The sequence below is a fragment of the Hemiscyllium ocellatum genome, chromosome 15 (assembly GCF_020745735.1).
Source record: "Hemiscyllium ocellatum isolate sHemOce1 chromosome 15, sHemOce1.pat.X.cur, whole genome shotgun sequence".
Classification (NCBI taxonomy): Eukaryota; Metazoa; Chordata; class Chondrichthyes; order Orectolobiformes; family Hemiscylliidae; genus Hemiscyllium; species Hemiscyllium ocellatum.
Genome location: NC_083415.1, coordinates 18,359,577 through 18,431,665, shown reverse-complemented (window position 1 = coordinate 18,431,665; position 72,089 = coordinate 18,359,577).

Below are 72,089 nucleotides of genomic sequence, written 5' to 3'. Positions count from 1 at the left end.
GTTGCTGAATCTTGCTCCGCAACAGATCCCTGTTCGTAACTGCCTGCTCCATATAGATTTTTGTTCTTCAACTCATCTTTGGTTTTTGGTAAATGACATGAAATTTGGGTTCTCTGGAAACATAACGTATAAAATAGCAGACAGTTTTTTTAAAATAATTTTTTTATTGAAAAGAAAGAAAGCTTTTAGTTTTTTTTACAAAATTACAAAACTTACTACAAAATAGTGCAATCTCTTTATAGTATAGTGACAGTATCAATATTAAAAAAAGCTAAATGCTAATCTACTCTGCAGACTACGAAAACACAAAATAAGATACAAACAGAAACTCGATAGACTAGCAAAAAAACCTTACAGTATAGTACATAACTAGCAACAAAAAAAGGAAAAAGTAAATGAATAAATAAATAAGCATTCAAAGTAAAATTATGCCAAGAAATAACAAAACCCGTATTTATACAGGATTCTTCCTTCCAGAAGTCCTCATAGCTAAACGAAGGCCCTAGATAGTATGGCTGATACATCTGCATCGATGTAGCTCAGGAAGGGCCACCATGTTCTATAAAACAATTCCGTTTTTTTTGGTGCACCATATTTGTAAGAAAGTGTAGTATTCCATAACTATCCTATGCCAGTTTGAAAGGACTTTTGGATACACAGCTTGCTTGTATGTTTTTCCTTACACAAAAGGTGAGGATAGAAAATAATTTCTTCCCATATCCATCTCGAGAGGGAAGATCTGAAGAGCCCGAAAGGAGAGACACCGGGTTGAACCCAATCTCCGTTCCTAAAATCTTTGCCAAGGCATTCGCTATACCGTCCCAGTATCTACCAATTGTATGACATGTCCACAAACAATGAGTGAGAGTACCAACTTCTATTTTACATTTAGGGCATATTGAAAATGCTCCTGTCTTAAACTTTGCAAGTCACTCTGGTGCTATATGGGCCCTATGAAGTATCTTCAATTGAATAGCTTGAGTCCTATTACAGCTAGAGATCTTCCTGGCATTCTCCCAGATGTCCTCCTACATCTGTAAGAGGATTTCCATCCCAAATTCTTGAGGTCAGGTTTAATATAGCTGTTCCATGTCCTCTCATACATTATTACCTAGCGAGTGATAGAGAGTACTGACTGATGGTGCGCCCATCGGCCGAAGCGCTCTCCTTTCCATATCCAATTTGTAAGGATTGGTCATCAATGTGGTGTTTTTTTCGTACGAAATCTCATATTTGAAAATATCAAAAGAGATCCTTGCTAGACAACCCGAACTTCTGATGTAACCGTTCAAAGGATATCATGACCTCCCCATCAAATAAATCTCCCAAGCAGGAACTTCCTCTGGACTCCCAAATTTTAAATCCAGCATCTGTCAGGCCTGGCTGAAATCCCAGCAGTACCACAACAGGAGTAGAGCGGGAGTTTTTTGTCAATTACCCTCACCCTGTTGTACCATCCTCCAAGCTTTGGTTGTATTTAGAACAATCGGCTTTTACAATGATCCATGATAGTTCTCGTCTTATCCATAAACAATAGATTGATGAGGGGGCATTTTGATTGGGAAGACTCAATATTTAGCCAAATTGATTGTGAATCGCTAGAGACCCAGTCAGCCACAAATTATAGTAAAAAGTGAGGTCTGCAGATGCTGGAGATCAGAGCTGAAAATGTGTTGCTGGTTAAAGCGCAGCAGGTCAGGCAGCATCCAAGGAACAGGAAATTCGACGTTTCGGGCAAAAGCCCTTCATCAGGAATGAGGAAAGTGTCCAGCAGGCTAAGATCAGTGAGAGAGAAATCCTTGTAGAGGGAGGAAGAGAGCTTCTTCAAGGAAGGCATCCTTGCAAGAGGATTCGCAGTAGGTTAAAATCTTCGAGTAAAAAGTGAGGTCTGCAGATGCTGGAGATCAGAGCTGAAAATGTGTTGCTGGTTAAAGCGCAGCAGGTCAGGCAGCATCCAAGGAACAAATGATAGCAGAGAGCTTAGTTGCCTAAAATCTGGAAAATCCAGACCTCCCCTTACTTGTGGGAGCTGTAATGTATCTAATTTAATAAGGGGTTGTCCATGACTCTAAACAAAGGAACCAAGCCAACCATAAAGCTTGCACAACGCCTGTCTTGGCAACATCAGGGTGTGTGAGGACATTCATCTTAATCAAAGCTATTCTTCCTAACCAGGATATCAGGAGATCTTCCCAATGCTGGAGGTCCTGCCTTATTTTCTCTAATAAATGAATATAAGTAGCTTTATATAGCTGACCGACTACCGAGGTAATAAAAATACCTAAATAGAGGAAACGTCTCAGTGACCACCGAAAGGGAAAGCGGGGTCCATTCGCAAAGTTAGATATGCTGGTAAGACCCCCTATCAGCATGGCCTCTGATTTTGTGAAATTAATTTTGTATCCTGAAAACATACCAAATAAATTAACCATTTGAATTAAGCAGGACACAGATGTCAATGGCTCATTTAAGAAAAGAAGGACGTCATCTGCATAAAAGGTAATTTTATGCTTGCCTGATCCTACCTTTGGGGATGTTATAGTGGGGTCAGTTCGGATGGCTTCTGCCAGCGGTTCGATCACTACTGTAAACAGTAGTGGTGAAAGAGGGCATCCTTGACAGCAACCTCTGCCAACATTAAAACTATCTGATCTTATACCATCAGTAATCATCGCTGCTTTCAGGTCATTGTATAAAACTGTGACCCATTTAGTGAAAACCTCTCCAATACAAAACCGCTTTATAATATAAAAAAGGTATGGCCATTCTATCTGATCAAGTGCTTTCTCTGCATCTAGGGAGACAATTAATCCTGGTATTGCCTTTTGCTGGCAGACTTGTACCATATTTAACACTTTTCCGATATTATTAGTAGAACTGCGGCCTTTAATAAACTCCTGATCCTCTTTTATAATAAATGGCAAAACCTTCTCCAGTCTTGATGCCAGCATTTTCAAGAGAATTTAAAAGTCCACATTTAATATGGACATCACCCTGTAAGAGGTACAATCATCTGTGGCTTTCCCTTTCTTGAGGATGAGAGAGATATTTGCTTCTGTCAGGAAGGGTGGGAGACAACCCTGACTAAATGAGTAGTTGTACATATCCATAAGTGGTCCGGCCAACTCGTCTGTAAACTCTTTGTAAAACTCAGCCTGGAATCCATCTGGCTTTGCCACTCTGGAGCTGCCTCACCACCTTCTGCACCTCCTGAATGTCAGGGGGGCATTCAAGGAGGACACCTGCTCTGAGGTTATGCCCAAAAAGTCCAGGTTCTTAAAATAGGACTCCATTCTCCTTGCTCTATCCGCACAGCCCTCCAACTGGTACAGCTCAAAATAAAAATTTCTAAAAGCTGAATTGATCTTTTTAGGGTCACAAGTCAAAATACCAGCACTATCTCTAATGGATGTAATGGATTGGGGAGCTTTCTTCTTTCTGGCAAAGTATGTTCGATACCTGCCCAGTTTATCACCATACTCAAATAATCTATGCTTCACAAATAGTATCTCCCTCTCTGCTGTTTGAGTAAAAGTAGGGGGGCATTCAAAGTAGCCCTGAGGGCTGTAATCTACTGTAATTTAATTATGGATGGCCTATCAGTGTACGATGACTCAGCTACCTTCAGGCAAGCCCAAGCACATGCTGTTGTTCTCCCTCTTGTCTTTTCCGGGTCGCAGAATATGAAATAATTAGGTTGCGCGCATATGCCTTAGCAGTCTCCCACATTACCAATGGATTACTGGCTGTACCTATATTAATGTCCCAAAAAGCCTTAAAGTCCTGCAAAAAGTATTCAATGAACTTATCATCCTTCAGTAGGAATGGGTCTATTTGCTAGTGTCGGGAGTCTATCTTATCACCACTAATCTTGACCTCTATATAGACTGGTGCGTGGTCAGATATAGCTATGTTCCCTATTTTACAGGACAGTATTGAATTCAGAAAGGCTGAGGGGACAAAAAACATATCAATTCTGGTGTGGCACTTGTGTGGGTTGGAGTAAAACGTGAAATCTCTACCCTAAGGGTGAAGACACCTCCAAAAATCTACCAGTCCCAGCTCCCTATTCAGATCAACCAGCTGCCTAGATTACGGAGATATGCCTGCACAGCTCCTAGGTATCCTGTTCACCTCGAGATGAATAATACAATTACAATCTCCCCCTACAATTATGTGACATACCCCAAGGGCCATCAGCCTGCAGAACACATCTGTTATGAATTTAAAAGGATGTGCCAGGGGGCAATATACATTCAAAATCCAGTACTCCTCTATATATATTAGAGGTTTACGTATTATAAACCATCTGGACGCGTCTTTTATCTGGCTTAACATTTGGAATGGAAGATTTTTCCCAAATGAGAATGGCCACTCCCTTGAACACCTGACCAAATCCTCCCTGCTGCAGTTTCAAGTGCTCCTTATCAGTTAGATGTGTCTCCTGTAAAAGGCTACATCAACCCTCTCTTTTTTAAGATTTGATAATATCTTTTCCCTTTTAATTGGCGAGTGGAGCCCTTTAACATTCCAGGTGCACCTTATAAACAATTGACTAGCCATGATCGCTCAAGAAAGTCTGAGACCCCCCTCAGGAAGAAGCACCCCAAACAACAGAATAAAGACCGTAAAGAATTCACGTACATTTTTAAAAAACCTTTATAAAACTACTAAAAATTACTCTCAAAAAAATAATAACATAAAATATAGCTAAGAGGGCACTTTCCACCTTGTATGTAGGGGGCACTCTTACTGTTCAGTAATCCCACCAGAACTTCCTCCAGGTGAAGCTATACCCTTGCCCCAGACATCGCAAAGTAAAATGAACAAATACCAATGTTTTATAACAAGGAAATTAAACGTGGGGATCCAACCCATCCCCTCCATATTATTACCCTAGGCATTCTTAACAAAGCAGTGTCATGAAAATATATATATATATATATATTATATAAAAATTACAATCCCAGAAAATATTCAAGGAACATTTGAAAAAATTCAAAAACACCCCCCAGCAACCAGATAAGCCAAACAAGTTATAAATAAAAGTTAATGGACGAGCCCCCAGGAAAAAAATAAGAAGATAAAGGGGGGAAGAAAGAGAAAAAAAGGGGGGAAAAGAAGAAAAATAATTATCCATATAATTCAAGTCCTTCAGTCTATTTAAGAGCATCCAAAAATTCTTTTGCTTTTTCCAGTGAACTGAAGTTATACACAGACCCTCCATGACTGAGGTGAAGCGTTGCCGGGTATCTCAAGGAGTACTGAATATTTAAATCCTTCAAATGCTTCTTTACTTTGTCAAACGCCTTCCTCTTATGTACCACGACTAGAGAGAGGTCCTGGAACAGCATTATTTTATATCTTTTATATATCATAGCTTGGGGATCCTTCACCCAACCTTTGGAGGCCTCCAGCAACCTTTGCTTGTCCCTGTAGTGCTGGAGTCGCACTAAGACTGGGCAGGGATGCTGCTGGGCCTGCCTAACCCACACCGGCCCAGCTTCGACTCCAGCTTCAACAGTTGTGGGAGCCATTGCTCCAAAAAATCCACAAGCTGGCCTTCCTCCTCCTGTTCGGGAAGGCTCAGCAACCAAATATTCTTCCAACAACCCACAGATGACTCAATAGCGGTCTCAGAGGCTGCAGCTCATTGCTCTGCCCCTCCAACACGCTGCCCGAGTTTCTCAATCTCTCAGTCATGCTTCTGCAGTATGACCGAAATCGAGTTCCACCTGGACAGGGTTTCTTCCATTGAAGCATCGATCTTCTCTTGGAGCTTGTAAACTCCTGTACTCAATACTCTGACCAATATAGGAAAGCATACCAAACTCCTTCTTCACTATCCTACCTACCTGCGACTCCACTTTCAAGGAGCTATGAACCTGCACTCCAAGGTCTCTTTGTTCAGCAACATTCCCTAGGACCTTACCATTAAGTGTATAAGTCCTGCTAAGATTTGCTTTCCCAAAATGCAGCACCTCACATTTATCTGAATTAAACTTCATCTGCCACTTCTCAGCCCATTGGACCATCTGGTCCAGAACCTGTTGTAATCTGAGGTAACCCTCTTCGCTGTCCGCTACACCTCCAATTTTGGTGTCATCTGCAAATTTATTAACTATACCTCTTATGCTTGCATCCAGATCATTTATGTAAATGACAAAAAGTAGAGGGCCCAGCATCGATCCTTGTGGCACTCCACTGGTCACAGGCCTCCAGTCTGAAAATCAACCCTCCACCACCACCTTCTGTCTTCTACCTTTGAGCCAGTTCTGTATCCAATTGGCTAGTTCTCCATGTATTCTGTGAGATCTAACCTTGCTAATCAGTCTCCCATGGGGACCCTTGTCGAATGCCTTACTGAAGTTCATATAGATCACATCTACCACTCTGTCCTCATCAATCTTCTTTGTTACTTCTTCAAAAAACTCAATCAAGTTTGTGAGACATGATTCCCCACGCACAAAGCCATGTTGACTATCCCTAATCAGTCCTTGCCTTTCCAAATACATGTACATCCTGTCCCTCAGGACTCCCTCCAACAACTTGCCCACCTCTGAGGTCAGGTTCACCGGTCTATAGTTCTCTGGCTTGTCTTTATTGCCCTTCTTAAACAGTGGCACCACATTTGCCGACCTCCAGTCTTCCGGCACCTCACCTGTGAGTATCGGTGATACAAATATCTCAGCAAGAAGTCCAGCAATCACTTCTCTAACTTCCCACAGAGTTCTCGGGTACACCTGATCAGGTCCTGGGGATTTATCCACCTTTAACCGTTTCAAGACATCCAGCACTTCCTCCTCTGTAACCTGGACATTTTGCAAGATGTCACCATCTATTTCCCTACAGTCTATGTCTTCCATATCCTTTTCCACAGTAAATAAAGATGAAAGATATTCATTTAGTATTTCCCCCATTTTCTGTGGCTCCACACAAAGACCGCCTTGCTGATCTTTGAGGGGCCCTATTCTCTCTCTAGGTATCCTTTTGTCCTTAATATACTTATAAAACCCTTTGGATTCTCCTTAATTCTATTTGCCAAAGCTATCTCATGTCCCTGTTTTGCCCACCTGATTTCCCTCTTAAGTATACCCCTACTTTCTTTATACTCTTCTAAGGATTCACTTGATCTATCCTGTCTATACCTGACATATGTTTCCTTCTTTTTCATAACCAAACCCCCAATTTCTTTAGTTATCCAGCATTCCCTATACCTACCAGCTTTCCCTTTCACCCTGGAGAACTCTCAATTAAACAGGAAGGAGAAGGAAGTGAGGAGAGATATGGTAGTGGAAAGAAAGACGTAATAATGATAAAAAACAATTTTGGTCGTGAATAGTGTTGAAAGAGGAAACAGAATGTACAACAGTCAGAATGCACTTGAAGACAAGGACTAGGATTGCAAATATGGTCTAAAGAGTAGAGTTTAAGAACATGTGTCTAAATTCACAAAGCATTTGTAATGGGAGGTCTGAATTGTCACTACAGATGGAGATAAATATGTGTAGCATTACAGAGAGACATTGAAAGTGACCAACATAGAAACCTGAATGTTGAAGACAAGAAAGAAGGAAAACATGGCAGGGTAGTTCTATTAATAAAATATAGCATTAGTTCAGTATTATCTCATTCTTGGGATGAAGGACTTATCTTCATAAAGCTTAAACAGGGCAGACCAAGTCTCTTTAGAGTTTAGAATACACCCTTATTGAAATATATAAGATCTTGAGGGGACTAGATAGTGTAGATATGCAGAGGATATTTTCTCTTGTGTGTGAAACTAAAACGAGGGACCATAGTTTAAGAATAAACAATCTTCTTCAAGACAGAAATATGGAGAAGTTTTCCTATGTCAAGTAGTGGAGGGTAGGCTTTTCAATATACGTAATGTTAAGTTAGACTTAGAGATTTGACAGAGTCAAGAATTTCAGTGGAAATGCAGCTGAGATCACAACAAAATCAATTATGACCATATTGCAGGTAAATCAGGCTTTAGAGGATAAACAGCTCCAAATCCTTTATCACAAATCAGTGAGAATTGGCAAACTGGTTGCACATTTTGGTGCCAGAGAGATGTTAGCATAGTAATGACTCACAGTTTACTTTTGAAATGTTTGAAGTATTTCTGCATCAGAATGAAATCAAGCATTGGCACTGCATCCACAATCATCCACTCCCTCCACCATTGACACTCTGAAGCAGCACCGTGTAGTATCTAAAAGATGTGCTACAGAAACTCACCAAAGATCCTCAGACAGCACCTTCAAGCCCACAACCACCTGCCGCTAGGACAAGGGCAGCAGACACATGGGAACACCACCAACTGCAAGTTCCCCTCCACCATCCTAACTTGGAAATATATTTCCATTCCCTCACTGTCACTGGATAATTCCCTGGCTTGGGAGAATCCAGAACTAGAGGGCATAGGTTTAGGGTGAGAGGGAAAAGATAGAAAAGGGACCTAACAGGCAACTTTTTTCATGCAGAGGATGGTGTGTGGATGGAATGAACTGCCAGAGGAAGTGGTGGTTGCTGGTGCAATTGCAACATTATCTGGATGGGTATCTAAATAGGAAGCATTTAGATGGACATTGGCCAAGTGCTGATAAATGGAAATAGATTATGTTAGGATATCTTGCCGGCATGGATGAGTTGGACCGAAGGGTCTGTTTCCAAGTTGCACATCTCTCATATGCTATGTCCACATGAAAGCCTGGTTGCTCATTCAATTTTTTGGCGCTCATTCAGGGTAAGTTATGTTACACTTCTAGCACATAAATAACATGGCACAACCTATACCTGACTCCAAGTACAACATTCCATGTACATGACAATGCATAGCAGGTGGGGGAGTGTGAAAGGTCTGAGAGATAATTGGAAGAGATAATAGAGTGGCTGGGGAGAAGGTAGCTAGGAATGCAATAGGTCGATGAGTGTGAGGGTGATGGTGATAGGTCAGAGTGGAGAGTGGAGTGGATAGGTGGGAAGGAAGATGGGCGGAAGAAGGAAGAAGGATTAAGAGTTCGAGAGGGAGTTGGAGGGTTGGATCTGGTGGGGGAAGGGAGATGAGGAAACTTGTGAAATTGACATTGATCCCATGTGGTTGGAGGTTCCCAAGGCAGAAGATGAGACATTCCCTCCCCAGCTGTTGGGTGGTTAGAATTTGGCAGTGGTGCATGCCCAGGAATTACATGTCCTTGGCAGATTTGAAGTGGTTGGCTACAGGTCGGTGGGGTTGTTTAGTGCGTGTCCCCCAGAGATGTTCTCTGAAATGTTCACAATTTGGCATTTTATCTCCCCAGTGTAAAGGAGATCACATCGGGAGCAACAGACATACTACTTCCATGTGTGTGGAAGTACAGGTAAATCTCTGTCGGATGTGGAAGGATCCTTTGTGTCCTTGGACAGAGGTGAGGGAGGTGGTGTTGGCGCAGGTTTTGTAATTCTTGTGGTGGCAAAGGAAGGTGCCGGCAGTTGAGGGTGGGTTGGTGGGGTGTGTGAACCTAACAAGGGAGTCACGGAGTGAATGGTGTCTGTGGAAAGCACATAGGGGTGGTGAGGGAAACATATCTCTGGTGGTTTGACTGTGGGTGGCGAAAAGGCGGAGGATGATGCGTTGTATCCGGAGGTTGGTGTAGTGAAAGGTGAGGACCCGGGTGTGGGGGAGCGGGTTTCTGTCCTTGTTGTGGTTGGAGGTGTAGGATTCAAGGCAAGGGCGGAGGTGTATGAGGAGGAGATGCACTGGAGGGCATTGCTTACCATGTGGGAGAGGAAATTGAGGACCTTGAAGAAAGAGGACACCTGTGACATTCTGGAGTGGAATTGGTCCTGCTGGTAGCAGATGCAGCTGAGGCAGAGGAATTGTGAGCAGTGGATAGCATTTTTATAGGAGGCAGGGTGGGAGGAGCTGTAGTTCAGGTAGCTGTTAAAATAGATGTCCGTGTTGAGTTGGTCACCAGGAGAGGTTGGGGAAGGGGAAGGAGGTGTCCAAGATGGTCCAAGTGAACTTGAGGTCAAGGCAGAAGGTGTTTCTGAAGTTGATGAACTATTCAACTTTCTTGTGGGAACATGAAGTGGTGCCCATACAGTCACCAACGTAACACAGGAAAGGGTGGGGAATGGTGCTGGTGTAGCTGCGGAAGATGGACTATTCCACATATCCAATGAAGAGGCAGGCATTGCTCTTCATGCAGGTGCACACAGCTACCCCTTTGATCTGAAGGAAGTGGGAGGATTCGAAGGAGAAATTGTTGAGGGTAAGAACCAGTTCAGCCAATCGAATGAGTGAATCTGTGGAAGGGTACTGGTTGGATTGGCGGGAAAGGAATAAACAGAGGGCTTGGTGGCCTTCATCATGGCGTACAGATGTGTACAGGGATTGGATGCCCATGGTGAAAATGAGGCATTGGGGTCTGGGGTAATGAAAGTCATTGAAGAGATGGTGGGCGTGGGTGTTGTCCCGAATGTATGGGGGAGTCCCTGGTCTTGGGGGTAGGACAGTGCCAAAGTATGCAGAGATAGGTTATGTGGGGCAGGAGCAGGCTGAGATGATGGGTCAATGGGGGCAGTCAGGTTTGCGAATGTTGGGTAAGAGGTAGAACCAGGTGGTGAGGGGTTACCAGACTATTGGAGGCTGTGAGTGGGAGATCCCCTGAGGTGATGAGGTTGCGGATGGTATGGGAAATGATAGTTTGGTGTTGGGAGGTGAGGTCATAGTCGAGGGGGCAATGGGAGGATGTGTTGGCACCTGGCTTCAGTGGTGTAGAGGTCAGTGCGCCAAACTACCACTTTGCCTCGCTTGTCTGCTGGTTTGATGGTGAGGTTGGAGTTGGAGTGGAGGGAGTGAGGGACTGCGCATTGTGTGGGTGAGAGGAGTGATCAGGTTGAGACAGTCAATGTCACGGCAGCAGTTGGAGATGAAAAGATTGAGACTGGGTAACAGACCATCGGATGTGGGAGAAGGGGTCCTCGAAGAGTGGATGGGAGTCCTGATGGAAAAAGTAAGCACAGAGGTGGAAGTGGTAGAAGAAAGATTCAACTGTGATATGTGTTGAACTGGTTGATCTGGGAGAAAAGTGGGATGAAGGTGAGGCCTTTACTGAAGACTGATCGTTCATCTTCAGTGAGGGGGAGGTCTGGGGTGATGATTGGAGGGCTGGAGGTGGGGGTGGGAGCAGAGACCGTACCTACTGTAGGTGTAGTGATGGTACTGTGGATGATGCCCAACATGGGAGTTGGGGGTCAGGGGGTGGGGGGTGTGTGGGCGGGAGATGCGAAAGCAGTGCACTCGGTGGCAGAAGTACTGTTCTGTGTGACATTCACAATGTCTTCAGCAGTAGTTGTGTGTGCATTGGCAGTGTTCCGGTGAGTGTTGTCGGTGGGGGCGGAAGTGGTTGAGGTGGCGGCAACTACGGGGGCAGAAGTGATGTGCCGGGTAGTATTTTAGATTAGACTTACAGTGTGGAAACAGGCCCTTCGGCCCAACAAGTCCACACCGACCCGCCGAAGCGAAACCCACCCATACCCCTACATTTACCCCTTACCTAACACTACAGGCAATTTAGCATGGCCAATTCACCTGTCCCGCACATCTTTGGACTGTGGGAGGAAACCGGAGCACCCGGAGGAAACCCACGCAGACACGGGGAGAACGTGCAAACTCCACACAGTCAGTCGCCTGAGTCGGGAACTGAACCCGGGTCTCAGGCGCTGTGAGGCAGCAGTGCTAACCACTGTGCCACCGTGCCGCCCACGTCTTCCGTCTTGGGACCTTCCAACCATATGGGATCAATGCCGATTCCACCAGTTTCCTCATCTCCCCTCCCCCTTATCCCAGATCCAACCCTCCAACTCAGCAGTGCCCTCGTGACCTGTCCTACCTGTCCATCTTCCTTTCCATCTATCCGCTCCACCCTCCACTCTGACTATCACTATCACCCACCCTCAACGAACTATAGCAGTCCCAGCTACCTTCCCCCCAGCCCCATGCCCCTTCCTTTTATATCTCAGCCCCCTTGGCCACCCCACCCCCCAACACACCTGATGAAGAGCTTATGCTTGAAATATTGACTCTCCTGTTCCTCGGATGCTGCCTAATCAGCTGTGCTTTTCCAGCACCAAACCTTTTGATTTTTCACGATGTCACCATCTATTTCCCCACATTCTGTATCTTCCACGTCCTTAACCACAGTATGCACTGGTGCAAAATACTCGTTTAGTATCGGCCCCATCTCCTGCAGCTCCATACATAGGTTGCCTTGCTGATCTTTGAGGGGTTCTATTCTCTTCCTAGTTACCCTTTTGTCCTTAATGTATTTATAAAATCCCTTTGGATTCTCCTTAACCCTATTTGCCAAAGCTGTCTCATGTCCCCTTTTTGCCCTCCTGATTTCCCTTTTAAGTATAATCCTACTGCCTTTATACTCTTCTAAGGATTCACTTGATCTCTGCTGCCTATACCTGGCATATGCTTCCTTCTTTTTCTGAACCAAAACTTCAATTTCTTTAGTCATCCAGCATTCCCTATACCTACCAGCCTTTCCTTTCACCCTAACGGGGATATACCGTCTCTGAGCTCTCATTATCTCATTTCTGAAAGCTTCCCATTTTCTGCAGTCAATTTTCTGCTGACTGTTGGAGGTCTGTAATACAATCTCAATAAGGTGATCATCCCTTCCTTATTTCTCAGTTCGACCCAAATAATGTCCCTGGATGTATTCCCGGGAATACTGTCCCTTAATACAGTAGTATTGGCATCCCTTTTCAAAAATGCCACCCCCCTCCCCCCCTCCTATGTTGCCCCTCCTTCTATCCTTCCTAAAACATTTGTATCCTGGAACATTAAGCTGCCAGTCCTGTTCATCCCTGAGCCACATTCCTGTAATTGCTATGACATCCCAGTCCCATGTTCTTAACTATGCCCTGAGTTCATCTGCCTTCCCTGTTAGGCCTCTTGCATTGAAATAAATACAGTTAATTTACCAGTCCTACCTTGTTTTCTACTTTGTCCCTGCCTGCCCTGACTGTTTGACTTGCTCCCTTTTCCAACTGTACCAGTCTCAGATTGATCTCTTTCCTCACTATCTCCCCGGGTCCCATCCCCTCACCTTACTAGTTTAAATCCTCTGAGCAACTCTAACAAATCTCCCTGCCAGTATATTAGTCCCTTTCCAATTCAGGTGCAATCCATCCTTCTTGTACAGGTCACTTCTACCCCAGAAGAGATTCCAATGACGCAGAAATGTCCGCCTTTCTCCCCTGCACCAGCTCCTCGACCACGCATTCATCTGCTCTATTCTCCTATTCCTATCCTCACTAGGTCATAGCACCGTATTGCAATAGTGATGAAATTTTTGCTCCAACAATCTTTGGCACAATATTCTAATAAAAATTAGAATTTATTTTGTTAAGCAAGTGAATATAGGTTAAAAGCAGATGTATGGAATTAGGCCACAGATCAGACACGATTCACTTAAATGGTGCAACAGGCTTGAAGAGAATAATGGCTTACTCCTGTTCCTCTGAGTATCAAGAGACCTTCCTCAAAGTTTTGTATGAATCCAAATTCTTTCGGACCAAATGAGAATTGTTGTTTAATGAAGGAAGTGAATGTAGTTAGAGGTTTTCAACAGTTTTTCCTTCAATTCAATTCACCAAATCCAGGTGAACAGTCTTACTATAGGTTCTAGCTGCAATTCTCTTTTTGTATAATCTTTGTTCTAGTTGTCACACCTTATTGAATAGCCCTGCCATTCCTAGGGACATCTCAAAAGTTAAAGATGTTGTCAAAGTGCACAGGATTTCCGAATTTACTAGCTTGTTTAGATCTAGGTTGACAGAAAGCATGGAATAAGTTTCTGCACTGAACAAAAAAGTACTATTTACTACAAATGAATAAACTCCATCTATTGGTAAACAATGGTAACTGTTGGCATATGAGAAGATAAGACCTAGAAACAGGAATGGGTAATTCAACCCCTCAAGCATGCTCCACAATTTGATATAATTTTGGCTGATCTCATCTCAGCCTCAGTCCCACTTACCTGGCCAGCCTCCACTACCCTTCAACCTGTTATTAATTAATCTAATATAACTTTAACCTGTCTTCAAACATTCCCTCTACACAAAGAGATTGACAAATACTAAACAATGTTGGTGTTATATGTAGAGGCAAAATCTGGTAAGGCAGATAAATGGTCCCTGTCTACAGGCTTCACTGTGATGAATCCTTTAGCTTGTGAGGTCCTGCTGATTTCATTGCTCTCTTGGTACTTTTCAATTTCTTCCAAGAAGCACAGAGCAACAGCTTCACAACAGATAAAGCTTTTTAACTGATTCATTAAAAGCAACGGGTTACAGCAATTGGTGAGGGAAAATAAATTCGCCTTCTTCAGGCTTCATTAGTTTTTAATGAACTGAGAGCGAGAGAGAAACCACCTCCCCTTCTAAAACTTTTGGCTTTGTTCACACCCACAAGCTGTTCAGCTACCTGGGAACCAATCACATTGTTGTTGACAGGCAGAAGGCCTTTGTCATCGATAATTGGTCAACACTGCAGACGAATCAGCTACTTGTGCGCCAAATCTCCCTTCATATGACTTCAGGCCATTTGCAATAATCTTCCTCCAATGCTTCAATAAGCAGCATTGTAAATAGCACTTACAATGAGTGTCAGTAAATTGCTTTTTTTTAAGAAGAACAGTAATCACTCTTCCACAATCTGTGGTTTTAGAACAGTTCTTTTTCCCATTTTGGTCCACCTTTAAAAATACAGAGAAATAAAATGATCCTGCCTTAAATAGGTTTACATCAGTTTCCTGTACTTCTTTTCCACTACATTAATGCTTGTATCCATACTGCTTCCTGATGTCTCCTTGATTACAGGAATTCTGTTTCTTTTGGCTGCAACTTCTACAGTAATTGAAAAGATAAACAGAAATAGCTGGAAAAACCCAGCAGGCCTGGCAAGTACCTGTGGAGAAAAAGCAGAGCTAACACTTCAGGTCCAGTCATCCTTCTTCAGAACTGATTTTAGGAAAAGATAAGTATATCTGCTGAAGATGGTCTGAGTTAAAGGTAAGGAGAAAACTATAGGGGGAGATAGAGCCCAGAGAGAGAAAAAGACAGTCATAGTCCTAAGTTTATCTGTCACACCCTATCTCAATGAATTTAAGACACGACGTGGCACTGAACTCTTCTTCTGTTGCCACCGCCTCTACGTCCATTTCTTTGGACAGGAGTCCTCTTCCCATCCATAGATGCTTTCACCCAGCTCCAATATTCTCCCTCCACCTGGGCCCTTTCTCTGGACTTCTGCCTATACTTAACTGGTTCATCAAGAACTGTCAACATGATATTGGTCACCTTAATTTCTCATCCCCTTTCACCCAGTCAAACCTATTTCCCTCTGAACTGACAATACTCTGTGCTCTCAGATGCAAACCTGACTTTGTTGTAAAGGCTGCCAACAAGGGTGGTGCAGTTGTTGTCTGGCGGACTGACCTCTATGTGGCAGAGGCTTTTGCAACTCCAGTTCTTGGACACCTCTTCCTATCTCCCTCACACCATGACCCCACCAAGGAATACTAGCCAACTGCATCCACAATAGTCGCTAATCTTATTTCATATGGTGATCTCTCCCCTAGTTGCCTCTTATGTCATAGTCCCCCACAGCTCACTACTACATCTTTTGCAAAATCCATTAACAGGACTGCCCAGCCAGACTAATTGTTTCTGTCTGCTCCAACTGTGGATCTGAGCAGTATGGGCTGTGGTGAGATGAATGGTAAAATCAGGTGAAATGTTCAAACAGCCCCATCTCAATGTTGACATTATGTCACAACATCTTATATTATTTTCTTACAGTTCTAGCAAGAGAGTGGTGAGTTCCCTGGTGATGCAGCACTGCCTATTATACACCAATCGCCTGGGTTGCAATCGTATCAAACTCACCACACAAACTAGCCATCAGGAAAATCCAGCATGGAAACTAGGAAACCTGGTAGATTGAACCTGTCTCTAAAATAACTCCTTGTTGGACACCCTTCACTAATATCTCAGGGATGCTCCATGGGCATTGCCACATGCATCCCACATCAGTGGACATTAGTACCCAACAAATGCCAGTCTGTATGAATCCTGATGGTGCATGTCTGATCCACGTACAGGATGCTTCTGGACTTCAATGATGCATCTCAGGCTGAACCATCATTGTAATGCTGCAGCAAAGACTCTGTGCATTCAGGGAGACACACACAGGTCATGGACTAGACCAAGTTACTAGATCAATGTCAATTTCACCAGTTTCCTCATTTCCCCTCCCCCCCACCTTACCCCAGATCCAACCTTCCAACTCAGCACCACCATCATGACCTGTCCTACCTGTCTCTTTTCCTTCCCACCTATCTGTTCCACCCTCCTCTCCGACCTATCACCATTACCCCCACCTTCATCTACCTATCACACTCTCAGCTTCCGTCCCCCAGCCCCAAACCCCTCCCATTTATCTCTCTACCACCTTGATTCACAAGCTTCATTCCTGATGAAGGGCTTTTGCCCAAAACGTCGACTCTCCTGCTCCTTGGATGCTGCCAGACCTGCTGTGTTTTTCCAGTTCCATAGTCTAGACTCTGATCTCCAGAATCTGCAGTCCTCATTTTCTCCAAGTTACATCTCCAATCAATTCTAGGAACACCAGTGAATAATGAGTTGTTCCAGGAATAGCACTTGTTAAAATGGGGCAGGAATCAGATATGATATTTATTGAAAGGGCTGAAACACCGATGAACATGGCAAGTTTGGTAAGATGCAGTGAAAAAAACAAGCTCACAGTGAGAATCAATGCACACCTAACCAAAAATCTGTAAGATTCAGTGTCTGGATTAAAACCTAGCCTAATGGTGTCCATGAAACTATTGTTGATGGGCGTAAACGTACATCTGTTTAACCGATGCCCATTAGGGAAAGAAATATGTCATCCTTGCCTGGTTAACATATGACTAAAGACTCACAATAAACAGTTGACTCTTAACTGCCCTCTGGGTAATTAGGGATGTGCAGTAAATTTTGACCTCTCCAGCGATAGTCATTGCATTAATGAATGAAAATAATCACCAATCCTGCAGTTGCAGTTCTTTGACATCATTGCCACAGATGCTTTCATCAAAGAACAAGAACAAAAAAAAGTGTTTGAAACATTTTAAATTAATTCAGATCTTGGGATCATGATTTGCTCACTGCCCCACTGCAATAATTGTTCACCCCACTCCCAACAGCATACTGCCTCCCTCCCATTCACCATCATAGTCTCTCACTATTTACTATCTCTACGAGAGAGGCAGTGAGTGGGAGAGAGTCAATGAGAGTTCCGCAGCTGGGTGGACAAGGCGTCAAGCGGAGATTAGGGGGAGGGGAGGGGTGGTGGTTGGCGGCTGTGGGAATGCAATACCAGCAGGTAAGCAAGGTGCTGAGTGAAGTAGCAAGAAGTGAGCAGGGCTGTGCAGGAAAGTGGGCCATCAAGTGAAGGGCAGTTGGGAAAGTGGGGCCCCAACAGAGATGTGAGTGAGGATAGTGAAGATTCCTCGACCATCAGTGGCACCACATATGCTTGTATGGCTGGAGTCAGCACTACCTCTGATTCCAGGCGTACGTCACTGAGCTCAGGGGAGCCAATCTCCTCTTCCACTGCCATGACAGGAGATGTACCAATTGTTGATTTACCAGCAGGATCCAGTCCCAGAGCAAACTGAATAATGCAAATATTACTGCTTTTTTTATTGTGGTAACCTCTGCTTTTGAGAGATCCAGTCAAAATTATTATCACTTTCCCAAATACTTCCATTTGATCCATGAGTACAGTCGTGTCATAGAGTCATAGAGTCAGAGAGATGTACAGCATGGAAACAGACCCTTCTATTCAGCCCGTCCATGCCAACCAGATATCCTAACCAAATCCAGTCCCATTTGCCAGCAATTGGCCTATATCCCTCTGAACCTTTCCTATTCATATACTTGTCCGGCTGCCTTTTAAATGCTGTAATTGTACCAGCCTCCATGACTTCCTCTGGCAGGTAATTCCATACACACCCCACCCTCTACATGACAAAGCTGACCTTTAGGTCCCTATTATATCTTTCCCCTCTCTGAAAAGGTTCAGAAAAGATTTACAAGGATGTTGCCAGGGTTAGAGGATTTGAGCTATAGGGAGAGGCTGAACAGGCTGGGGCTGTTTTCCATAAGACAGAGGAGTGGAAGTAAGGCCATTCAGCCCATCGAGTCCACTCCACCATTCAATCATGGCTGATGGGCATTTCAACTCCACTTACCCGCATTCTCCCCGTAGCCCTTAATTCCTTGTTACATCAAGAATTTATCAATCTCTGCCTTGAAGACATTTAGCGTCCTGGCCTCCACTGCACTCTGCGGCAATGAATTCCACAGGCCCACCACTCTCTAGCTGAAGCAATGTCTCTGCATTTCCGTTCTGAATTTACCCCATCTAATTCTAAGGCTGTGTCCATGGGTCCTAGTCTCCTCGCCTAATTTCCTAGCGTCCACCCTTTCCAAGCCATGTATTATGTTGTAAGTTTCTATTAGATCTCCCCTTAATCTTCTAAACTCCAATGAATACAATCCCAGGATCCTCAGTCGTTCCTCGTGTGTTAGACCTACCATTCCAGGGATCATCCGTGTGAATCTCTGCTGGACACGCTCCAGTGCCAGTATGTCCTTCCTGAGGTGTGGGGACCAAAACTGGACACAGTACTCTAAATGGGGCCTAACCAGAGCTTTATAAAGTCTCAGTAGCACAACAGTGTTTTTATATTCCAACCCTCTTGAGATAAATGACAACATTGCATTCGCTTTCTTAATCACGGACTCAACCTGCATTTTTACCTTTAGAGAATCCTCGACTAGCATTCCCAGATCCTTTTGTACTTTGACTTTTCCCTGGAGCGTCGGAGGCTGAGGGGTGACCTTATAGAGATTTACAAAATCATGAGGGGCATGGATAGGATAAACAGACAACGTCTTTTCCCTGGGGTCGGGGAGTCCAGAACTAGAGGGCATAGGTTTAGGGTGAGAGGGGAAAGATATAAAAGAGACCTAAAGGGCAACTTTTTCACACAGAGGGTGGTACGTGTATGGAATGAGCAGCCAGAGGAAGTGGTGGAGGCTGGTACAATTGCAACATTTAAGGGATATTTGGATGGGTATATGAATAGGAAGGGTTTGGAGGGATATGAGCCTGGTGCTGGCAGGTGGGACTAGATGGGGTTGGGATATCAGGTCGGCATGGATGGGTTGGACTGAAGGGTCTGTTTCTATGACTCTATCCTATCTATCTCCGACTCCACTTTCAAGGAACTATGGATCTGCAATCCATGATCTCTTTGTTCCGCAACACAGTCCCTAGGACCTTACCACTAAGTGAGTAAGTCCTGCTCTAATTTGCTTTTCCAAAATGCAGCACCTCACGTTTATCTAAATTAAACTCCATCTACTACTCCTCAGCCCATTTGTTCATCTGACCAAGATCCTGTTGTACTCTGAGGTGACCTTCTTCATTTACCACTACACCTCCAATTTTGGTGTCATCTGAAAACTTACTAACTATACCTCCTACGTCCGCATCTAAATCATTTATATAAATAACAAAAAGTAGTGGACCCAGCACTGATCTTTGTGGCACACCACTGGTCACAGACCTCCAGTCTGTAAAACAAACCTCCACCATCACCCTCTGTCTTCTACTTTCAGGTCAGTTCTGTATCCAAGTGGCTAGTTCTCCCTGTATTCCAAAAAATGCAACATTGCTAACCAATCTGCCATGAGGAACCTTGTCAAACGCCTGACTGATGTCAATATAGATCATGTCTCCCACTCCGGCCTCATCAATAGCGATTTTTGAGAAGATTTGTAGCTCCATACAGCAATGACTGTAACAAACACAACATTGGACAAACAGGCATAAAACTAGCTATCAGGATACATGAACATCAATTAACCACAAAAAAATGCCCTGCTATCACTAGTATCCTTACATACAAACGAAGAAGGACATCACTTTTGCTGGGACAAGCTAAACAGAGACACACATGAGGATTCTTTGAAACATGGCATTCTCACTGCCAAACATAAACTCATCAATTTGGACCATGTCTACCTTCCTCTGAGAAAAAGAACTGGAAATGATATCACCCACCCTAAGAAGCCAAGACGCATAAATAGAAAGCAGAACATAACATCATGCTTCACCGGAGGCTCACAAATGATGTTACCTAGTATGGTGATGAAACATCTGAAAACAAAACTTCCAGCTCAGCAAACAAACTTTCACCCAGAACCTCATCAATCCTCTTTGTTATTTCATAAAAAAAATCAACCTCGTGAGACATGATTTCCCATGCACAAAGCCATACTGACTATCCAAATACATGTAAATCCAGTCCCTCAGGATTCCCTCCTACAAGTTGCCCAAGACCAATGGCAGGCTCACTGGTCTATAATTCCCTGACCCATTAATATTCAGCTTCCTATTGTACCAGTGCGCAGATCAAACTAGATGTTGAGAACTCTCGAGATGGAAATCAGATTAGGTACCTGGGAACTTCAGCTAACCATGGACTGCAAGAAGCATCCATGATGCTCAGCACCAAATACCATCCTAGTGCACAATCTATGGGCATGAGTGGCACATACACCTAGTCCACTGACATTGGCATCCGAGTACTGCCAAACCCTGAAGAACCACATCTCACCCATCTCCTGTCCACGTGCAGGATGCTTTGCGAGGTCAGATTTTAAGGCAGAGTGCACCAGCAACTTCAGGCAGGATACTTTGCACACACAGGGAAAGGCATCCAGCTCAATGGACTGGACCAGTTTACATCTTAATCCTATTTATTTGCTTTCACATTCCTCTCACATAGCACCAGTGTGCATGCTTCTAATATCCTTGCTTCGCCATCCTTATTGTGTGTTGGCACTTCAGCCTTTGCCTAAAGGCAATCAGTACTGCTGTATTGACTTGCAGGTTGTGTCAGAGCCACGAGTGAAAGACTGGAACTTCAGAATATCCACACTTCACTGAAAAGACTCAACTTAACAAAAACTGAAATTGTCTTGAGGTGAGTAGAGCAGTGGAATTTTGGCAGCTTTGTTCATTGTTGTTTATTGTTCTGTCACTTTGTTGGCCCAGTGGTTATCCTGTCAAGCTTTGGATTGTTGTCTTGTTAATTCAGCTGCTGCTGTGCAACTGGGAGAAAGGGAGGACTGCAGATGCTGGAGATCAGAATCGAGAGTGTGGTACTGGAAAAGCACTGCAGGTCAGGCAGCATCTGAGGAGCAGGAGAATCGACATTTCGGGCAGAAGCCTTTCATCAGGAATGCTGCTGTGAAACATCTATTTTTCTCTGTTCAGTCATTGCGCAAGTTGCTTTTTCAATTTTCCTTGAATTTTTGAAGATGTGTAAAAGATTCGCGATAGGAACTAAAATTCAGACACTGAAAATTTTAGGTGCCAGTACTGAAGTTCACTCAATTTCAAGATGTTATTTTTGCCCACATGTTGGATGCATGGGACTGAATTTAGAACGTTATGACTATTGTAAACAGCTGAGGTGTCATTTTATGCTGTTCCTGAATTTCCAGAAAAATACATCAAAATACAGAGAAATCACATTGAACTAACTATTTGGAGTGTCAAACCTGATATTGGATTTGTGGGACGGTGAGCGACCCAATTTATTCCATCAGTTATACATGAAAGAGCCTGATTGTTGACTGCAGGGAGTGAAAAGGATATCAAATCATGATGCACAAAATGAACTTGTGACATTTGGTAGATTAATTCACGTTCCCATTATAATGCTTTGTTCTTTCAATTCCCACAGGTACCCCGATATCTGAGGAGAAAGCAGCTCACGTGATTAGCATGACTTCAATCATTCGTGTACTCCACCAATGACACAGAATGGCAGCAGTGTGTGCTATTTCAGCAGAGAATCATATCATAGATTCCCTGCAGTGTAGAACCAGGCCATTTGGCCCAACACATCCCTCCGAAAGGTATCCCACCCAGACCCATTCTCCTAACTAATGCACCTAACCTACACATCCCATAGCATAGCCAATTCACCTAGCCTGCACATCTTGAGACTGTGGGAGGAAACCCCACACAAACAGGGAAAGAATGCGCAAATTCCACACGGTTGCCCGAGGTGAGAACCGAACCCGAGTCCCAGGCGCTGTTAGGCAGCAGTACTAACCACTGAGCCACCATGTCACTCCACTGAGCCACTGTGCTGCTTTACAAGTTGCATTGCTGCAATATACTAAAACCCTCTCTATTATTTCTGCACCCTCTATCACCTAGAATCTAAACTAAAGTTACCATAGTCTCAGAGGGTCATTCTGTCATTAGAGAGAGGCAACTGGTGCTGTCTTTAACCTGAGGGACATCACTTCAGGCAAGGGGTGAGGTTCAGAGAGCAAGGCCATGATGGTGACCTCAGCAGGAATTGAACCCACACTTCTGGTTGTACTGTGCATGGAAAAACAGCTATCCAGCCAACTGAGCTAACTTTGACTACAATAGGGCTAAAAATTACCCACTGACTTTAAGATGTCTTTAGCACTGAGATTCCCTTTTTTGAACCTTCCCAGGAACACAAATCCTGCAGTGGATGACATCTTTGACAAAACCATGTATTGTTTTGCAGTCTTCTGTGTGCTATTTTCTGTGTTTAAAACGTCAAGCAGCTCAGCCAGCCACTAAGATGATGGTTAGTTGAGGAGTTAGGTGGGTGAGGTAGATAGAGTGCCAGGTGAGTGAGATGGATCAATTGCCAGGTATGGGAATAAACGCTGAGGGGAGGTTGGGAAGGTGTTAGGTTATGGCGACTGGGGTGGGAAGGTGCATGTGTCAGCTCCAGCAGGGGTTATAGTATTCCAGATTGATCAAGCTTGTGTTGCGTCCACGAGTGAGGAGATTGATTGGGGGTCAGGCTTGGATTGTTTCAAACTGGTGGGAGCTTGTTTGGGTGGTGGGGATGGTGTAGCTGTACATCAGTATGGCGACATGTTGAGGGTGAAGATTAGTGGATATGGGGATCAAGCTGGAAGGATTTGGGAGGTATCACTTTCAGAGATGTCTTTGGTTATTGGCCATTGCAATGGACGGACGTATCAGTTCCAGAGCTATCAGGCTGGCATGGGAGGGGAGGTATTGAATCTGGAGCAGGTAGGATCAGGTTATATAGAGTAGTTCATGTGAACAGTGTTTGTTACAGATCTGGGGTGTACAAGAAGTCAGGGTCAGTGCAGTTGGAAGGTGGGAACATCAAATGTATGTTTTTGATGCTTTAACATTTCTTGGGCAGATATAAAGTCTCAGCGAGTCAGTATTGCTCAAATTGTTTGACTTTAGTTTACTCTTTCAGAAGCTTCCAGGCACTGGAGAATTAGCCACTGAAAAATTCAATCTCCCATGAAATGGTAAAAGTGTCAGCTAGATTTAGGGTTGCATAATCCCAGTCTGTGCCTCTCTAACAACTCTCTGGCTATCAGAATATTTGAATAATTGCAACAAGACATGCCCTACACTTTTATTGTCTTTTAACTTTCATTCATGAAGAAACTTAGAGTTACTTTCCTTAATGGGTCATAGAGATAGTTCCATATAGCTGGGATAGGCAGACTATAAGAATTTTACAAATGTACAATTCCATTCCATCTTGCACACATGACGACTCTGAACACTTACAAAATAAGCTGAACAACCTCAGGAGAGCTGAGAATCAAAGCACTGACAGCTTTGAACTGGCTCAGAATCTTTTCCAACGATCTGAGCAATTCCTTATGATGATTGAACAAGTTTTTGGGGCTTTTGAATTTTTTTAACCAGGCTTTTTGATATCAGCAATTACAATACAGGAAAATCTTGCTTAGCTATGTAACTTGAGGAGGCCATCTGTTCAATCTTATCCAAGCTGAAGGATCTGTTAAGGTTGCAGAATCCGACATGTCCAATAGTTGCTGCGTGGCATACCTGACACACTGAATATCAGAAACATCTTGCACTTACACACCATTTTTAACATGCAAACATTTTTCAAGGCAATTCACAAAACAAAATCTGACGCAGAGCCAAAGTTAATGATCAGAAATGGGTAGGGAATTACAGAGTGCTGAGGAAGGTGAGGAAGTTCTGATTCAGGACAAGAGGACTTTCCGGATTAATGTGTCTTCAGACCAACAAGGATAGCATCACTTCAGGAAAACAAAGTCAGTTACGTGGAGTATGCCACACTGGGAAATGCTGACAGCAATCACAACATAATTTCTATTTGAGCAATGATGGAAAGAAACCAGGAAAGAGAGAAGGTGAAAAAAGCAACTGAGGAAGAGGTAAATATTGTGAGTTAAGATGGGACCCAGCACAGGAAAAGACAAATTACAGGGTAATGTAGTATTGGAGCAGTGGAAAATATCTATGAAAGAAGTGGCTTTGTTATAAACTAGGTAGAACATCCACAGCTAAAGGGGTCATAGAGATAGTTCCATATAGCTGGGATAGGCAGACTATAAGAATTTTACAAATGCACAATTCCATTCCATCTTGCACACATGACGACCCTGAACACTTACAAAATAAGCTGAACAACCTCAGGAGAGCTGAGAATCAAAGCACTGACAGCTTTGAACTGGCTCAGAATCTTTTCCAACGATCTGAGCAATTCCTTATGATGATTGTACAAGTTTTTGGGGCTTTTGATTTTTTTTAACCAGGCTTTTTGATATCAGCAATTACAATACAGGAAAATCTTGCTTAGCTATGTAACTTGAGGAGTCCATCTATTCAACCTTATCCAAGCTGAAGGATCTTTTGAGGTTGCAGAATCCGACATGTCCAATAGTTGCTGCGTGCCATACCTGACACACTGAATATCAGAAACATCTTGCACTTACACACCATTTTTAACATGCAAACATTCTTCAAGGCAATTCACAAAACAAAATCTGACGCAGAGCCAAAGTTAATTATCAGAAATGGGTAGGGAATTACAGAGTGCTGAGGAAGGTGAGGAAGTTCTGATTCAGGACAAGAGGACTTCCCGGATTAATATGTCTTCAGACCAACAAGGATAGCATCACTTCAGGAAAACAAAGTCAGTTACGTGGAGTATGCCACACTGGGAAATGCTGACAGCAATCACAACATAATTTCTATTTGAGTAATGATAGAAAGAAACCAGGAAAGAGAGAAGGTGAAAAAAGCAACTGAGGAAGAGGTAAATATTGTGAGTTAAGATGGGACCCAGCACAGGAAAAGACAAATTACAGGGTAATGTAGTATTGGAGCAGTGGAAAATATCTATGAAAGAAGTGGCTTTGTTATAAACTAGGTAGAACATCCACAGCTAAAGGGGTCATAGAGATAGTTCCATATAGCTGGGATAGGCAGACTATAAGAATTTTACAAATGCACAATTCCATTCCATCTTGCACACATGACGACCCTGAACACTTACAAAATAAGCTGAACAACCTCAGGAGAGCTGAGAATCAAAGCACTGACAGCTTTGAACTGGCTCAGAATCTTTTCCAACGATCTGAGCAATTCCTTATGATGATTGAACAAGTTTTTGGGGCTTTTGATTTTTTTTAACCAGGCTTTTTGATATCAGCAATTACAATACAGGAAAATCTTGCTTAGCTATGTAACTTGAGAAGTTCATCTATTCAATCTTATCCAAGCTGAAGGATCTGTTGAGGTTGCAGAATCCGGCATGTCCAATAGTTGCTGCGTGGCATACCTGACACACTGAATATCAGAAACATCTTGCACTTACACACCATTTTTAACATGCAAACATTTTTCAAGGCAATTCACAAAACAAAATCTGACGCAGAGCCAAAGTTAATGATCAGAAATGGGTAGGGAATTACAGAGTGCTGAGGAAGGTGAGGAAGTTCTGATTCAGGACAAGAGGACTTCCCGGATTAATGTGTCTTCAGACCAACAAGGATAGCATCACTTCAGGAAAACAAAGTCAGTTACGTGGAGTATGCCACACTGGGAAATGCTGACAGCAATCACAACATAATTTCTATTTGAGCAATGATGGAAAGAAACCAGGAAAGAGAGAAGGTGAAAAAAGCAACTGAGGAAGAGGTAAATATTGTGAGTTAAGATGGGACCCAGCACAGGAAAAGACAAATTACAGGGTAATGTAGTATTGGAGCAGTGGAAAATATCTATGAAAGAAGTGGCTTTGTTATAAACTAGGTAGAACATCCACAGCTAAAGGGGTCATAGAGATAGTTCCATATAGCTGGGATAGGCAGACTATAAGAATTTTACAAATGCACAATTCCATTCCATCTTGCACACATGACGACCCTGAACACTTACAAAATAAGCTGAACAACCTCAGGAGAGCTGAGAATCAAAGCACTGACAGCTTTGAACTGGCTCAGAATCTTTTCCAACGATCTGAGCAATTCCTTATGATGATTGTACAAGTTTTTGGGGCTTTTGATTTTTTTTAACCAGGCTTTTTGATATCAGCAATTACAATACAGGAAAATCTTGCTTAGCTATGTAACTTGAGGAGTTCATCTATTCAACCTTATCCAAGCTGAAGGATCTTTTGAGGTTGCAGAATCCGACATGTCCAATAGTTGCTGCGTGCCATACCTGACACACTGAATATCAGAAACATCTTGCACTTACACACCATTTTTAACATGCAAACATTCTTCAAGGCAATTCACAAAACAAAATCTGACGCAGAGCCAAAGTTAATGATCAGAAATGGGTAGGGAATTACAGAGTGCTGAGGAAGGTGAGGAAGTTCTGATTCAGGACAAGAGGACTTCCCGGATTAATATGTCTTCAGACCAACAAGGATAGCATCACTTCAGGAAAACAAAGTCAGTTACGTGGAGTATGCCACACTGGGAAATGCTGACAGCAATCACAACATAATTTCTATTTGAGTAATGATAGAAAGAAACCAGGAAAGAGAGAAGGTGAAAAAAGCAACTGAGGAAGAGGTAAATATTGTGAGTTAAGATGGGACCCAGCACAGGAAAAGACAAATTACAGGGTAATGTAGTATTGGAGCAGTGGAAAATATCTATGAAAGAAGTGGCTTTGTTACAAGCTAGGTAGAACATCCACAGCTAAAGGGGTCTGAATGACAAAAGAAATCAAAATCTGTTGCGTTACAGTTGATGTAATTCTGGACAATTTAGATCTGAGAATAAAGCATGGCTTGATAGATCACAAGTTTAATTTTTGCAGCTACTTACTATTGAGGTTGGTCACCGAACATGTAAACACAAGTTTATTGCACGAAAAGAAATGAAAGCTGTAAATGTCAAGTTAGAAAGACAGTCTCTGTGACAGTCTCCCCGGACATTTTCATTTACTGCCAGCACTGAGCTTGGCTCGTCTGGAGGAAATTGCATCAAGGATAATAAAATCTGGATTGACTGCATCCCCTTCACATCCTGAGTGGACCTTCCATCATAACTTCTTCATGTGGAGGCTATTTGGCATCTATTGGAGGTTGCTGACAACATTTGGCTGGATGGCACGTCCAGGCAGATGGTCAAATCCTGTTTGTTGAAGATTATCACGGCCTGATAGTAGTGCGGGGTGTCTGTTACTGGTCAGTTATCAGCCAAATCCAGATGGTGTCCAGGCCTTACAACCGGCAGTTTTCACTATCTGAGGCATTGCAGATGACACTGAGCACTGTGTCATCATTACTAAACATTCCAGCATCTGGCTTTTACCGGAGGGAATGTCAACGATGAAACACAGGGCTAAAGTTTGGAATGCACTGTTTGAGAGTGTGATGAAGGCAAATTCAATTCAAGCATGAAAAAGACCGGACTGCTATTTGAAAAGGAAGAGCTTGCATGGCTATAGGCAGAAGGCAGGAGAACGGAACAAAGTGAAATGCTGATTTCATGAGTCAGTGCAAATACCATGCACCCAATGACCTTATTCTGTATTGTAGTAGCTTGCTGATGAAGCATCTGATAGTCACATCCCTTGAACAAAGAAAACAAATTTGCTCATTCATTAACATTCTCCATCAATCATAACTCATACGAGACATTCGGCAATTCACTTCAACCTCATACAGATAGCGAGAAATTTAGTGAGGGACTTCCAGCATTGAACATCAGCATCGTGGAACTAAATTTGCTGTTATGATGGATAGTCCAGATATTTCCACTTCTGAAGCAGGTTTGAACAAACTAATGTTCTGAGGATATTGGTGATCTGAAATAAAAACAGAAAATGCTGGAGAAACCCAGCAGTTCTGGCAGCATCAATGGAGAGAGCATCAAAGTTATTATTTTGAATCCAGCTTGAATAGACTTCAAAACTGAAGAGCTTGGAAAAATTATAATTTTAATGTTTTGGGAAAGGGACAAGGGATAGAAATAAGTGGAGCAGAGACCGAGAGAGCACAGAGTAAAAGGCAAAAGTGGTGCTAATGGTACTGGAGGACCAATATGTCTGACAAGTAGGTGATTATGTTAAATGCTAATAGCAAAAAATAAATTAACTTCACTGACAGAAAACCATGCAAGACACTAGGGATGAAGAGAATGGTGTATAAACAAGATAGTAGACAAAGTTTAGATTGCAGCAGCCACCTGGCTATTATAACACAGATAGATTGCTAACTTGGCCAAACAGCAAAGGATGCTGGGTAAATTGGTCAAGAAAAACTCCAAAGTTAATGAAAGCAGAAACCAGACAAACAACAATCAGGTGCTAAAAACATTAATATGGTGTAAAGGATACATCATTTCAACAATCATCTTAAATAGAGATATCAACTGTACAAAGAAATGATGCATATTAACCACCAAGAACCAGACACTCAAGCCTAAGACAATGGAACAAACATCCACAAGACATTTAGATGTCAACAAAGCCACCCAAACCCTCGGTAGCTAAACAGGATATCCTGATTGGCTAAAGCTAAAGAAAAATCAAGAAACTAGGGGAAAGGATATAAAAATAAGAAAGACTTGCCTGTAGATCAAGTGGAGATCTTTTGAGGAGGCCATTGTGTTTTAAGGGGGAGAGAGAGAGAGAGAGGATGCAGAAATCTTCAAGAGACTCAGGAAACTTAAGGGGCCAAATAGGATTCAAGATAGTATTGTTTAGTAGTTAAAGTTATCGTAACTTATTTAACTTTTGCTCGACTCAAGTAAAATGCAGTAAGTTCTTTTATAACTCGATGGTTGCATTCTTGTATAACCCCTTGTTATAGAAAAATTGAGCTTTAGAAACAGCATCTGAAACATTGGTGATTTAATTGCACTACAGCCAACACACGCTTTAAAAGTTCATGCTGTGTAAACAGTGTCCCCAATTCATCAATTGTATTACAGCAAATTCACATTGTTGAAACTCGCCTTGTAATATGTAAATCAGATTAGATCCTATTCTATCCAAAATAACTCGCACCACTTTTGCACCATGCTTGTGGAGAGAAATTCCAGTACCAGCCCTGTACAAGTTGGTCCTGGTACACCCTAGCCCCTCCACAGATGAAGAGTCAGATACCAACTCCCTTCCCAACCTCAGTCTCTTCATCCAAGGACAAACTACAGCTTCACAGCCACATAACACACGACCAATTAACCAAACACATTTGGTGCGAGTAACACCACTCTCCTCTTCTCACACCGACAGCCAGCTCCAGATGTGGGTCCTTGCTCAACCGATCAACCCATGTAACCCCAACCCAATTTCCACCATATATGGACCTGAGCCCCAGCATTTGTCCATGTATTTAGCATTTTACTCAGTGGCTGTTTTTTTCATTCTTTTTATTTTACAACTAGCTCAGTTGCAGCAAAAGCTGGGTGCATTTTATGTTGCTGTTGTATCTGTAAAAGGGGAGTGGGGCCAGGAATGGGTGAGAATTTGATAATTTGAGTAATGTTGTTCAAAATATGAATCTGATTGAATTATGATATTAACAGAAATCACTCTTGATCTCTTCTACAAAGCATCTCAGAGAAAATACTCCAAAGTGACTGTAAAGATTACTCCTCCAAGCTTTTATTTCTGTTACATCAAGAAACCTATAGTCCAAGCTACCTGATTCTGTGTTGTGCGTGGATGGGATCTCTCAGCCCACCCAAAGAAATCGGTTCCCTTTGGGTGTAATAATGACCTTACAGTGTACAGAATGTCCACTGGGAGTGCCATATTTTGTTACATGAGTGTAAGAAACCACAGATTATTGGTGGAGGTTCTCTGAGAATGAGTGCGTGGCCTTGGAATGTACAGCACGCAGCCCACACAAAGGATTAGCAGTAGGCCAACAATGTCCCGAGAGGCTGCATCAGGGACAACTAATAAGTGTAAGAGAAGAGAATTCCTTAATGCTCTGGATACTGCATATGAGGCGGGAGTGTCGACAGTTCATACTCTTGATTTAGCCAGTTCAGATGATAAACTCAAGATCTTAACCCGCCAACTCTAACAGACCTCAGAGGAACTGAAGACAACTGGCAGGATACAGCAGGACAATCAGTGGGGAACCAGCCTTGCCACCACCTAGCTACCACATGCAAAGGTCGTACAAAAACCATCAACAAGATTATCCAGGAAAAACATCAAGGCTGACAGCAGGCAACAATCGCACCCTGCGTATTTCAAAGGAAACTAATTGGTTGAGCAATTGAGGAAGGATCTTGAGTTAGGTTATCCAGAAGAAAGTCTTGTTTGGCATCACCTACAAACACTTGCTCCACGGAAGAAAACAGGCCAGCATTTCTGAACCCTTTCAGGTTTTACAGCATCTTTCCGATAGGAAGGAGACCAGAATTGCACGCAATATTCCAACAGTGGCCTAACCAATGTCCTGTACAGCCGCAACAGAGAAGGTAAATTCTTGTTATGGTGAACGGAAACACTGGTAGGTATAGGGAATGCTGGATGACTAAAGAAATTGAAGGTTTGGTTAAGTAAACTAAGGAAGCATATGTCAGGTATAGACGGGATAGATCGAGTGAATCCTTAGAAGAGTATAAAGGAAGTAGGAGTATACTTAAGAGGGAAATCAGGAGGTCAAAAAGGGGACATGAGATAGCTTTGGCAAATAGAATTAAGGAGAATCCAAAGAGTTTTTACAAATACATCAAGGACAAAAGAGTAACTAGGGAGAGAATAGGGCCCCTCAAAGATCAGCAAGGCGGCCTTTGTGTGGAGCCGCAGGAGATATGGCGGATACTATGAGTATCTTGAATCAATGTTTACTGTGGAAAAAGACATGGAAGATATAAAATGTAGGGAAATAGATGGTGACATCTTGAAAAGTGTCCATGTTACAGAAGTGGAAGTGCTGGATGTCTTGAAATGCATAAAAGTGAATAAATCCCCAGGACCTGATCAGGTGTACCCTAGAACTCTGTGGGAAGCTAGAGAAGTGATCGCTGGGCCTCTTGCTGAGATATTTGTATCATCAATAGTCACTAGTGAGGTGCCAGAAGGGTGGAGGTTGGCTAACGGTGATGCCACTGTTTAGGAAAGGCGGTAAGGACAAGCCAGGGAACTATAGACTGGTGAACCTGACCTCAGTGGTGGGCAAGTTGTTGGAGGGAATCCTGAGGGACAGGATGCACATGTATTTGGAAAGGCAAGGACTGATTGGGGTAATAAACCTGGCTTAATGCGTGGGAAATCATGTCTCACAAACTTGATTAAGTTTTTTTGAAGGAAAAAAGAGGATTGATGAGGGCAGAGCATTGAATGTGATCTCTATGGACTTCAGTAAGGTGTTCAACAAGGTTCTCCATGGGAGACTGGTTAGCAAGATTAGATCTCATGGAATACAGGGAAGTCATCAGTTGGATACAGAACTGGCTTTAAAGTAGAAGGCAGAAATGGTGGTGAAGGGTTGTTTTTCAGACTGGAGGCCTCTGACCAGTGCAGTATCACAAGGATTGGTGCTGGGTCCTGTACTTTTCATCATTTATATAAATGATTTGCATGTGAGCATAACAGGTATAGTTAGTAAGTTTGCAGATGACACCAAAATTGGAGGTGTAGTGGACAGTAAAGAAGATTACCTCAGATTACAATGGGATCTTGACCAGATGGGCCAATGGGCTGAGAAGTGGCAGATGGAGTATAATTTAGAAAAATGCGAGGTGCTGCATTTTGGGAAAACATATATTAGCAGGATTTATGCACTTAATGGAAAGGTCCTAGGGAATGTTGCTGAACAAAGAGACCTTGGAGTGTAGATTCATAGCTCCTTGAAAGTGGAGTCACAGGTAGATAGGATAGTGAAGAAGGCGTTTGGTATATGCTTTCCTTTATTGGTCAGAGTATTAAGTACAGAAGTTGAGAGGTTGTGTTGTCGCTATACAGGACATTGGTTAGGCCACTGTTGGAATATTGTGTGCAATTCTGGTCTCCTTCCTATCGGAAAGATGCTGTAAAACCTGAAAGGGTTCAGAAAGGATTTACAAAGCTGTTGCCAGGGCTGGAGGATTTGAGCTATAGGGAGAGGTTGAATAGGCTAGTGCTGTTTTCCCTGGAGTGCGGAGGCTGAGGGTTTACCTTATAGAGGTTTATAAAATCGTGAGGGACTTGGATAGGATAAATAAAACAAAGTCTTTTCCCTGCGGTGGGGATGTCCAGAATTAGAGGGCATATGTTTAGGGTGAGAGAGGAAAGATATATAAGAGACCTAAGGGCAACGTTTTCACTTGGAGAGTGGTATGTGTATGGAATGAGCTGCTAGAAAAAGTGGTGGAGACTAGTACAACTGCAACATTTAAAAGACATGTGGATGGATGTATGAATAGGAAGAATTTGGAGGGACATGAGCCAGGTGCTGGCAGGTGGTACTAGATTGGGTTGGGATATCTGGTCAGCGTGGGCGAGTTGGACCAAAGGGTCTCTCTTTGTGCTGTATAACTCCATGATTCCATGACTCTATGACAGCTTTAACAGCACTCTAGGCAAGGCTCTAAGGTTGGTGCTAGGGTTTTCGATCATTCCTCATGACAGAGTGGGCTTTAGAACCTTTGAAGTCGAAACATTGGTATTATAAAGAAAGGAATGTGGCTGGGGTAAAAATGGTACTTTCTCACATGTTGAAGAAAGAAAGGGGACGTTGATAGGGACCACTCTAAGGAAATACGAAAAAACAGGCCATATAATTGTGTATCCCAAAGAACATGACTTGTGTTGTTTTAAAACAAGTCAAGATTTAAATTGTACTTTGCAGGTGAGGAGTCTGCAGATTGCCATCACAAGAGTTTCATACAGCGGGGAGGGAGAATACTAAAACTACAGGCTAGAAAAGACAGGTTTACTGAGAAATGCTGAAAATGTGTTGCTGGTTAAAGCGCAGCAGGTCAGGCAGCATCCAAGGAACAGGAAATTCGACGTTTCGGGCATAAGCCCTTCATCAGAAATGAGGAAAGTGTGTCCAGCAGGCTAAGATAAAAGGTAGGGAGGAGGGACTTGGGGGAGGGGCGATGCAGATGTGATAGGTGGAAGGAGGTCAAGGTGAGGGTGATAGGCCGGAGTGGGGTGGGGGCGGAGAGGTCAGGAAGAAAATTGCAGGTTAGGAGGGTGGCGCTGAGTTCGAGAGGAATCAACTGAGACAAGGTGGGGGAAGGGGAAATGAGGAAACTGGAGAAATCTGAGTTCATTCCTTGTGGTTGGAGGGTTCCCAGGCGGAAGATGAGGTGCTCTTCCTCCAACTGTCATGTTGTTATGTTCTGGCGATGGAGGAGTCCAAGGACCTGCATGTCCTTGGTGGAGTGGGAGGGAGAGTTAAAGTGTTGAGCCACAGGGTGGTTGGGTTCGTTGGTCCGGGCATCCCAGAGGTGTTCTTTGAAGCGTTCCGCAAGTAGGCGGCCTGTCTCCCCAATATAGAGGAGGCCACATCGGGTGCAGCGGATGCAATAGATGATGTGTGTGGAGGTGCAGGTGAATTTGTGGCGGATATGGAAGGATCCCTTGGGGTCTTGGAGAGAGGTAAGTGAGGAGGTGTGGGCGCAAGTTTTGCATTTCCCGCAGTTGCAGGGGAAGGTGCCGGGAGTGGAGGTTGGGTTGGTGGGGGGTGTGGACCTGACGAGGGAGTCATGAAGGGAGTGGTCTTTGTGGAACGCTGATAGGGGAGGGGAGGGAAATATATCCCTGGTGGTGGGGTCCGTTTGGAGGTGGCGGAAATGACAGCGGATGATACGTTGTATACGGAAGTTGGTGGGGTGGTAGGTGAGAACCAGTGGGGTTCTGTCCTAGTGGCGGTTGGAGGGGCAGTGCTCAAGGGCGGAGGAGCGGGAAGTGGAGGAGATGCAGTGGAGGGCATCGTCGATCATGTCTGGGGGGAATCTGCGGTCTTTGAAGAAGGAAACGTCTGGGGGGAATCTGCGGTCTTTGAAGAAGGACACGTCTGGGGGGAACCTGCAATTTTCTTCCTGACCTCTCCGCCCCCACCCGACTCCGGCCTATCACCCTCACCTTGACCTCCTTCCACCTATCACATCTCCATCGCCCCTCCCCCAAGTCCCTCCACCCTACCTTTTATCTTAGCCTGCTGGACACACTTTCCTCATTTCTGATGAAGGGCTTATGCCCGAAACGTCGAATTTCCTGTTCCTTGGATGCTGCCTGACCTGCTGTGCTTTAACCAGCAACACATTTTCAGCTCTGATCTCCAGCATCTGCAGACCTCACTTTTTACTGAAAAATGGCCACACTCACTTCGAATAGTGTCTCTACATGCTCCCAGGGGATATTAGATAGATGGAACTCTCAGGATTATCACTATTGTCGCTCCTATTTTTTGTAAATATTGTCTATGCATCATGATACTGTGACTTTTTCTTTTTTTCTTTTCCTTTTCTTCAGGTTTTGATGGAAGCTGCAATTGCAGCTAGTGATATCAGATGGACATCAGAGCAGCCTAACACCTCATCGTACTATTCTCGAAATAATTAACAATAAGGGAGTGGCAGCGGCTCCAAGGAATGTGGACCTATGGTCCTCTCTCAGAATAGCAGCTCTCATGCTCACTCTGTATGCCCTTGTTGTTGCCTTTCAGCCAGCTGTTCCAGCCTACTACAGCCCAGGGCCATTTGCTACAGGCTGAAACCAGGCCTGCTTTCTCCAGAGTTAATAGACAATAGACAATAGGTGCAGGAATAGGCCATCCGGCCCTTTGAGCCAACACCACCATTCACTATGATCATGGCTGATCAACCACAATCAGTATTCTGTTCCTGCCTTATCCCCATAACCCTTGATTCCGCTATCTTTAAGGGCTCTATCTATCTCTTTCTTGAAAGTATCCAGAGACTTGGCCTCCACAGCCTTCTGGGGCAGAGCATTCTATATATCCACCACTTTCTGGGTGAAGAGGTTTCTCCTCAACTCTGTTCTAAATGGCCTACCCCTTATTTTTAAACTGTGTCCTCTGCTTCTGGACTCACCGATCAGCAGAAACATGCTTCCTGCCTTCAGAAAGTGTCCAATCCTTTAATAATCTTATACGTCTCAATCAGATTCTCTCTCATCCTTCTAAACTCAAGTGTATACAAACCCAATTGCTCAAATCTTTTAACATGTGATTGCCCCGCCATTCTGGGAATTGACCTCATGAACCTATGCTGCACCCCATCAATAGGTATAATGTCGTTCCTCAAATTTGGAGACCAAAACTGCACACAATACTCTAGATGCAGTCTCACCAGGGCCCTGTACAGCTGCAGAAGGACCTCTTTCCTCCTATACTCAATTCCTCGTGTTATGAAGGCCAGTATGCCATTAGCTTTCTTCACTACTTGCTGTACCTGCATGCTTGCTTTCATTGACTGATGTACAAGAACACCTAGATCTCATTTTACTTCCCCTTCACCCAACTTGACTCCATTTAGATAGTAATCTGCCTTCCTGTTCTTGCCACCAAAGTGGATAACTACACATTTATCAATACTAAACTGCATCTGCCATGCATCTGCCCACACCTAGTCTGTCCAATTCACCCTGCATTCTCATAACATCCTTCTCACATTTCACCCTGCCACCTAGCTTTGTGTCATCAGCAGATTTGTTAATATTACCTTTAATGTCTTCACCTACATCATTGATGTACATTGTAAACAGCTACGGTCCCAGCACCGAACCTTGTGCTACCCCATTGGTCACCGCCTGCCATTCCGAAAGAGACCCGTTTATCACTACTCTGCTTCCTGTCAGTCAGCCAATTTTCAATCCAAGCCAGTACCTTGCCCCCAATACCATGTGTCCTAATTTTGCTCAGTAATGTCCGATGTAGGACTTTATCAAAGGCTTTCTGAAAGTTGAGGTACACTACATCACTGGCTCTCCCTTGTCCATCTTCATAGTTACATCCTCAAAAAATTCCAGATTAGTTAAGCACAGTTTCCCCTTCATAAATCCATGCTGACTCTGACCTATCCTGTTACTGCTATCCAAATGAATTGTAATTTCATCTTTTATAATTGACTCCAGCATCTTTCCCACCACTGACATCAGGCTAACCGGTCGATAATTCCCTGTTTTCTCTCTCCCTTCCTTCTTGAAAAGTGGCTGCAAATGTGTTGCTGGTCAAAGCACAGCAGGTTAGGCAGCATCTCAGGAATAGAGAATTCGACGTTTCGAGCATAAGCCCTTCATAAACGTCGAATTCTCTATTCCTGAGATGCTGCCTAACCTGCTGTGCTTTGACCAGCAACACATTTGCAGCTGTGATCTCCAGCATCTGCAGACCTCATTTTTTACTACTTCTTGAAAAGTGGGACAACATTAGCCACCCTCCAATTCACAGGAACTGATCCTGAATCAATACAACATTGGAAAATGATTACCAATGCATTAATGATTTCTAGAGACAGCTCCTTAAGAACCCTGGGATGCAGACCATCGAATCCCGGGGACTTATCAGCCTTCAGACCAAACAGTCTGTTCAACACCATTTCCTGCCTAATATAAATTCTTTTCAGTTGAGCCTATTACATCTAGGAGATTGCTTGTGTCTTCCCCAGTAAAGACAGATCCAAAGTACCTATACAACTCTTCTACTATTTGCTTGTTCCCCATAATAAATTCACCCATTTCTGTCTTCAAGGGCCCAATTTTAGTCTTAACCATTTTTTTCTTTTCACATACCTAAAAAAGTTTTTATTATCCTCCTTTATATTTTTGACCAGTTTGCCTTTGTGCCTCCTTTTGTTCTCCGCGTATTGCCTTTTTAGTTATCATCTGTTGCTCTTTAAAAGTTTCCCAGTCCTCCGGTTTACCGCTCATCTTTGCTATGTTACACTTCTTCTCTTTTATCTTTAAACAGTCCTTAACTTCCCTTGTCAGCCATGGTCACCCCTGCCTCCCCTTAGGATCTTTCTTCCTCTTTGACATAAACTGATCCTGCACCTTCTGCATTATATCCAGAAATACCTGCCATTGTTGTTCCACTGCCATCCCTGTTAGGGTATTGAACCATTGAACTTTGCCCAGCTCCTCCCTTGTAGCTCCATAATTGCCTTTGGTCATCTACAAATTTGTTTCCCTTGTATGTCAGCAAGCGTCCACCAGCCATAGTGCAGCTACTGGAGAAGGACTTCACACACCTGCTACACAAATAAAACAGGCACAATGTGACAGCACAGAGGTGATGATTTAATTTTGTACGTGTTATGAAATTGTTTAATTAGTAAAATCAGTTTGTAAAGTGCAGTTTGAGTTAGCTTTTATGTTTCAGTTCAGGAAATAGTGAGAGATGAAGGATAATGCTTGTGAGTGGGGAGTTGCAGCTTAAGTATACGATATTTTGCTTATTAATAATTTCATCATATGAAGTCTGAGAAGAAAGGAGTTTTCTATGGTGAAATCTTCATTTCTCTTTCTGTAATTCCATCTCCTCTTCCTCCAGATGCTGGAACTCTTTGGTTTTTCATCAAATAAGTGCTTCTCTAGGAATGCCTTACCTTGAGCCCAAGGTTTCAGTCCATGTCTAGAATCTCTCAGCAGTGGATAGATTCACTTATCACAGCAGCGCACTTGCTGTCAAGGCTGTCTGTCTTGAAAACTTACCAAAAGCAAGAATTGCCAAAGGTTGTGTAACCTTTCACAAAACTTTGAACATCAAAGGAATAACTCAGCTGAAGCAAACTGAAAGTCAAAATATTAATGGTCCTGCCAATTCTGCTCTTCAAGACTTGGAATGTGTACCAGCATCCTGCTGGAAAAATCAATCACTTGCATTTGAGCAACTTTTGGAAGCTTCTGAAGATTCAAGGGCAGGCCAAAATTCCGGACACTGAGGTGCTGACCTGGGCTGGTCTGTAAAGCGTCTGCACCATTTGCAGACAGTCACAACTGAGTTGGGTTGGTCAATTAGCCAGAAACCTGATACACATCTTCTGTAGTGAGCTTGAGTATGGGGGCCACTCATGCAGTCAAAGGAAACATCAGATAGACAATTTGAAGGCTTCACTTAGGAGTTTTGGTATTAGTTTGAAGTCCTGGCAGAAACTCACCCAGGATCACTATACGTGGAAAATGAAAAGCAATGAGGCCTCCTTCAAAAGCATGCACACATCAGAGGCAGGGAGAAAATGCATGGAAAGGAACACCCAAACCAGTGACTCACCCAAAACTGAATTGTTTGCAATCAACTGTCCTGTCCAGTTTGTAGCAAAGCCTTCGAGGTACAGATCAGCCTGAGCGATGATTGATGGACCTACCTGAACTATACCAAACAACACAAACACTGAATGTGGTCATCATCATCCCGAAGGATAAATGAGAGAGGGGTGTTAGGCTATTTCTTTCAAATGACCAAGTTGTGAACATACAGCATGTCAGCACAAATCCTGAGACACATTTAGCATAGTGCTATAGAAGTTCTCCAGATTGGTCCAAGCAGTACAAACATTACTTTGTGAATTTGGTCAAACATTCCTTTGACAAATGGTCCTCAGTGTATGTTGGCTATATGCATGTTCAAGGGTTCCAGATATGAGTCCTTTTTACCCAGCAGTCAACCCTTGATGACATGTGGCATTGAAGCAAAGCTAGCTCAGAGGACTGTAGCAGAGTGGGCAATCACCAGTATGCTATGTTGTCTGTGCTAACTCAAAAGCTGATTCTTAAGAGAATGAAATCCCTTTCAGCCCAGGAAAAGGCAGAATAGACAGTCACAAATGCAAAGCAGTGCATTTGCAGTGAATGGCACATTGCACCATGAGCCAGCCTGCAGCCCAAGCAAAACTTGAAGGAACAGGATGCACAATCATTCAGAGCTGTGGTCCTTTTGATATCTACAAGCAATGCTGTCCTTGCCCTGGACTAGATTTGCAGTTACGATTGAAAAGTTAATGGATTTGGGTCACAAAATTTGAAGGGATATATTTATGTTTTGATCCTTGCTGAAAGTCAGGGATGAGAACTGCTCCCTAAAGAGTTTCTCACTCTGATAAGAGTCTTTTTCTGCACTCCAGCTCCTCCATCTTCTAATAGCTTGTCCTTCTCAGCATTGACCTCTCTTCATTCTCCCAGTCATCATCAATTTTAAGACAAAGGACTACCTATGCTAGAAGCAATATGCACAAGATATTAAATCACCAAGTATTTCTTCAACACCAGCCTAATCATTTGTTGTATGCCATTAAAGCTCAATTATTCAAACATTCTCAAAATTTTTGGAATTATGCGACAATCCTGAGGAAATAATTTAGCAATGGACCTATTGGGAACCTGGAGTATAAGAGGTTAGGTCTGACTTGTACTAATAAGACACATTCATCATCAATGGAATTGATGTAAGGTCTCATGGTCATCCTCTCTCAAGCAGTTTTGTGGCAAGGTGAAGTCAGAGTGAGATGTTACTTAAATCACATTAATGTTTTCCTTATCTCTGCAGAATCTGTAAATATTCTTTAGTAGCACAATTAGACTAAGTAGATGGTAGCATTGTGGTAACATTATTGTAACAATAATCCAGAAACCCAGACTAATGCTTCGCAACATTATTCAACTGGAGGAAGACTGGAACTTAGAAATGGCTTCAAATCAATATAGACTAATGATTCATGTCATGATCTCCTACCACTGCGTGTTATCAGTGATTATTATAAGTACAAGGACCTTTACAAAATGGTATCCAGCACACTTACTGTTAGAAATGTACTTGAGTACTACAGACTTCATATTAAAACTTTCAAATGTTGACCCATATCAAAGAAACAAGCATTTCAAAGCCCACATTCTCTCCTTAATCTTAAAAGTAGTATCGCATCAGCTATAAATCACTTTGGAGCATCCTGAGGCCATGAACAATGCTCTGCAAATGCAAGCTTTTATAGAATCAATGAATCCATACAGTGTGGAAGCAAGCCATTCAGCCCAAGTCTACACCAGCCATCTGAGGAGCATCCCACCCTGACCCACTCTCCTAACTTATCAATGTAACCCTACATTTCCCAATGGCTAATTCACCTAGCCTGCACCTCCCTGGATAGTGTGGGAAAATTGAGGGTGGTCAATCCAATTAACCTGTACATTTTTAGACTGTGGGAGGAAGCCCATGCAGACACGGGGAGAACATGCAAGACAGTCACCCTTGATTCTTCTTGATACTTTTACTATCAGTAAAAAGTTTTCAATATACAGAACAACTTTGGCTATCTGAACATCAATTATCTGAATTTCGGATTATCCAAACAAGATCTCAAAGTCCCTGTACATGCCTTTCAATTGAAGGAGGAGTATCAAGGCAAAAAAGTAGGTAGAGAAGTTAGTAGCTTTCTTCACACGGTACGGACTACCCAGAGAGATTCAGTCTGACCAAGGGTCAAATTTTACTGCTAGGCTGTTTAAGGAGGTTATGGATAGCTAGGTATAATGCACTTTCATCCTGAATCCAATCACCCTAATTCCCAAGGAGCTTTAGAAAGGTGGCATCAGACCTTGAAGACCATGTTGAAAGCATACCATCAGGACTACCCTAATGATTGGGATAAAGGTATCCCATTCATATTATTTACCATTGGAGATGCCCCAAACAAATCAACTCAGTTTATTCCTTTTGAGTTCATATTCGGTCTTGAAGTGAGAGGCCCTTTGAAATTAATTAAAGAAAAATTGACAGGACCAAAGTTGGAGATCTCACACTTAGATTATATATTGGAGGTGAGGGAGACATTGTATCAAGCAGGTGAGTTAGCTAAACAGCACCTAAAGAGGGCACATTATACAATGATACAGGTGGCAGATAAAAGTTCTGAGACTCAAAAGTTTTCCTGAGGGGATGATATGTTAGTACTGTTACCAGTGATAGGAGATCCCTTCAAAACCAGGTTTAGTGGTCCCTATCAAATTGAGAAAACGTTGAGTCAGGTGAATTATCTAGTAAAGATGCCAGATCGTAAAAAAGGTATTAAGTATGTCATGTGAACATGTTGAAACCGTATTATACTAGACAGAAAGAACTGGAGAAACAGGTGTTAGTTATTGCCCCATAGAATTAGAATTAGAATGAGAATTTATTGTCATATATATTTTAACAATGAAAATACAATGAAAAGTATTTGAAGTCACCAGAGTGAGGAATCATATCAAGATGATGTGGATTTTGATCTGCCTCAAAATAGATCAAAAAATGAAGAAGTCCTTGAGGACTGGGATGGGTTAGTAAGCTATCTGTCTCAGGAGCATAGAACACAGGTGAAAGATTTGTTACTGCAGTATAAGGACATATATAAGAATCAGATGGGGAAGACTAATGCCATATCATGAAGTAGACGTAGGAAATACTGCTCCGATAAAACAACACCCTTATCGGCTTAATCCTTTCAAAGCCAACCAGGTCCAGATGGAGGTGGAGGCCATGCTCGATGAGGACATCATCGAACCAAGCCAGAGCGAGTGGAGTTCGCCAATCATTTTAGTTTCAAAACTGGATGGGATTCAACGATTCTGTGTGGATTATAGGAAGGTCAATGCTGTTACAAAATCGGACTCATATCCAATGCCTAGATTGGAGGACTATATCGAGAGAATCGGACAAGCCAGTTACATCACCGAGTTGGACTATGCGTGGTTTCTGGCAGGTACCTTTATCAGAAGTGGCGAAGGAAACTTCTGTGTTTGTAACCCCAAATGAACTATATCAGTTTAAAGTGATGCCCTTTGGAATGAAGAACATACCCGCCTCATTTTAAAGACTCGTGAACAGAGTTGTGGCTGGGTTAACCAACGGTGCAGTCTATTTGGATGATGAAGTGATCTTTCGTAAGTCCTGGAAAGATCACATGGCACAGTCGGCAGAGCTCTTTGAAAGACTATATGATGCAAAACTGATGATAAACTTAAATAAAACCGAATTTGCAAAAGCAGTTCTTGGGACATAACATCATCATGGAAGGTTGATCCCACGGAACGCAAAGACAAAGGCTATCAAGGAATTTCCACAACCAACCTCGAAGGATGAGGTGCTTTCGATTCTATTGGAAGTTTGTTCCAAACATCAGCAGTGCAGTGGCGTTGTTAACTGGTTTGCTGAAGAAGAACACCAAGTTCCGGTGGACAGATCAATGCCAGGAGGCATTCGACCATTTGAAATCAATAGTAACCACCAAACTAGTTTTAGCTACACCAAACTATTCAAATTCTTTTAAAGTCACCATTAATGATAATGACATATGAGTTGGAACAGTACTGCTACAGGAAGATGATTATGGGATTGAACTGCCAGTTGGTTACTTTACGAAGAAGATCAACATCCACCAAAGGAAATATTCCACTATCAAAAAAGAACTATTGAGTTTTGTGCTGGCCTTCCAACATTTTAATGCGTATGTCATGAACAATGTGTTGTGTACACTGACCATAATCCATTTACGTTCTTAGAGCACTTTAAAGACAAGAATGAGACTATTTCGTTGGAGTCATATGTTACAAACTTTTAATTTAAAAATTGTAAATGTTGCGGGTCAGAAGAATATAATTGCAGATGCGTTATTATGGATTAAACTGATAGAGTTGAGATGAGATTTGTCTTTATTTAATGTTTATATATATATATATATATATATATATATATATATATACACATACACTCACATATACAAAGGTATGTGGGAAGAAGTTAAGGTGAATGCATATTAAAGTTATCTGTATGTTAGGGTAATGTGTTTAAAAGGCAAAGAAAAATAATTGAAGCCATCTTTTCATTATGATGGTTCATTTTTCCTTATGAAGTGTTATGAAGATGTGCACTGTATCTTTAAGAGAGTAAAAGCTAGCAGTGATATCACCAAGTGATCTCAATAAGACACAATGTAACATGTGCTCCAACAACTGGGGTAGCTAGCTGCCTGGAAACTACAAGAGAGATTTGAATTCAGCCAATCAGTTTAAATTATACTCCAAAAAATACCAAATTCCAATCAAGTTTGAATTGAATATATTGACAATCTCAAAAGCCAATGACACAATCCAATGCTTTGGGATGCTTTATAAGACCAGGGAAAATTGAATAGCTGGAGAGGAATTGCCATCAGATCAACAGCTGTAGACTGTTAGTCAGAACTCTGAGAGTTACCTGTCTAGAGAAGGGGTTTGCACAGAAAAACCTCAACACAGACCTGTAGAGCCTATCTACTGATAAAGACAAAGATTCAGCTGCTGGCTGGTTTTAAAATTTGAATTTTCCTGTAATTGGGAGTTTTATTGGCCTAGTATTATAGAAAAGAAGACAAAGATAGGTTAGAGAAAGAAGGTGAAAATAGTTGTGAGTTAATTATTCTCTGTTATAGTTTAAGAAATAAAGTTATTAATGTTTCCTTTAATCAGCTCTTGGCCTCTCAAATTTTCACAGATTACTATATGGGATAAATCTTTTCTGTTATTGGTTTATATTAAACAGGAGGGTTTACCCCACGTCGTAATTGTAGGTCTTACTCATTCAATGGCCTAAATATTTTTGATACTTAAAGGAATTTAGAATAAAACCAGCAATTTTGATCAGAATCATTTGAATTTTGCATTTCTTGCCATTATTAGAAAGTACTTAAGTAAAAGAGAAATAATCAGTTCCTAAGAATTAATTTAATCCATGTTCAGTGTACCTTTCACCAACAACTTTTATTTATATCTCACCTCTAGATTTGAAATCCACTTGGAATGCTCCACAGAGGTGTAAATGAAATAGTGGACAATAGGAAAAAGGAGGAGATACTAGTAGAGGAAAAAAAAAAGTCAAAGTGGTAGGTTTTGAATGTTTAAAAGGCAGAAAATGAGAGGTGGTGATGTTTAAAGAAATTTTTAGATCATGTGTCCACAGTAGGTCAAAGCTATGATGCTAAATTGAGAGGAATGAGGAGCTCTGTGATGATTGGGATGTAGGGCTGAAAGAATTTACAACTGAAGGGATTTAAACACAATCGTGCAAATTGTAAATTTGAAGTGTTGAGTGCTGGGAACAAATATGCCAAACATCTTTCTTTCCACTCGATATAAAATGTTATCCTATCCCTCCATTTCCATAGTATTGTTGAAAATGAGCTGATGTGGGCAAGATAAGAAGATGTAATCTTACATTAATGTCGATTGGTGTAAAAATCTATCTTATTCACACATGTGCTTTAGGAAGTCTGCTTACTTGACCCAGCCTGGTCTACATGTGACTCCAGTTTATAGAATTGATTCTTAACTGCCATCTGAATTGGTCTCACAAGACATTTGGTTCAAGAACATGATGGACTGGTACAAAATGCTGACTCAGCAGTGCTGCCCACATTCCATGCAAGAACTAAAATTAAAAACAACAATCTTTACAAATGTACCTTTTTAAGCAATTCTTGTTCTGGCTATTTTTAAATATAATTTTCTGTGTTTTGATTGTGGATTAAAATGGGAAAAGGATTGTTTTTAAAACCAAGGTTTGTGAAGTTGATTGTCACACTTTTAAAAGTAAGCTACCAGCAATTATTGTAAGCTGCTTACACTTTTGCTTGTTGATGCAGTGTGGGACTGTTTAGTGCATCTGGACTGGCACCAAGGGTGTATGTATAACGTGAGACTTAGTCAGCTACATATGCAGATTGGTCTGTGGAGTGGTGACCAATTGTTGACGCCAATGGCCTTCTGCCTGACAACAATTATATGAGAGACTCCCAGGTAGCAGAACAGGTTAAGGGTGTGAGCAATATACCAAAAGCCTATGGATATTTGGAAGGGCAACTGGTATCCTTTTCTATGCAGTAAAAGATGCCTAAAGCGTGAAGAAAACTAGTTTATTTTCCTTGACCAGTTGCTGTAAATTGTTGTTTTTAAGAAATAATTCAGAGATTTTCTAAGTTGCAATCTAATAATTATTTTCCTCCTACAAACAATTGATGGAACTGGTGAAGAGAATGAGGAACGGCAAGTCTTGTGAAGCCAAAAGGATCATTTCTGTAAATGTTGTGGACGGGGATCATTGAACTGCTTTCATTGATTTCTCTTCATCCACCAGCACACTACTCCAGTGAGGAGTGACATAACTAAGTCACGTACTGCCATATGACTATTTATATTTGGTTGCCACTGCCTGAGACAGTACTTGGTTTTGTATTGACAAAGAACATCTACAGCATCTATTGAGGTAAGCTAAACAATAACCTTTCATTTATTAACATAGTTAATTCTCATTCTCATAGTTAATAGTTCATTCTCCCCGTGTCTGCGTGGGTTTCCTCCGGGTGCTCCGGTTTCCTCCCACAGTCCAAAGATGTGCAGGTCAGGTGAATTGGCTATACTAAATTGTCCGTAGTGTTAGGTAATAGGGGTATGGGTGGGTTGCGCTTCGGCGGGTCGGTGTGGACTTGTTGGGCCGAAGGGCCTGTTTCCACACTGTAAGTAATCTAATCTTAACATTTAACAGAGACTTCACCTTACCATGAGGCTACAAGAGAGAATGATCACAATCATGTCATGTGCCATGTCATATCCTGTGATGATGTGTCACATTTATATAGCACACATTAACCCTTTACATGCAGCAAACAGTCTGGTTCTACTATTATGGACCAGACCATACAACACCCCTAAGTATTGTAAGGAGATAGCCTCAACCTGAGCTTTTATATTTATTTAAAGGTGCTGTGTGCTCCAAACATGATTCGAATGGTCCACCACTAGGCTTTAATCAGAATATACTTTATGCTTACAACACAGGTGAAATAACAAAAAAAAATTGGGATAACTTTCACTTTATTGGAATACCTAATATGATAATATATTATTTAACCTCTAATCATTACCTGTTTTAGTATAGCTAGCATCCCACAATCACACTCTCTGGCAAAATGCAACTTAACAAAGCAGCTATGGCTCTCGTGCACAGTCCCTCTCTAGTCCAGAAAAAAGAAATAATTTGTCCCTTTTTTATCTTTAAGAGGAAGACTTGCAGTCTAAGATTTCACAATAGCAGGACTCGAGCATTTAGCTCAGCAGTCAGCAGGAAACTTCTTCCACTTTAAATTAAAAGCCTTCCTGTGTCTATGTGAGCCCTGACCTTACTCACTCATGATTCTTTTGTCTCACAAAAAAAACACACCCAGGAATAACTTCAAGCTGTTTACCAACTGCCTGTCTGAAGGAGATATTCTGGCACCACCGAGGCAACATTCCTCTGCAAGAGAGACAGCACAAAACATCTCTAACTCAAAGGGCACAGTTTTGTCACATTTCCACAGAATTAAAGTTAGGTAGAGTGATGGAATTGGTAGGAAATGGGAGAGGTTTGAGTAAGAGAAAAAATGATGACTTAGTCTCGTCAATATTTATCTCCAAGAAAATATAGATCCTCATAGGCTGCTTATCTTAGGAAACACTGGAGGTAAAGGTACAGAAATGATTGAGAAGCTATTGTTTGAGTTGCTGTAATTTTGTTTAGATGCACAAGAATAGAACTAAACAAGCAAAATGCTAAAAAAAAAATGCTGGAGCACTGCTTGAGCAGAACAATGTGGTCAACCCTGTCAATGATTATTCTGGATTAGTGGTGCTGGAAGAGCACAGCAGTTCAGGCAGCATCCAAGGAGCAGCGAAATCGACATTTCGGGCAAAAGCCCTTCATCAGGAATAAAGGCAGAGAGCCTGAAGCGTGGAGAGATAAGCTCGAGGAGGGTGGGGGTGGGGAGAAAGTAGCATAGAGTACAATGGGTGAGTGGGGGAGGGGATGAAGGTTATAGGCCAGGGAGGAGAGGGTGAAGTGGATATGTGGAAAAGGAGATAAGCAGGTAGGACGAGTCCGGACAAGTCACGGGGACAGTGCTGAGCTGGAAGTTTGGAACTAAGGTGAGGTGGGGGAAGGGGAAATGAGGAAACTGTTGAAGTCCACATTGATGCCCTGGGGTTGAAGTGTTCCGAGACGGAAGATAAGGCGTTCTTCCTCCAGGTGTCTGGTGGTGAGGGAGCGGCGGTGAAGGAGGCCCAGGACCTCCATGTCCTCGGCAGAGTGGGAGGGAGAGTTGAAATGTTGGGCCACGGGGTGGTGTGGTTGATTGGGGCGGGTGTCCCGGAGATGTTCCCTAAAGCGCTCTGCTAGGAGGCGCCCAGTCTCCCCAATGTAGAGGAGACCGCATCGGGAGCAACGGATACAATAAATGATATTAGTGGATGTGCAGATAAAACTTTGATGGATGTGGAAGGCTCCTTTAGGGCCTTGGATAGAGGTGAGGGAGGAGGTGTGGGCATGTTTTACAGTTCCTGCGGTGGCAGGGGAAGGTGCCAGGATGGGAGGGTGGGTTGTAGGGGGGGCGTGGACCTGACCAGGTAGTCACGGAGGGAACGATCTTTGCGGAAGGCAGAAAGGGGTGGGGAGGGAATGTTGAAATGTTGAGCCACGGGGCAGAGTGGTTGATTGGTGCGGGTGTCCCGGAGATATTCCCCAAAGTGCTCTGCTAGGAGGCGCCCAGTCTCCTCAATGTAGACGTTTCGGGCAAAAGCCCTTCATCAGGAATAAAGGCAGAGAGCCCGAAGCGTGGAGAGATAAGCTAGAGGTGGGGGTGGGGAGAAAGTAGCATAGAGTACAATAGGTGAGTGGGGGAGGGGATGAAGGTGATAGATCAGGGAGGAGAGGGTGGAGTGGATAGGTGGAAAAGGAGATAGGCAGGTAGGACAAGTCCGGACAAGTCATGGGGACAGTGCTGAGCTGGAAGTTTGGAACTAAGGTGAGGTGGGGGAAGGAGAAATGAGGAAACTGTTGAAGGTTGAATTGATGCCCTGGAGTTGAAGGTTGAAATGTTGGGCCACGGGGCAGTGTGGTTGATTGGTGTGGGTGTCCCGGAGATGTTTCCTAAAGCGCTCTGCATCGGGAGCAATAGATACAATAAATGATATTATGGATGTGCAGGTAAAACTTTGATGGATATGGAAGGCTCCTTTAGGGCCTTGGATGGAGGTGAGGGAGGGGGTGTGAGCGCAGGTTTTACAGTTCCTGCGGTGGCAGGGGAAGGTGCCAGGATGGGAGGGTGGATTCCGTTCCCTCCGTGACTACCTGGACAGGTCCACGCCCCCCTACAACCCACTCTCCCATCCTGACACCTTCCCCTACCACCGCAGGAACTGTAAAACCTGCGCCCACGTCTCCTCCCTCACCTCTATCCAAGGCCCTAAAAGAGCCTTCCACATCCATCAAAGTTTTACCTGCACATCCACGAAGATCATTTATTGTATCCGTTGCTCCCGATGCGGTCTCCTCTACATTGGGGAGACTGGGCGCCTCCTAGCAGAGCGCTTTAGGAAACATCTCCGGGACACCCACACCAATCAACCACACTGCCCCGTGGCCCAACATTTCAACCTTCAACTCCAGGGCATCAATTCAACCTTCAACAGTTTCCTCATTTCTCCTTCCCCCACCTCACCTTAGTTCCAAACTTCCAGCTCAGCACTGTCCCCATGACTTGTCCGGACTTGTCCTACCTGCCTATCTCCTTTTCCACCTATCCACTCCACCCTCTCCTCCCTGATCTATCACCTTCATCCCCTCCCCCACTCACCTATTGTACTCTATGCTACTTTCTCCCCACCCCCACCTCTAGCTTATCTCTCCACGCTTCGGGCTCTCTGCCTTTATTCCTGATGAAGGGCTTTTGCCCGAAACGTCGATTTCACTGCTCCTTGGATGCTGCCTGTACTGCTGTGCTCTTCCAGCACCACTAATCCAGAATCTGGTTTCCAGCATCTACAGTAATTGTTTTTACCCTGTCAATGGTTAGCCTGGGCTCCATAGCTTAGTTAATTATGTTGTTACTGCCACAGCTACAACAAACAATTCATATTCATACTTATTTGTCTTTTAACAAATAAAACAAGTTGGTGCTTAAAATGCAATTTACCGTCAAATGATTTTTCATGTCAGAACAATTTAGTATATCTGAAGTGAGGAAGGGTTCAGAAAAGATTTACAAGGATGTTGCCAGGATTGGAGGATTTGAGCTATAGGGAGAGGTTGAATAGGCTGGGGTTGTTTTCCCTGGAGCATCAGAGGCGGAGGGATGACCTTATAGAAGTTTACAAAATTATGAGGGGCATGAATAGGGCTAATCGACAAGGTCTTTTCCCTGGGGTTTGGGGAGAACAGAAGTAGAGGGCATAGGTTTAGGGTGAGAGGGGAAACATTTAAAAGGGAACTAAGGACAAGTTTTTCATGAATGGAAGGAGCTGCCAGAGGAAGTGATGGAGGCTGGTGCAATTAGAATATTTAAAGGCATCTGGATTTCTATAGGTAAGTGTTTCGAGGGATATGGACTAAGTGCTGGCAAATGGGACTAAATTACATTAAAATATCTGGTCGGCATGGACAAGTTGTACTGAAGGATCTGTTTCTGTGCTGTGAGATCTCTATGACAATATGACTGTTAGCAGAAAACGAAAATTGAAAATCTCCAGAAAAAACAGTATAGCTTATAAAACAAAACAATCAGCACAAAGACACCAGAGGCACAATAGCAATAACTTATACCAAACCACCTCTTCATCTTTAAGAAGGAAACACTTACACCTGTAGGAACCTTTCATAACCTTAGGGTACTCCAAAGTGCTTTACAGTCAACAAACACTCCTGAAATCTAGTCACAATTATAGTGTAGGAAATAAAACTGTCTTTTTTTTTATTTCAAAAATATACTTTATTCATAAAATATGCATAGAATAATTTGATACACTGTACATTAGGTAATGCCATTCATATTTCCACATTTACATACACAGCTCCGAATTATCATTATTCCATACAGATCAGTGCATTTCTCACTCATATATTGAGCTGAGGTGTCAGCAGAGCCCAAATGACTGCATGGGCCCCCTGCTTTTCTTTAGACAGGCAGATGTTAAACGGTGGTCTTTCCCCACCGCGCCTTGGCTGCAGCTGCCCCAAGCTTCAGCGCGTCCCTCAACACGTAGTCCTGGACCTTGGAATGTGCCAGTCTGCAACACTCAGTCGGGGTCAACTCCTTCAGCTGGAAGATCAACAGGTTTCGGACCGCCCAGAGAGCGTCCTTCACCGAGTTGATGATCCTCCAGGCGCAGTTGATGTTCGTCTCGGTGTGCGTCCCGGGGAACAGGCCGTAGAGCACGGAGTCCCGCGTCACGGCGCTGCTCGGGACGAACCTCGACAAATACCACTGCATTCCTCTCCAGACTTCCTCTGCATAGGCACATTCCAGAAGGAGGTGTGTGACAGTCTCGTCCCCCCCGCAGCCGCTTCGAGGGCAGCGTGCGGTGCGGCTGAGAGTCCGGGCGTACATAAACGATCTCACAGGTAGAGCCCTTCTCACCACCAGCCAAGCCATGTCTTGGTGCTTGTTGGAAAGTTCTGGCGATGAGGCATTCTGCCAAATTGCTTTGACAGTCTGCTCAGGGAACCACTCAACAGGATCCGCCCTCTCCTTTTCCCGAAGGGTCTCGAGGACGCTACGTGCTGACCACTTCCTGATGGACTTGTGGTCAAAGGTGTTTTTCTTCAGAAATTTCTCCACGAAGGACAGGTGGTATGGAACGGTCCAACTACTTGGAGCGTTCCGCGGCAGCGAGGCCAGGCCCATCCTTCACAACACCGGGGACAGGTAGAACCTCAGTACGTAGTGACACTTGGTGTTTGCGTACCGGGGATCCACACACAGCTTGATGCAGCCACACACAAAGGTGGCCATCAGGGTGAGGGTGGCATTGGGTGTATTTTTTCCCCCGTTGCCCAGATCTTTGTATAGTGAGTCCCTTTGGACCCGGTCCATCTTTGAACTCCATATGAACTGGAAGATGGCCCGGGCGACTGCAGCGGCGCAGGTTCTGGGAATGGGCCAGACCTGTGCCACGTACAACAGCAATGACAGTGCCTCACACCTGATGACCAGGTTTTTTCCCGTGATGGAGAGCGACCGTAGCCTCCATCTGCCCAGTTTCTGCCTCACTTTACTGATACGCTCCTCCCAAGACTTGGCGCACGCCCCAGCCCCCCCGAACCAAATACCCAGCACCTTCAGGTGGTCGGTCCTGACGGTGAAGGGGATCGAGGATTGGATAGTGTAGGAAATAAAACTGTCACCTTTAATGGTGATGAGTTCCTTCCATACTGCATCCACGTGCTAAACTAGCATATGTGCCAAGGTCTATGCACCGAGTTCATTTTTATGTGCAGTTGTCCATTTTGAATTACTCATGAACATTGTGCATAATGTGGTACCAGCCTAAATGGGTGTGAAATGATGCCAGGCACCATTTAAGTTCACTTTCTTGACAACAATAGTGCTCAGCAAAAAACATATTCCTGCCCATGCAATAACTTTCTATCTTTTTCAGAACTCTTGGCTGTCCAATCAGTTGTGCTATCTGTGCTAGATTTAGCCTAGTCTACCTTTTACTTAGTTTTCCACTGGGGTGTAATTTTCAAACATGTTTCTCCCTGACCTTTTCATATAGTTATCTCTTCATAATCTTTCCTGGTCTCCTATTATATCTGGACATTCAATCTCCCATATGCATCTTCATTCCATTGCAGAATCTTACTGGCTACCTAGAAACAAGTTCTTCACTTGTTATACATGATAAGAACAAATTAAATATAAAGTGCACTTGCAATTTTAAATTTCTTTCTAAATATACCTACAAATATTTTAAAACTGGAAGGAAGAAACCAGTGTGTTTCAAAGGAGATTGAAACAGAAGTAGTCTCTTAAAATCTTTAAATCTGTTCTGCCATTCAATTAGATCACAATGATCTGTATAGATTCCATTTTGATCCAAAACTATTGAATCCCCATATCCAACAAAAATCCCAGTCCTCAATATTTGAATTGGCCAAGTTTCTATCACTTTTGGCATCAGAAGGCTTCCAGATTTTTCCTGCACTTTTTGCAAAAATGTGCTTCTTGATTACACTCTGAAGTAATCTACCTCTCATAAACTCACTTGTTTAGGATTCCCTTATAACAGGAATTAGTTTCACTATATCTACCGTATCATTATGATCACTACAATGACATTACCCTGTAAAGGTCTGATTGCAAGGAACTATGAGACATGTTTATGCAATCTGTCCTCATTATTTAATTCTTTAAGCTCCAGTACCATTCTACTCACACTGTACACTTTACCAATCTGATATAATTTCATGAGGTGTAGATGGATTTACCAGCATGACATATTCATATTGTATTCAAACCTCAGGCACTTGATTGCTTTTATTTCTTCAGCCTATGCAACTTTCAGATCATAATGCCCAATCTTAGTGGTAAAATATTTTAATCAAAATTACATCCATACTGAACACATTCCATGCAGTGCCGAAGTTATCTTAAGTGGCACCTTCCACATTAGGTGGTTCTTGAATCTGTACCAACAAAGTTGTATCATTATAAGACCAGAATGCTGAACTGTGATTCAGCCTACTTTAAGGTTGTTGGTCAACTGAGTTTGGGCATATTATTTGTCTTTACAATCATCTGCTTCTTGAGTTCACAATTACTTGCTGAATCACAGCTAAGTGCTGTGATTTTTAATATGATTACAATGAAGAAAATGCAACATATCAAACCAGAGTAGGTCATGCAGCGCTTTGAACCTGTTACAGCACTAAATAAGATAATGGCTGATTGTCTACTTCAACACTATTTTCCTGCTTTAACTGAATGCCTCGATGTTATTAATATGCAAAAATTGATCAATCTCAGTCTTGGGAAAGCAGATACCCAGTCTACCTCGGAGAAAATGGGGACTAAATTCCATATTTTTAAAGTTTAACTGAACCACATACTAGCAATCTGAGTTAACCAGCCCCCTCTCTTTATCACAAATTAATGCATATAGAATTATCAAGTACCCTGAATAATGTTACAGCCAGGTAAGGAGTAGATTAATTACTTACAGTGTGGAAACAGGCCCTTTGGCCCAACAAGTCCACACCGATCCTCTGAAGAGCAACCCACCCAGACCCATTCCCCTACATCTAACACAACAGGCAATTTAGCATAGCCAATTCACCTAACCTGCACATTTTTGGACTGTAGGAGGAAACTGGAGCACCCCCACACAGACACAGGGAGAATATGCAAACTCCTCACAGACAGTTGCCTGAGGCAGGAATTGAACCCAGGCCTCTGGTGCTGTGAGGCAGCAGTGCTAACCACTGTGGCCACCATGCCACCCTGTAGAGTGATTTGCCTTTTCCCCAGCTCCTTGTTTAACCTTTTTTTTAAGTTCAGAGATTATTTACTTACCTAATGTTGTAAAGGTACCACTATTTACATGTCACTGTTGTAAAGAATTACTCAGACAAGTTTATTTGAGTTAAGCCACAAAAGAGGTAAGTGTTTTGAAACTATTGTGAACTTAAAAAAAGGAAAAAGTTCAATACTTTTTGTAAGTCACACTTACCTGGGTCACCCCACGCCTAAATGCAGATGATGGATGAAGAAGATGATCCTATAAGGATTTTATAATCCATTAAAGAAAAACAGAGTAAATGGTTCATTGTTCTTTGCTTGGTTTTGTTGCAGTGATTCAGCATTGCAGCTGTTCAGTTTAACTGTTCTGAATGTCATCATATGGCACAGATTTTTAAAAGTTATCTCAGTCCACAGTCACTTTCATTTTAGGCAATCACTTGGGAAACTGGTACAACGCTTTCAGAATGAGAGAGAGGGCATTTGAACTCAATAGCCTAATTCAATACAGCATTGCCTTTCATTCCTTCCTCTTCTGCCTTTCAGTGGTTTCCTTGAAATAACTTGTTGCATATTCCAGAGGAGTTCGATGATTTTTGGCTACTCCAGTCATTCTTTCCGAACTGGTTGTTGAATTGTGATGCCCCATCTCAGAAACATCTAAAAGTCTTTTAAAATGTCAGGAGTTAAGACTTTTCATGCTCTCCAGGCAGTTGATTCCAACAATGGGGAAAGTGCAATTATGCTTGCACTTGCCTGTCTGTACTGTTTCCTTTAAAGAGAAACAACATAATTATTGGCAGAGTTTGGTTTAATATTCAATCATTGCAAAGTTTAAAAAAATTACAGCACTAAAAATCCTCATTACAAAAAGTTAAAAACGACAAAACTTTTTTTCTGTATGGACAAGGTGGATTTGTAATATTTTTAAAAATTGATGAAAGATCAAAAAAATTCAAATTGGCCCTGAAGGTCAGACCATACAATGAGAATTTATAGCTTTGTCTAAACACGCTTTCTTTCAGTTTAACTAGTGACTGCAGTTGTAAATCTAGTTTGAGCTGTCACTTTGGAGAAATACACTGAACATACCAATGCTTCCTTTCCTTTATGCTTGCCCTGTTATGTAAGTGAAATGGGCTAAGTTTATAAAGTGCAAATAGACTCTCATCACACACTTAGTCTAGAGGTGGTGGTACATGTCGGCACAAATGATGTCGGGAAGGAGAGGAGGAACATACTACAGCGGGACTTCGGAGAACTAGGAAGAAGGCTGAAAAGCAGGACGTCCAGCATGGTTATCTCTTGTTTGCTTCCAGTTCCTCGGGCTGGTGAGGCCAGAAACAGGGAGATGATGGACTTGAACGTGTGGCTGGGGAACTGGTGCAGGAAGCAAGGATTTAAATTCTTGGATCACTGAGGTATATTTTGTGGTAAGCATAAATTATACAAGAGAGACGGTTTGCACTTTAATAGGTTGGGGACCAGCATTCTGGCAGGCAGGTTTGCTACTGCAACACAGCTACGTTTAAACTAAGTAGCGGGGGTGAGGGGGGGGGGCGGTGGAACTGGATGTTTAAGAAGGAAATTGAAAGGAAAGTTAGAACAAGGGAAGTCAAGAAAGACAACTGTATCAATGAAACAGAAAACTCAAAAAGGGATCATGCTGTAAGGTTGAGTGAAATAGGAGTTGATGGGAAGGGTGAGGGCAGTAACAAATTAAAAATACTATATATGAATGCACGAAGCATTAGAAATAAGATGGTTGAGCTTGAGGCTCTTTTGGAAATTGGCAGATACGATATTGTGGGGATAACTGAGACGTGGCTTCAAGTGGACAGGGCCTGGGAAGTGAATATTCAAGGCTACACGTGCTATCGTAAGGACAGACTGACGGGCAGAGGGGGTGGGGTGGTCATGTTGGTAAGGAATGATATTCAGTCCCTTGCGTGAGGGGACCTAGAATCAGGGGATGTAGAGTCAGTATGGCTAGAACTGAGAAATTCTAAGGGTAAAAAAACCCTCTTGGGAGTTATCTACAGGCTCCCAAACAGTACTCTAGATGTCGGATGTAAGTTGAATCAGGAACTGAAATTGGCCTGTCACAAAAATGTTACTACAGTTGTTACGGGGATTTCAACATGCAGGTAAACTGGGAGAATCAGAATAGTATTGGACCTCAAGAAAGAGACTTTATGGAGTGCCTCCAAGATGGATTCTTAGAACTGGTGCTGGAACCTACCAGGGAGAAGGCAATTCTGGATTAGGTATTGTGCAACAAACAGAATTGATCAGGGACCTCGAAGTGAAGGAGCCATTGGGAAGTAGTGACCATAATACAATAAGCTTCAATCTGCAATTTGAGAGGGAGAGGGTACAATCGGAAGTGACAATATTTCTGTTGAATAAAGAAACATATAAAGATAAAAGAGAAAAAGTATAACATAGCAAAGATAAGTGGGAGAACAGAGGACTGGGAAGCTTTTAAAGAACAACAGAGGATTACTAAGGAGGAAATATGCAGAGAAAAAATAAGGTACAAAGGTAAGCTGGCCAATAATATAAAGGAGGATAGTAAAAGCTTTTTTAGGTATGTGAATGGCAAAACAATAGTTAAGACTAAAATTGGGTCCTTGAAGACAGAAACAGGGGAATATATTACAGGGAACAAAGAACTGGTAAAAGAATTGAATTGGTACTTAAGATCTGTGTTAACTGGGGAAGATACAAGCAATCTCCCTGAGATAACAGTGGCTGAAGAACCTGAACTTAAGGGAATTTATATTTGTCAGGAATTGGTGTTGGAGAAACTGTTAGGTCTGAAGGTTGATAAGTCCCCGGGGCCTGATGGTCTACATCCCAGGGTACTGAAAAAGGTGGCTTGAGAAATCGTGGATGCGTTGGTGATTATTTTCCAGAGTTCGATAGATTCGGGATCAGTTCCTGCAGATTGGAGGGTGGCTAATGTTGTACCACTTTTTAAGAAAGGTGGGAGAGAGAAAGCAGGAAATTATAGACCAGTTAGTCTGACCTCCGTGGTGGGAAAGATGCTGAAGTCTAGTATAAAGGATGAAATTACGACACATCTGGATAGTAGTAACAGGATAGGTCAGAGTCAGCATGGATGTATGAAGGGGAAATAATGTTTGACTAATCTTCTGAAACTTTTTGAGGGTGTAACTCTGAAGATGGACGAGGGAAATCCAGTAGGTGTAGTGTACCTGGACTTTCAGAAAGCTTTTGATAAAGTCCCACATAGGAGATTAGTGAGCAAACTTAGGGTGCATGGTACTGGGGGGATTGAAAGTTGGTTGGCTGACAGAAAACAAAGAGGAGTGATAAACGACTCCATTTCGGAATGGCAGGCAGTGACCAGTGGGGTAACGCAGAAATCAATGCTGGGACCGCAACTTTTTACAATATATATTAATGATATAGAAGATGGTATTAGTAATAACATTAACAAATTTGCTGATGAAACTAAGCTGGGTGGCAGGGTGAAATGTGAGGAGGATGTTAGGAGATTACAGGGTGACCTGGGCAGGTTAGGTGAGTGGTCAGATGCATGGTAGATACAGTTTAATGTGGATAAATGTATGGTTATACACTTTGGTGGCAAGAACAGGAAGGCAGATTACTTCCTAAATGGAATCAATTTAGGTAAAGGGGCAGTCCAAAGAGATCTGGGTGTTCTTGTACACTAGTCAATGAAGGCAAACATGCAGGTACACAAGGTAGTGAAGAAGTTTAATAGCATGCTGGCCTTCATAACAAGAGGGATTGAGTATAGAAGCAAAGAGGTTCTGCTGCAACTGTACAGGGCCCTGGTGAGACCACACCTGGAGTATTGTGTGCAGTTCTGGTCTCCAAATTTGAGGAAAGACATTCTGGCTATTGACGGACTGCAGTGTAGGTTCACGAGGTCAATTCCTGGAATGGCGGGACTACCTTACGCTGAAAGACTGGAGCGACTGGGCTTGTATACCCTTGGGTTTAGAAGACTGAGAGGGGATCTGATTGAGACATATAAGATTATTAAAGGATTGGTCACTCTGGAGGCAGGAAACATGTTTCCGCTGATGGGTGAACCAGAGTTCACAGCTTAAAAATAAGGGGTAGACCATTTAGGACAGAGATGAGGAGAAACTTCTCCACCCAGAGAGTGGTGGCTGTGTGGAATGCTCTGCCCCAGAGGGCAGTGGAGGCCTAGTCTCTGGATTCATTTAAGAAAGAGTTGGATAGAGCTCTCAAAGAAAGTGGAATCAAGGGTTATGGAGATAAGGCAGGAACAGGATACTGATTAGAAATGATCAGCCATGATCATATTGAATGGCGGTGCAGGCTCGAAGGGCAGAATGGCCTACTCCTGCACCTATTGTCTATTATACTACATTAGGAAACAGGTTAGTGTTGATCTCCCGAATTTTTCTTATTCTCTTATGTGACATTGGCCAGCATTTATTGTCTGTCCCTAATTGCCCTTTAGAATGAGGTGGAGAGCTGCCTTCTTCAACTGCTGCAGTCCCAACTGCTGTAGGACCAACATTGCTTTTGAATCTTTGCTATTGTTGTTGATGTAATGCTCAAACTGAATATTGTTGCAGTTTCTAAATGCTGTTTTCAATGCAAGGTTCAGTTTTTTTTTCTAGTATCGGTCTTCATGGGGATGAATAAAGCAACTCATTTTCTAAGATGGATGTTGGATTTCTCAAAGACTTATGGATAGAACCCAAAATGTCTTCACTTAATGAGATCCAATTATATTTTAATTGCATCACAGATGTCTGATGTAATGTCATTGATGCCAACCTTTCTTGCATCCAAGGTATTTTGTGCTGAATTTGACAATACATAATCAGATTTTGTGCCTTTCCTTTATCCATATTTGAATATTAATTAGTAAAGTCAATAAAATGTCCTAGTTGTTATATAAAACTTTTAAAATGTCATTCAACCTCTTGAAATAATAAAGATTTCATTAACTTCACTGTTAGGGCTTTAACACTTCATATTGCAATAATGATTTCATTTTTGATTTTCCTTCCTTTTACAACTGACTTTCTTTAAACCTTAACTAAAGAACTATCTTACACTTGTTAACTTTGTTGACAGGTAAATAGTTCAGAAATGTTTTACCTGTCTGTTAAAAGTCTTAACCATGCTCCTCAACTGAGTTTTATTCAGGGGAAAGGAAACTTTCTGTTCTTTTTACTTCAGGGGCCAGATATGCTGTTGGTGAGTGATAATCAGGTTTGTCGCCTTAGATGCTAGTTAGGTTTCACTGCTCTCATGCTCCTTTAAAGGTTTGTTTCCTGTATTATTAACTGTCAAAGGCTTCCTAAAACCTTTGGTAATCTGGTAGTTTCTCTGGATGGGATTTCCTGTCAGCGATGATTCCAATGCCAATCTGTGGCTTTTTTTAAAAGCTGCTAAATGATCTTTATCATAGAATCATAAAATACCTACAGAATCATAGAATCCCTGCAGTGTGGAAACAGGCCCTTTGATGCAGTAGGTCCACACCGAGCCTCCGAGATCCAGATCTATTCCCCTATTACTCTACATTTACCCCTGACTACTGCACAGAATCTATGCATCCCTAAACACTGTGGGCAATTTTAGCTCAGCCAATTCACTTAACATGTACATCTTTAGTTTGTGGGAAGAAACCAGAGCACTCAGAGTAAACCCATGCAGACATGAGGAGAATATGCAAGCTCCACACAGAGAGTCGCCTGAGGCAAGAATTCAACCAAGATTCCTGGTGCTATGAGGCAGCAGTGCTAACCATTGTGTCACAGTGTCACCTTAAAGCTGTACTTAATTCTGTACTCTTGATTTCTTGATAAATTATTTTTGAATTCTTCTCTTCAGTGTAAAATAGGAAGAGGAGGAGGCCATTCAGCCCTTCAAGCCTGAAAGAAAGATGCACAGCATGGAACGATCTCAGGTCCTCTTTTTAATAACAGTATTCTTGCGGTGGCAGGGGAAGGTGCTGAGAGTGGAGGGTGGGTTGTTGGGGGTAGCGTGCACCTTACAAGGGAGTTGAAGAGGGAATGGTCTCTCTGGAATGCAGATAGGGGTAGGGTAAGGAAGATATCCCTGGTGGTGGGGTCTGTTTGTAGGCAGCGGAAATGGCGAAGGATGATGCCTTGCATCTGGGGATTGGTGGGCTGGATGGTGAGCACCAGGGGGGTTCTATCATTATTGCAATTGAAGGGGTGGGTTTCAAGGGCAGAGGTGCGGAAAATGGAGGAGATGTGTTGGAAGGCATCATTGATCATGTGGGAGGGGAAACTACATTGAAGAAGGAGGTCATCTGGGATGTTCTACAATGGAATTGGTCCTACTGGGAGCAGATGCAGCAGAGATGAAGGAGTTGGGAATAAGGGAGAGGGTTTTTATAGGAGGTAGGGTGGGAGGGGGTGTAGTCCAGGTAGCTGTGGGAGTTAGTGGGTTTGAAGTAGATGTCCGTGTTGAGTCGGTCACTGGAAATGGTAATGGAATGGTCAACCCACTGACTTCTCAAGAAGTGCAAAATCCACACCTCCCCTCTCACCTCCATCCAAGGCCTCAAAGGATCCTTCCACATTTAACTGAAATTTACCTGTACTTCCACACACCTCATCTAATGTGTCCATTGCTTCACTACACTGGGGAGACAGGACGCCAACTTGTGGAACATTTCAGAGAGCATTCTGGGGCGTGCAGTAAGCAACCCCAAGTCCTGTGGTCAGACATGTTAACTCCCCCTCCCACTCCACATGCAAGTCCTGGCCTCCTTCACCACCAAATCCTAACCACCCGACCCCTGGAGGAAGAACGCCTCATCCACAGCCTTGTTCCCTCTAATCAGATGGGATCAATATGGATTTCACCAGTTTCCTCATTTCCCCTCCCCCCCCACCTTATCCCAGATCTAACTTCCAACTTGGCACCACCATCTTGAACTGTCCTACTGTTTCATCTTCCTTCCCACTTATCTGCTCCACCCTCCTCTCAGACCTATCACCTTCGCCCCCACCTTCATCCATCTATTGCATTCCAAGCTACCCTACCCCCCCCCAGCCCAACCGCATTTCCCCCACAACATCCCCCCCCCCCGTCCCACTTATCTCTTAGCCCCCTTGGGCCACCCTCTCATTCCTGATGAAGACCTTATGCTTGAAATGTCGACGCTCCTGCTCCTTGGATGCTGCCACCCTCTTCGACTCTCATCTCCAGCATCTGCAGTCCTCACTTTCTCCTGATCAAGGAGATGGCAGGATTAAGAACTTCCTTCATGCTGTGACCTCTAAAGAACAGTATTTATCATACATTAATTCTCAATAGTACCATACAGGATAATCATAAATACAAAAGACCCTGACCTACATTTACATTGAGCAAGAAGAAATCAATCTTCTTCACGCAGTGATACCTATCTGCTCATTTAACCTTCTTCCAATTTTTACACAACAATCCTTTTTTGGAATTCTCACACTGAAACGTTTAATATAGTTTAGGCTATGGTGTTTAAGATTCATTACAATCAGACAGGAGTGGGAGGAAGACAGTTCCAAGAGGTGCCAAGAATCATTTTTGAGTAGCAAACCCACCAGACCTCCTCTGGAAAACAGAAAGCAGAAATGGGAAGCAGCCATTTTAGTGAAACTAAATTAGATTAAGGATAACAGTTCTGCCTTCCACCTAGTCAGCAAGAATGTAGGAACAGTGGTAGGCTGTATCTGCAGCAGGTAGGTCAAACTAGTGCCTCAACCGCCATTACCATAGTCAAAAAGTATGTCACTAGAAAAGTACAGCCGATCAGGCAGCATCCGAGGAACAGGAAAGTCGATGCTTTAAGCATTAGCTCTTCATTAGCCATTACTATAGCCGCATATTGATGTGGTGGCTTTTCAGCTGTCTCTTATGGTGATGCTCTGAAGGATGCATCTTCAAGGAAATGACCTTTCCAACTGGCAGAAGTGTTTTAAAATTAAACGTATCTCCTTGTCTGATTAGGTTGTATCTTCACCTTGCATGATCAAAAATGTTATTCCAAAAATGTAGATGAATAATGGAATGATGAAGTTGGTTTATTTGTCTTTCTTTTATATTTGTGAGGCACACAGCCTTTATCTGGAAAGAGAGCAGGGACCACTTGCAATGATGAAGACGACCCGATTGCAGAGAACAGACACTCTGAGTGTTACCAGAAATGTCCAGCATGTGTGGCTCCAGGGCCTCTAACAAATTTGGCAAGGTGAGTGTGACCAACATCAAATAGAGCAGCTGCCTGTTCTATGTAGTACTGCGTTGCCTTGTCTACACCTTCTTGGTTTCACAAGGAGAAACAACTACACAACAGATAAAATATCAAAGACTATTAGAAGTCAATGACCTATTGCCAGGAAGATGAAGACATCTTGCAATGGTGAAGTTCTTACTTTGGGCTTCTCCCTAGACTTTTGGTATGCTAATGTGTTTGCTTCCTGAAAGGATTGAGGCATTTCAACACTTAGGTGTCTTGCTTCTAATATTTACCACATTTGTTTGTTCTCTTGACTCACCGCGACAACTTGGGGTGCAACAATCCTCACAGAGCACCTGAAAATTTCCTGATGAAGGGCTTTTGCCCGAAATGTCGATTTTCCTGCTCCTTGGATGCTGCCTGAACTGCTGTGTTTTTCCAGCACCACTCTAATCTAGAATCTGGTTTCCAGCATCTGCAGTCCTTGTTTTTACCTATTCTGAAAATTGGTCACTCTAGCGAAGTTAAAATATTGATAAGTCCATTTTCAAGCATACACTCCTTTGGCCTGTTAAGGAGTGAGGGCTGGTTCTGACGTCCCCAGTCCCCCTGTTGTTCATTTTCTCTGGAAATGTATTAATAATGGAAATAGAGCTGAAACATTCTAGCCATGCAATACCAACGTCAAATGTCAATTTTGTTTTGTGCTTGTCATCTTCAGCTCAGTCTGACATGAATATTTTGCTCTGACAGGTTGATGAAATTATGAATCCGATCACGTTGCACAGTCAAACATTAGAGTGCCCGAGGAGCTCAATTAAAAACCTCATAAAATTGTTTTGATGTTTATTTGAGTCACTGCTGTAATCACTGATACAGATACATTATATTTAAAATGACCTGAGACAGGGATAATACATGTCAGTAATTATACAATGCTGATACTCCAACCCTTCAATATCTCCTTTCAAATATTTTGATGACATTTTTAAAAATAAGTTAATGCAGCTAACTTGCATGTGCAATCTTTTCAAATGCAAATTAATTGGAGAATTGCAGAATCATCATATAGAACTCAAATGGGAGACTATTTGTTTGATTGCTTCTCCACTAAGTCTTTGAACATGATATTTAATTATCATTGATCTTCATTTTTTTTTCTTTTCCTTCAAGTATATATCCAATTCGCTTTTGAAATTTACAATTAAATTTAGTTTCACAATCTTTTCAGACAATGGATTCCATGTCATAAAATCCCAGACATACTTTTTTTATCTCGTCATCTCACCTCTGAAATTTAGATTATTTTGACCTTTCCAAAATGTCAATAATTCCTCCCTCTTTACTGAGAGAAAAATCTCCTGCCAATAATGATGACCAAATTCTTGACCAAAAATGTCACTTCTGCTCCCGCAGGTGCCACTTATGATGTTACTTCTGCTCCCTCGAATGCTGCCGACAGCTTTTCCGCTGATGCCATTGACCATGCTATCTCCATAGATGCCACTGGTTGTTACGTGACTGATGATATCGCATGACCACTCCCACACACACTCTCACTTCTGACATAGTCTCCACCCCTACTCCCAGCTCTAACCCTACATAAGGCCCCAGACCCAGGCCCTGCCGAGTATTTACTATACCTCCTGACCTCCCCCTCACCGAGGACAAATGGTCAGCCCTCAGCAAAGGACTCATCTTCACTCCATTGCACCCATGTCAGTAAATTCTGTACATACAGTGATGTTCAACTCTTCTACCATCACCTCCACCTCTGGGTCTACGTTTTGAATCTCGACTCCCACCCACCCTGAAAGGGTCCCTTCTCTTGCCCTCAACCAGCCCCATCCTCCTGAACATCCTATCCCAGCCCTGGCCTCCAATCTTCCCTTAACCTCTTCATCTGCAACTGTCTTCACAACATTAACTGCCTTAATCTCTCTGCCACTCTTACCCAGTCCAACATCTCACCCTCCATGAGCCCTCCATCCCACGGCTCCAACCTCAAACTCACCATTAAATCAGTCAAACAAGTTAGGTGCAGTGGTAGTTTGGCGCACTGACCTCTACATTGCTGAAGCCAGATGTCAACTCGCCAACACCTCCACCTACGTCATCTTAACCATGACCCCACCTCTCATTACCAACCATCATCCATAATCTCATCACCTGAGGTGATCTCTCAAGGCCACCAGCATCATAGTTCCTCAAGCCCACACCAACTGGTTCGACCTTTTGCCAAAAATCCACAAACCCGACTGCCCTGGTCAACTGATTGCCTCTGCCTGCTCCTGCCCAACTGAATTCATCACCATTTTTCTTGACTCCAACCTGCCTCCCCACCCCGGTGCATGAACTTCCCAAATATATTGGAGACACCACCCACGTGCTCCACCTCCTCTATGACTTCTGATTTCCCAGCCCCCAATGCCTCATTTTCACCATGGACATCCAGCCCCTCTACACCTGCATTCCCCTTGAGGAAAGCCCCCTTTCTCCTCCCCAATCCTGAAGATGGGTCCTGCCTGAAACGTCAACTCTCTTGCTCTTCGGATGCTGCCTGACCAGCTGTGCTTTTTCCAGCACCATGCTTTATCAACTAAAATTCTTCTCTATGTCTCCTTAACCTTTTTTGCTCTGAGGACAATCACACACACACCCTTAACAACTGCCTCATTCAAACAAAAACATTGTTCACAAATCTAAATGCAACAGCAAACATTTTTTTAAAACTGTATTTGTTATGTTTATTATTTAAAAAATTACAAAACAGGGATAACAAGCTGAACCAAATCAGCTTTACTTATCACTGAATTCACAACACCATGATCTCAAAGCCCCCTGCTTCTTCCTCTCCCACTGATCCACCCAGTCCCCCTCCACCAGTACTCTCATTCGACTGGCAGAACTGGCCCTTACCCTCAACAATTTCTCTTTTCAATCTTCTCACTTCCTACAAACCAAAGGGGTGGTTATGGGCACCTGCATGGATTCCAGCTGTGCCTGCTTCTTTGTAGGATACGTGGAACAGAACCTTTTCCACAACCGCACTGCACCATTACCCCACCTTTTCCTCCGCTACATCGACGACTATATCAGTGCTGCCTTGTCGTCCCACAAGGAGCTTGAACAGTTCATTCACGACACTAATACCTTCCACCTTGACCTCAAATTCACCTGGACCATCTCCGCCACCTCCCTACTCTTACTGGACCTCTCCATCTTTGTCTTCAGCAACCGACTCAACACTAGCATCTACTACAAACCCACCGACACTCACAGCTTCATCGACCATACCTCCTCCCACCCCCACTTCTGTAAAAGTGTGATCCCTTACTTCCAATTCCTCCACCTCTGCTGTATTTGTTCCCAGGAGGAGCAATTCCACTTCAGGACACCCCAGATGGCCTGCTTCTTCAACGGCCACAATTTTCCATCCCACGTGACCAGTGGTGCCCTTACGTCTCCTCCACTTCCTGCACCTCTGCCTTCATATCCCAAACCCCAATGCCAACAAGGATAGAATCCCCCAGTCCTCACATTCCATTCCACAATCTCCAAATCTAGCGTATCATTCTCTGCCACTTTCACCACCTGCAGTCAGACTCCATCACCAAAAGTCTCTTTCCATCCCCACCCCTACCTGCATTCTGTAGGGACCATTCCCTCCATAATTGCCTCATTAGGTGCACTCTCCCCACCAACCGCCTGCCCCCACCATACCTGGCAGCTTCCCTTACCATCATATGAGGTGCAAAACCTGCACCCACATCTCCACCTCACCTCAATCCAAGGCCCCAAAGAGTCATCCCATATCCACCCGAGATTCACTTGTACATCCTCCAACCTAACTTGTTGTATCTAATGCCTAGGTTGTGGTCTTCTCCACATTGGAGAGACTGAGCACAAACTCGCGGAATGGTTCAGGGAGCATCTCTGGTCCATATGCACACCCTACCCCACATTCCTGTGACCATTCATTTCAACTTCCCCTCCAACTTCCCTGAGAACCTGTCCATTTTGGGCCTCCTCCACCACCTAAACAAGGCTGCCCACAAACTGAAGGAAGAACACCTCATCTTCCACCTCTGGACCTTACGCAGCCTCAACATTGAATTCACCAGTTTCCAAATCTCCCCACCCCCACCCCCAGTCCCAGATACAACTCTCCGACTTGGCACTGCTCTCTTGACCTAGCCAACCTGTCCATCTTCCTTCACACCCACCTGCTCCTCACTTCCCATTGACCTATCACAATCACTTCATAACTTCACCCATCTATCACCACACCTCCTACCTTTCCCCTAGCCCCACCTCCCCTCCCGCTATTTATCTCTCATCCCCCTTCCCCCACCCCAGTCCTGAAGAAGGGTCCTGCCCGAAAAGTCGACTCTCTTCCTCCTTGGATGCTGCCTGACCTGCTGTGCTGTTTCCAGCACCAATGTTAAAAAAAAGTATAATTGTTACAAAATAGGGCTAACAAGCCAAATCAGCCTTACCAGCACTGGATTCACAACACCGTGATCTCAAAACATCCAATGACCCTCAAAATTGCTCAGTTGTTACTAACCAGACTTTCTAAACAATAGATTTTGGACATCAAGTTTATAACTTAAACAAAAATAACAATTTATTACTAAGATTGTAACACTAGCAGAACACAGATAAACTACAAAACAATCTAATTAATATCTGCAATTTAAATCTTGGATCATAATAACACACTTCACAGACAGACAGAGTTAAAGGTTAAATATAAAAATCTTTTTGAAAAATTGTAATTTACCAGTTTGATAACTGTTTCAATAATGAAAACCAGGACTTTGTGAAATCTTCGAATGTTCAGTTGTATTACAGACACATTGCACCATATCTTGCTTGAATTGCAAAGTCACTGGTGAATACAAGTAGTTTCTTCAGATTCTGAATTTTTTCTCTATTTATTGCTTACAGAGGGTTCTTTTCTCAGAAATTTCATCAAGTTGATAACTAAATAATAACTAGAAAGAATAAAACCAAAAACTAGACAAGTCCTGCAACTTCCAAACCAGAACTGCCTCAAACCTCAAAATCCAGTCAGAGCCAATTGACTTCATGTTTTCTTCCCTTTTCAACATTTTCTGATGTTGACTGGCCAGCACTGGTCCTCTTGTGACTGACCAACTCAACTTCCAGTTAGCTAACAGTCCTTCATCATTCTAACATCTCAGTGCTGAATCATCAACAGTTTTCTTAGAGTTGTAATTAATATGCAATACCTTTCCAGGTTAGTTCTTAACAGCAAATATCAGTCTTTTGTTGTTTATTTAGTTAAAAAAAAAGTTGCCATGGTTCAAATTTCAATTCACAACTTCAACTCATAGTTTCAAATCCAAAATGAGATAAAAGAAAAACTAGTGATCGCCTTCAGAATAGCATCTGCTGAATAAATGGAAAATTCACATTTTCCCTTTCTTCCTTTCCATTTGCTCCTACACGATGTTACTGAAAACAAAGCATAACTTTAAGCTTAATTATGGTTTGGTTTTCGTGTGTGTAATGAAGCAGGGAGACACAGATTTTATTCCCAAAAGAGAAAATGCTAGAAAATCGCAGCAGGTCTGGCAGCATCTGTAAGGAGAAAAGAGCCTAACTGACGTTTCGAGTCTAACTGACCCTTTTATACATTTTACCCTATGCATTTTAATGAACGTTTACCACCCTTTAGATGGAAGGTGATCGGGTGTGGTGGGTGGGGGTGGGGGAGGTGGGATTAACTGTTCAACGCATTGCAAAACAGAAGAAGCAAAACTCAACTACCATGGCCTGGCATAGTCTAGCTACAGGGGTCTAGTAACACAGAGTGAGATGGGACAATAGACACAGTTAATCAGTGTGTTTGTGAGTGTAACAGAGAATGGAGATAACCTTAGGAGCAAATTGCTGCAGATACTGGAATCTGTACTGAAAACGAAAAATGCTGGAGATCACAGCCAGTTAGACAGCAACCATGGAGAGAGGGGGAGAGAGAGAGAGAAAGAGAGAGAAAGAGAGAGAGCGAGAGAGAGAGAGCGAACGAGAGAGAGTCCAGATGACTGATCATCAAAAATGAAACTGTTGGGCCATCAGCTTAGAAAATCTATCATTTTCAGTTGAAGTTAGGGTCATTGTTCTAGAAATGTGAGCTGCTTCTCTTGTTTTGTAAATTATTACATTGCAATTACTAATCTATTCCTACTATTTCACAATAAAGAGCTTCTGAGGTGTCTGATCTTATCACATTGTTTGATGAATATGACCAGTCAGAAACCAATAAAACAGTTTTGTTGGATCTCATCTGAACTGATGAAACTCCTAAAGGCAAAGTTTTTGCCATGTTGCACAAGATTGATTGGGACGGATAAGAAAGTTGTACAGTTAATGGATTATGCGATTGTGAAAGTTATAACACAGAAGTTTCCTTTATAGAGATGAATTTTAAAGGCCAACGCCTTCAAACCTGCTACTTCAAAGGCCTACGCTCTCTTCCCACAATTCACACTCAGGAAAAGTGCTGATGATGAAAACAGTTGCAGATACACAGCCAACTTTTGTGCTACTCACCTTCCCTCTGGCTCACTTCAGACATGAAGCTCTGACCCAAAAAGTCTTACATGCAAATTCTGCTCATGCAGTGGGACATATCTATGATTTTGATCATGACTGGATGGGAGTTGCCGACATTAGACTGCCTGAGGAGCTTTGTTGTTCATTAGAAATTCTGCTGTAATTGCTGACACAAATACATTACACTATAATGATAGAGATAATCGATGTCAGCAATTATACTACAATGCGCGCACTCCAAGTCATCCAGATCTTGTTACAAATATATTTGAGCAACTGTTTAAAATCATAGGATGCAGTTAATCATATTCAACCTCGACCTCGGACCTTCAGGTGACCATCCTCCAAGGCGGACTTCATTACAGGCAGCAGCGAAAAGTAGCCAAGCAGATGCTGATAGCTAAATTCCATACCTATAGGGAGGGCCTCAATCAGGACCTTGGGTTCAGGTCACACTACTGGTGACCACCATAGCACCATACACACACACACAGGCACTCCTATATACACAGACACGCACACAGACACTCACACACACCCTTACAGACACACATACTCCCGCACTCACACATGCATCCTCTCAGAGACTTAAACCACTCCATACTCACGCGCACACATATACACTGTCTCTCACACACACTCCCAACTCCCTACCCCAGACACACACACGCACTCCCACACTCACACATGCATCCCCTCACAGACTTAAGACACTCTACACTCATATACACACACACATACACTCTCTCCCACACTCACAATCCCCCAACCCAGACAGACAGACAGACACACACACACACACACACACACACACACACACACATAAACATATATTTTGTGGGGTGAATTTGTACTTGCAGAGTTACATTGTACTTTGCTCAAACACTGCATGCATTTATGTAAAACTCTGTTATCTCTCTTTTTTTAGATTAGAATCAATCTAAACATTATGGCATAGGCAAAAAACACAGGGGGCTAACACCTTCAACATATTGTCTAACTAACACCAATGTCACAGCTAACCTGAGAATGCAATTTTAAAAAATGTTTCATGATTTACACATGAAAGAAGTGAAACTATCATGGTATTCAAACAGATGAAAGACTCAACAGACAATCAAGGTATTTTTCAATGTATAATTTCAGTTACATCACACTGTAAATTTTTGCTATAAATTCTGTGTCTTACAATTGTGTTCTCCACAACCACCTGATGAAGGAGCAGTGCTCCGAAAGCTAGTGCTTCCAATTAAACCTGTTGGACTATAACCTGGTGTTGTGTGATTTTTAACTTTGTACACCGCAGTCCAACACTGGCACCTCCAACTCTTTATAGTTGCAAATTACTTGGAGAATTATGGAATCATCAAAATTTAGAGGAGACTACTTCAAGTCATTGGGTCATATAGCACGGAAACAGACCCTTTTATCCAGGTCTTCCGTGCTGACTAGGTTTCGTAGACTTAGCTAGTCCTATTTGCCTGTGTTTGGCCCATGTCCTTTTGAACATTTCCTATTAATGTACCTTTCTAAATGTCTTCTAAAAAGTAGTAACTATACTCACCTCTACTACTTCCTATGGCAGTTTGTTCCATATGCACACCATCACATCTGTCTAAAAAAGTTGCCTCTCAGATTGCATTTAAATCTTTCCCTATTCACCTTAAACCTATGGCATCTAGTTTCGGAGTCCCAACCCTGGCAAAAAAGACCTTGAGTAGTCACCTTATGTATGCCTCTCATGATTTTATAAACATCTATAAGGCCATCCTCAGTTTGTCAACCCTCTCCTTAAAACTTAAACCCTTGAAAATGGCAAGAAATTCATCCCTGCTATTTCCCTAGTGCTTTTTTTGTCCTTTTCAGGAATATATCCAGTTCTCTTTTGAAAATTACTATTGAATCTGCTTCCACCTTTTAAACAATGCATTTCAGATCACAAAATTCTTTACATAAAATAATTTATCTTCACCAAGCCTCTAGCTCTTTTCTATCTGTGAAAAACATTCTGTTTTGTTTTTCATAATAAAAGACTGTGGTCCAGATTTTCTGATCACCAAAGAGTTGTTTCAGCAGTGTAGACTAGAATTGTGCGTTGGAACACAGTGGACTTTCCAACATAGGAGACTCCGAGGGAATTGCTAAGAAAATTGAATATTCCACTGGTCAATTCTCTTGCGCCTGGATGCCTTGGAAAATATCTGTTTAAATCAGACAATTCAAAGGCTGCTGCTGCAATCACAGGAGGCTGGTTTGTAAACTTAAAGCATGTTGGATATGCATTGGCATGGATTGGCTAAGAGACAGAAAACAAAGAGTAGGAATAAATGGGTCATCCCCCAGTTACAGGCTGTCACTGCAAGGACCAGTACTTTAGCCCCAGCTGTTGACAATGCACAGCAATGATTTGAAAGTGGGGACCAAATACTACTCATTCTTCCAGACCTCAACAATCCCCACTTCCCCCAGACCCAACAAGCCTCAATCCCTCCCAGAATCCAATAAGCCCCATTCCCTCCAGACCTCAATCACCCCCACTCTACCCAGAAACCACCAACCCTCAACCCCCTCCTGAATCCAACAATGCCCAATTCCCCTCAGCGCCCACTTCCTCCAGAACCCACCAATCACCAATCTGCCAGAACCCACCAACCCCCCAATCCCCCAGAACCCACCAACGCCCACTGCCCCAGAACCCAACAACTCCCTTCCTCCAGAACCCAATGTCCCCTACTCTCCCAGAACCCACCAACTCCTACTCTCCCAGAAACCAACAACCCCACTGCCCCAGAAACCAACAATCCCCACTCCTCCAGAGCCCAATGATCCTCACATCCCCAGAACCCAACAATCTCCACATACCCCAAAAACCACCAACCCCCACTCTCCCAGAAACCAACAATCCCTACTGCCCGAGAATCCAACAATCCCCACTGACTCAGAAACCAACAACCCCCACCGCCCGAGAATCCAACAATCCCCACTGCCCCAGAAACCAACAATCCCCACTGCCCCAGAAACCAATGACTCCCACTGCCTCAGAACCCAACAACCCCACTTCCCTAGAACCCAATCACACCCACTCCTTCCAGAACCTAACAATCCTCACATCCCCAAGAATCCAATAACCCTCACTGATCCCTCTCCTCTGCTGCTTCCACACTTGATATTTACCATCCACTAAGACCTACCCTGAATATTCCATCACGTATCTGGCATCCTACCTTTCTGACTCCCTTGCACCCTACCGTGCACCTACCTGGAATACTGTACCAAATGACCAGTTTGACAGGAGCTGTCAAAGTAGATGTCAGTGATGCTGAACATTTCAATCTCAGAATATGGTAACTGATTGTTGTTAAAAGTTTTCCTTCCTCTGACTATTTTGCATTATAAGGGACCTGTCAGATTTAAAGGACACTCTACATTTCTAAAGGAGCTCTAATTGGAGTTACCTGTCACAAATGCAGTGTTCTTCCTTGGTGTGCTAAAGGTTTGGGATGGCAACCTGAATATGATTGAC